This window comes from Trachurus japonicus, chromosome 16 (assembly GCF_045865225.1).
Source record: "Trachurus japonicus isolate A0001 chromosome 16, Traja_1.0".
In the NCBI taxonomy this organism is placed as follows: domain Eukaryota; kingdom Metazoa; phylum Chordata; class Actinopteri; order Carangiformes; family Carangidae; genus Trachurus; species Trachurus japonicus.
The window spans coordinates 11,016,067-11,070,810 of NC_140922.1; the positions used below are offsets into that span (position 1 = coordinate 11,016,067).

The following is a 54,744-nucleotide window of genomic DNA, read 5'->3' on the forward strand; positions in this document are numbered from 1 at the left end:
AAAAGCGAGAACTGTACTGGAAATGCAATCATTGCATTTTGAAAATGTGTTTGTGATTGTGTGCATGTGGTGGGAAGGTCTTGTCCTTACAGACAGAATCTAATCAATCCCTCTTCGCCTTCGCTCATGAGCCTCCTTGTCCAAATCTTCACATTTTCTTTATATCTCTTTTTTCCCCACCCTGCACGCATCACTCCCCATATTTCCTCTCCCACCCACCCACATATTGTGTCACTTGAAAGTTTTATGTGATTTATACAGTATCATTTCCTGTAGTCAAGGTTTTATGTGGCTTTAAACTCAGAGGGGAGACAAGAGAAGAGAGATAGATCAGGCTGAGCAAGAACTCATCTGTATACTACAGTGTTGCCATAGCAACTGCCATCCTGCTTTATTATTGCCCCCTGTTTTCTATTATTCACTTTCTCGTTCACATATTTCTCCCACCATACATCTGACGTATGCTGCAGGGCAGGGCTGTGGACTAACCTTTTCATTCAAAGGGGCCAATCATTCCTCCTCTCTGTCACTCCCCCCCTGCTTTCATTGCTCCAAACTCTCCATCTTTCTCTGCTGCTGCCTAACCTCTGTCAACAATATTAAGACTTTGTGAAAGATATACAGTGCGATCGGCCATCATTACTATTTTCTGTAAGTCCTAATGTCGCCCTGGGCTGCTGGCATCCCTTTCTTTCCATTTGCCGTGGGTTGCTGTATTGTATTGTGTTTGAGATCACGTTTTCTCTCCCTCTTGTATTTATTGGCAGAGCAAAGAAACTGCTGCCAGAACATTAAGGTTCAGCCTTGATTGTTATTGTATTACATAATAGAGGTGACACTTTTTGTTTGAGTGGATAAGATGAAAAAAATATAAAAGGGAGCAACTTTTGCAACATGCACCTGTGCTTTGAATCCATGTTTTTTAAGTCATCAAATGCATTTGTTCATGTAAATCTGTGACTAATGCATACAGATTTTTGTGCTGAGTATCTTAGTCATCATCATAGGCAGCATGAAATGGCAGAAAATAGTCCAAAATATTCTGAGGTCCAAGGTGATGCCACTAAATGTCCTAAAAAGATTCATTTTCTTCTTTACTCAAGTGACGTCTAAAGTAAATTGTATTTGCTGGAGCAAAGCTCTATTTACTCTTACATGAATAGATTTTTTTATGTATAGAAAAATAATTTTCTCTGTCCTGTTACATTCATATAGCCTACAACATTTGTTAATTTAATAGTTCATGCTTTCCCACATGTTCCATTAAGAGGGTGATGTTATCCTCCCGCAGCCATTCCCCCTCATGACTCGTCATAGTGGATAAATTTAAACTTTTGGCTTTCTAATAGTGCCAGGAGCTAATGTTTACAGACCACAGTGCAGTGTGGTGAGCTCTGGTTGTGAACACTGGTCTGAGGTCAACGCATCAGAGAACTGTGTTGACAGAGAACGGTAAATATGTCTCTTATATACTGTATCATCACTCTGTATCATTCTTTTTTTTTTTTTTTTCCGTTTTAATCAATGTACTTTTGATATTCGTGGACATGAGTGATGTAATGTCTCGATGACAGATGGTCCTCTCCGGGTAATAGTGAAGTGTGAACACACCTGTATCTAACAGCCAATTCATAATTTTCAGAAATGTCACATTATTAGCCTTAATGAGTTGTCTGATACGAGATCTTTATAAGATTGGAGATATATTTGTCCACTCTTATAATCTTATCCTCTTCATTTGACCTTTTCTTGGAGCCCTCTGTGCAGTGGGCTAACACCTGATCTCCAAGTGCCTTTGATGGGAACTGGGACTTACTGGGTCAGTGTCGACTGATAGTGGATTTTTCAAGGCTGATAGAATAATAACAATAGCTTGGTTCAGGAAGTCAATAGCCAATTAGTAAACCGATAGCCCATAAAAGATTATGTTGTTCTAAATGAACAATCTTAGATTTTATTTGAGCTGATTGAACAACTGATTCCAATTATACATAAATGTTGTACAACACTTTATAAACTATCATTAATGCAGAGTTTAGACTGTGATAGTGGCTGATAGCTGTGCAACCTCCCCCGTCTGGCACAGTGTGTTTCCTCCATGTTTCACATTGGGATCTCATCTGAACAGATAAATACAGTAAATGGGTCGAGTTGGGCTCACACACAGACCATGTATGGGCTCAACTTGGGTCAAGCTGGATTTTTTTGGGCCGAGCTAAGCTTGATAGAACCAGGGTTTTTCCTCTGCACCAGCCTGCGGCTAAACAGACAGACATGAAGGCATCTCCAGCAGCTCCTCTCTCCCCTCTGAGTCTGTTGTTGTTAAGATGTTTCACAATAACAGACACAGGACCTCAGTAGATAGAGAGGAACCACTGGAGATGTTTCATTGTCCGCCCCTGCTGGCTCGTGCTGAGGGAAACCCCTAGATGACACTTGATCGCAAACTGACCATAAATGTGTATGGTGTACGTTCACCCAAGGAATGTGTGTTTGACAAATCAATCACTTCTATAAAATGAGCACACACTGCTTCAAGTATATGTTGATGACAACTTTTACTCCTGTTTGAGCACTATGAGCTATTCTGCCTTAAACTCAAACATGTTTGCACATAGAACTGTGAAAATAGCAAATGTTCACAGTTTATTAGCAGATACAAGACTGCTTGGCATATTTGCTTGAAAAATGACATGGACAACAAACTGAGTATCAAAATAGTTGCAATTAATAGTCTGTTTAATGACTACTGGAATAATCATTTCTGCGCTCCCTTCCTGAATCCTCATACTCATCCTTATCAATCTTAACCAAAACACCAGATCTAACCTTAATCAAATGAATTAATATTTCCTCAGTAAGGTTAAATAAACACACCTAAAAGGCTTTGAGCTGCTGTGATGCAGTCATGACCTTTGACCTTTCCCCGGGCCTTTTTTGAAGAATTTACTGCTCATTGAACCAACTACTCTCCATCACTGACCCATCACAAATGCACCCGGGGCAGAAACAACACATTACTGTGTTTATTTTCCCCTCAGGGACAGATGAAATTATCTGCTGTCAAATTTAGACGGACACACGTAGAACATTTAGAGACTGAGACACAACAAACACAGACAAACATTAACACATTAACCCTGTGAGTGAGGCGTCGGCATATGTCCGATGTTACATAAAGACTTATAAACATCCTCCACATGATATGATTTACTTTACTGATGTCTGTCAGGTTGCATAATAGCAGGATAGCCTGACCTGTTATAAGGAAACGTTTTAATCCTTCCCCACACAATTGGGTGTCTGCTCTCATCCGATTAAGGGAGCACATAAAGCACACATAAAACCATGATATTAAACCGATTAGGTCAGGTGGAATAGTCTAATTATACAGGATTATATTGTATAAATACATATATACTCTAGAGTTGGAATTAGAAAATGATTAGTCTGGTAGGAGTGAAACCAGTAATTATGACTATTAGGCTACCTATGTTGTCATTGTTTTCCATTAATTATTCACACAGCCTATTAGGCTACAACTTGATTTATCTCAACTGTTCCAGCAGGTCCACAGATTGTAACTCCATAAATGTAAATATATTAACATATAGTTTGTTATTATCACCAATAAAAGTCAGTTTAACCAAGAGGTCTGAGTGAAAAGGTTAGCAGCGCTGCTCCTCCTCTATTTAGGTTACTTCCTTACACACCTCTTCTCACCATGTTGTAGGCTACCCGATAGGTTTTATGGTGGTACATCGTAGTTTTGCAATAGGCTAGTAAAACGTGCCTATTGCATATTTTATTTTAACTCACATTTGAAAAAATAAATAAATAAATAAAAATCAAATTTAAAAAGCCGAAAGTTAAAAAAAATAAATAAAAAAAATCAATCTCTGTGCGCCTGTGTTTTTTCTGTTCCAGCCTCCTTTAGCGGGCGTAACAGGTGCCGGAATCAAACACACCATAGTCTTTAATAAAGCTGTAGTCTCCTATAGTTCTCCTCCTAAATAACCCGGGTACAACAAATAAGACATTTGTTTGGCGACTGCATCCTACAAATCCTGCCACCTGTTTTCAGCGCTTTTTTTTCGCCTTCCTGGCTCTGTCCAATGGGAGCGGACGGCAGGACGGGAGGCGGAGAGAAGAGGGAGAGAAGTTGGAGGAGAGAGTGAGAGACAGACCGGGGGGGAGACAGTCAGTCAGCTGTGCACTGAGTGGAAGTCGGTGGAGTCACATATTAAATCACAGACTTCCCTGCTCATCCAAGGACTGATACCTGGCGTCCAGCTTTGCGTTTTTTTTATGCTTTTATTACTATCATTAGCCATCATCATTATCTTTATTTTCTCGCCCCTCCTGTTTTTGTCGGTTTATGTTGCTGCACAATTTTTTTTAACGTGCAGCCACAGGTTGACCGATTTAATCCAAGCCACCATGGATTATTCCTCTTTATCTCGTGTCGATTGTCACTGACGGGGTGGAAATGGGCACCGTCCTTAGATTACTGGTGACAGAGAGGGAAACAAACTGATCATATCAATTGAGCGGAGACGGAGGCAACATCTGTGGGGAGCGACGCACAATCTCGACAGACAACCGAGGGACCTGTGGAGGAGCTGTAACGCAAGAAAAAAAAAGGAAGGCGAAAAGATGATGGGATGGCCGTGACAACATGAAAAAGAAAAAGTGTGGTCGTCTGTTTTCATCCAGCCAGTGATTCAACACAACTAACCTGGGGGACAGGGACTGAGAGAGAAGAGGTAGGAGGTAGGTAGAAAAAACAGACAGGGAGGAGGGGGCCGTGAAGGTGTCTGGTTATATCATACTGAAAGTAGGTTATTGTTTTTGGATCAATCAAATGCAACCAAATGCTGACAACTTATGGTTAACTAGTGACACTACTCCCCTTTGCTATCAAAATCGACTCATGTGGAATTATTATCCTTTAGTCTCTGAGCCTGATCTCATTTCCATGGTGTAAAGCCAGAGGATTTGCACCATCCTCCAGGCTAACAACAGTGTAACACAGATGACATTTTATGGCATAGACTTGCTGGAAGCGCTGTGGGATGTGAGAGAAGGAGAGGACAGTGGAAAACAGAGAGAGAGAGAGAGAGGGAGAAGGAGCGCTGAGAGAGGCTGACTGGGCAGCTGACTCAAATGTGACTCAAGGAATAACATATTCCCCAATTACGACCACTTTTCTTCACTCTGCTGCCCCTCTTTGTCACACATCCTCAGCTTTGGGAGTTCAGTCTTTCGCTTAAATTTGTTCTAACTAACCATTGTCCAGCACAATTTCCATCCACTCCTCTCTCGTATTGTCTGTCCTCCTGTCTTTCTTGCTACCGTATCATGATAAAGATTACGTTCTCTGTATCGTTTTTCTCTTGTTTCTCTCTGTACAGTTATATTTTTTGTGTGTGTTTGTCTGCAGACAGGTGCCTGGCCACAGCAGTGACCATGGAGCCTCCCCCCTCTCTAAGCTTGGCTCTGCTAGGAGGGAGCGAGGATGAGGACCAGCGCTTCCTCTTTCCCCTGGGCATTATATCCCATCCCTCCACCACTGGCAATCAGCCAGGATCGAACCACTCCAACCACATGGGAGGATCGAGCCTCGACCGCCTAAATGGCAGCACCCCGTCCCCATCCCCTGCCACGCCCAACTTACCTCCAGCATCGCTCCCCAAGTTACCCCTGTCCTCGTCTGGAGCGCAGCCTCTGCCCCCGCCCATCCCCAACGCCCTGCACCCCACCAGCACCCCACTGTCTTCCTGCTTGGGCTCACAGCACAGCCTGAGCGGGGACAACTCCCCGGTCTACAACGCCCTCTTTTACTCCTCCCACTCGCCATCCATGGACCGGGAAAGGGACAGAGAGCGTGACAGGGAGAGAGAGAGGGGCTGCAAACACAGACAGGCTAGCCCCCTGGTTCACCGTAGGGACAGTAACCCCTTCACGGAGATCGCCATGAGCTCCTGTAAGTACACAGGCGGGGTCATGAAGCCCCTGAGCCGCCTCAGCGCCTCCCGCAGAAACCTCATCGAATCAGACAGCAGCAGTGAAACCAAAGAGGGTGGCGTTTCAGCTGTTGCCGGGGCAACGGCCGCCGGGGGGCACGACCGACAGCGAGATGCCCCACCTACCTATTCGGTGGCCCAGTCCTCTACCAATCAACCCCCGATCCAGAGCCCTCCAGAGATCGTGATTTCATCCAAAGAAGACTCACCGTACCCCAGAGCAGGGTATGACATCACCGACTCCACGTCCAACCAGATGTCCATCTACCACCAGAACCACGCGCTGGTGGAGAGCAGGCGGGCGCAGCCGGGGAGGGGCAGCGGCAGCAGGCAGGGAGGGGCCGGGTCGGTGGGCACCGGGGCCAGGGGCAGCACCTCCAAGGCCTCCAAACGGAAGAACCAAAACATTGGCTATAAACTGGGGCATCGCAGGGCGTTGTTCGAAAAGAGGAAGAGGCTGAGTGACTATGCTCTCATCTTCGGAATGTTTGGCATCGTCGTCATGGTGATTGAGACGGAGTTGTCATGGGGCGTGTACACAAAGGTGAGGGGACGGACCGGTGGTGCTTCAGCAATCAATTTAACAACCACTAGCCATAGCTAGAGCTGCTCAGCCTGGGGAAACAGATGGTTAATGTCTTCTGTGATGTCACACTGATGTCACCAGGGTTTACTTGGCCTGAGTTACCACCTGGGGGCGGGGCCTCTCAGCGACACGTGCATTAACCAGTCAGGGAGGGATCTAATGAAACACACCACCGAGTTGCATAATGGGAAATGTAGGATCAAGTGTTTGGCCCGTACTGGGAGTTAAAAGTCAGGATATCTCTTTATCTTTCTCTGCTTCTTCGATTTTGATGTTTTTCACGTGTCTCTGACAAGGCCTCCAACTTTGTGAAGGTGAAATACTAATTTGATGGAGTGCCTCTTTAATGTAATGTAGCTCTATTACATTACAAATGTCCCAAAAAGTAGCTACGTGCACCGATGCCCGGTTTAAATCCCGGTCTAACCTTGGCTCTTTTGAAATATTTTTGAATCGCTTTAGCCTCTATTTTGATAGTAGCCACAGTCTGACAGATAATGTGGGGGAGAGTCATAAATAGAGCATGCAAGTCAAACCATGGACGTTAAATAGCATGCATATTAACCCAGCCAGAAGGGTGTCCAAACTTTGAGTGTTTGGATGGGTCAGGAGCCAGAAGATAGGAGTCAGCTTTCACCAGTTAATCACTTGGTCCATGAATGTAACACCCCACTTAGTCTGACCAGCACCATGCCTGTGTTGTTGGAGCGTTGTGTACTGTAGTGACCAGGCTTGACAGTTGCTGCTTCTGGGTGATGTAATGCAAGGATGCAGAGGACATGGGGGGTGGAGGGGGGATTATCAGTAGGAGGCCAGGATCTCATTTGTCTGTGTAATGGGGAGTGTAATAAGGCGAATCGGCCCCTGGCTGCTATTGTCTGTTTGTTTTGGTCATGTGTGTGTGTGTGTGTGTGTGTGTCGGAGGGTCCCGGGAAGCCTATAGGAGCATGTTGTACTCACCTGCCTGATGCCGAGATACTTCCTACCCCGTTTCATCCTCGCTGTCAGTCTGACACATCACAGAGGGCTGGTTTTCTTTAGCTAATAAGGTGGAAACATTACTTCCACTTATGCAGCTTGTCATACATGGATCACTGATCATGTGAAGGAGGATGTGGGATCATGTGAGTGCACACATTTACAGGTAGCCTATTGGAATAGGCCAGCTGGGTGTGTCTCCTCTCTTATCTCTCTCCTCTCTGTTTCTTCTTCGGTCCGTTCAGAGACTGTGGTCTCCAGTTGTTACTTGGTCTCTCTCTGTTCTTGTCGTTGCTAGAAGGATCTGCCCGTTCTGTTTTGCTGGCTGGGCTTTGGCTTCGGCTTCGTTTCTCCGTTGCCTTTGTCTCCCTCAAATCACTGTTTTAGAAGCAGTCGGTCTCTTTTTATTAATGAAAATTCATGGTTTGAATTTCTCTCTCTCTCTCTCTCTCAATCCCTCCTTGTCTCTTTTCTTCCTTTTAGTCAGCCTATTCTCCTCCCCGAAGGAGACAGCCGACTCTTTCTCTGTCTGTCTCCTTTCTATTTCAACTCTGCGCCCGTCTCTTTATACTGCTTTCTTTTTCCTTTCTTTCATTTTTTCCCCTCACTTTCTCTCTCCCTCCACTCCGCTGCTCTTCCAGTGGGCGTCAAACTGGGGGAGTGTGATCGGAACGGAAGAGAGAAGCGACTGGGCGAGAAATGAAAGGCTGTGGAAAAGAGAGAAAAAGGAAAGGCGATAATGAAAAGCCTGATTTAGGAGCTACAACCAATATACTCCTCATCTGAATTAGGTGGCATTGTCTATCAATAAGAATTGATGGGCAGCTGTGAATTTGACCAGGGAAGCCGCTGTGTTTGTCGGTGCTCTTAGCTACTATATTGATTAATCTATATTCATTAAGATATCTTGTTAAAAACAGGAAGTCAAAGTTGAGGAAGACGTGTGTAAAATATCTCTGGACCTCATAGTCTAAGTCTTTGTACATTTTTTTAAAGAGTGGTTGAATCCAGAGAGTTAGTTATGCTTCCAGCAAAGCCTGATCAAAATTCATTTTTAAATGCCAAGCGCCAAGTTATATTTTGTTCTTTTTTTTTTTTTTTTATGGTTGCGGATTTGGTTTGATTCCAATGGATACTGGCGTTCCATCAGACAGTTCAAGCCCTCACTTAGATAATTGAGGTGGAAAGAAGCCCGCTGGTTGTTGTGAAAAATGGTTAGAGATCATGAGGATGAAAGAGAGAAGGGAACAGGAGATGGATGGGAGGACGGCAGAGAGAGAGAGACAGAGAGAGAGGAGTGGAAAGGTTCACGCAGTGCTTTAAACCAGTCTAAGGGGGGGAAGCCTTGAATGATTTTTCTCCATTGATTATTGATAATCACTCACCCACACATGCACTATCCACTCCCCCCATCCACCCCACCCCACACACACATGTTGTACAAATGGGCACACTGAAAATGGATGCTGACTTCAGAGGTGCTATATTGTGTGCTGTGTATTGACAGTCATCTTTAAAAGGTAGGGTATGCATGGGCTCATGAGGAAACGTGATAGCTACAGATCATTTTTCATCACTGAAAATAATACAGTATGCATGTATGCATATGTATAAATATCCCGTTAACAGCTTCGTAAGACAATGTGTCTTTGACAATAGCTGTAAACTCAATGTCACCGTTTACTGCCGATGTATGAATGTCTACGAAGCGCTCCTGCACTTTTCTCAGCAGGTCCAGCTGCTCTGTGTTGCTCCCAAAAATAGAGATGAAGAATAAGAATGGAACTAAACAGGGTGGGTTGGATGGTGCGTGTGTTTGTGAGTGTGTTAGCAGGGATAAAGAGAGAGAGGTTAACAGAGGAGGACATGGTATTCGTGACCGTGGATATAGTGAGTAAGCGTATGTATAATCATGTGCAGAGACAGATTTCAGGTCCTGTCAGCACACTGTGTAGTTACATCTGAGATATTCTGGTAATTGTATTATACCACGATTACGGCTACATCTGAGATCATGTTTTTGTTGCAGGGTGTACTCTTACGTACAGTTTATTCAGCGCTCACACAAATCCCTGTACTGTAAACGTAAAATCACAGTTATTGAGCCAAGGAAGATTATGCAGAGAGAATTCTGGATGACGAAATAATTCATGAATGTGAAATAATTTAATTTGCTCTCAGGCACAATTGTGAGTTTTCAAACAAAAGTCGTCCAACACCAAATCAAAAGTGATTCCATAACTTTTCTTGAGACATGTTTTGAAAGTCTGTTAGATACTGCACATTTTTACAGTCAAAACACTGGACTGTATTTTATGTACATGCTCTGTGGCACCTTGTCATGATCAGTGTCACCAGTTCGCTGCCTCTGACCCAGGACCTTGACACTTCAAATGGCAGAAAGAGGAGAGCTTCTCTTAAAAACACTTTTATGAGCTTCTATTATTGATTTTATTAGGAACAGGTTAAAGGAGAAGGGGTCCCTGTCTGACATGTGTCTCTATCTGAGAATAACTGAGGCCCTGGGACACCTGGGACCTTAGCATGTGGCGTGTCACTGTCAGATCAATAGATCATTTCACAAAGGCCCACTTGGCTCCTCAGGGCCCAGCTTCACGCCACGTTTCAGCCCTGCCATGGAACATGTCTATTCTGAGGGAATGCACAGCTGTTGTCAACCTCACCTGTCACACTGTCAATGGACACACTTGACACCTCACCATACAGATGGGTGTTGTGTGTTACAGAGATAGAGGGGCGGGCTATGATGTGTTTGTGTGCACCCACTTACAGTCAGTTTCTCACCACCAGCATTAGATGATTTCACAGATTAGCAGCAGTCTCCACGTCCATTCTCCCTTTTCTTTCCTCCCTTCATTCCTTCCTTCCTGACTTCCTTACTTCTCACTTACACAGAGTGTTTATGTTCCTCCCCTGGTGAATCTTAAATACGTCTCAGTTTCCCCACAGGGGTCATTGCCATCTCAGCAGGCTTACAACATCTCTCTCATTCCATCAGCCCTACCGCCGCCTCTCCATCACTGCCCTCACCCCCTTGCCTGTGACATTTCTTGCAGACATTTACAAGGAGACCTTTCTCTGCTAGGCCACTAACAGTGGCTGTGTGCAGCTTTTCAGACACTACATGAGGATCATCAGGGAATTAAATGCATCAACTGCCACCATACTCTCTAAAGGAGCTATCAGCCATCTCAGCACTTCTGCACTGCTCTCCCCCTCCGCTCCTTCTCCACCTCCCCTTCCTCCCCTTTCCTCCACTCCACTCCACAGTCCCTTCATCTTCTAGATCACAGAGCTGGTAGATCCCACAGGTCTTGCCACTAACAGGTACAAATATGCTCATTTCATTCAGTGTAACAAGGCTGGACTACCTCTGTCTGCTAATGTGAGTGTGTTGGTACACATGGGTGTGTTAGGACTTGCATCATCCATGGGTAACGTAAACATTCACGTCAATGACTATGTATTGTCTCCTTTGAGTATACACACACCTATGGATTCAGCTCCGTCATATTAGTCCCCATGGATGCACCTGTCGGTGTGTGTGTGTGTGTGTGTGTGTGTGTGTGTGTGTGTGTGTGTGTGTGTGTGTGTGTGTGTTCACTTCCCCCTTTGTCTGGATTTAATTGAGTGTGTAGGGCCGTAATGGTGTGTGTCAAAGTACAGTTGTGTGTGTGTCTATGTGTGTTAGTGTGTGTGTGTTTATCCTGGTAAGGTGACATCGCACCTCTGTCTACTGCCTGTTTCCCTGGAGACTGATTGCAAGAAGGCATCGCTCTGACAGGGAGAGACCCCCAAGGCTAACACATTACAACACACTCACACATACACACATGCGCACACACACACACACACACACACATTCATATTCATTACCAACATGTGGTGAACGACTTATGACTACGAGGGTAATGTGTTCGCAGTGATGTGTATTTGCTCACACATTTGTGTCAGCAAGAGTGAGGTGGGGGCAAATGGGGAAAATCCCTTTTCTAAATACTATCTGGTTAAGTGTGTGTGTGTGTGTGTGTTTCTGTTTCTGTGTGTCTGCTGATTGAACTAAAGAAGCTCAAAAAGCTCATTATCTCTGCATGCTGTCCACCAAACCATTGATCAATACACACTAATCAAACGCTTAATGCACAGTGGGGCAAAAGGAGATGCATATAAACAGACACATAACGCAGGGGGTGGTCTGCTCGACCAATGGTCTGCTCAGTCATCGGCCACTATCAGAGCCAACTTCTGCATTAATAATAGTTTATAAAATCAGTGTCCTCCAACTTGGACTCTGAAATCTAAGATTGTTCATTTAGAAGAAATGCATGTGTTTTCGTGGGCTATTTGCCAGGCTGTCTGCTTTTTCCTGCCCAAAACTATTGTTATTCTTCCAGCCTTTAAAAGTCCACTATCGGCCAACGCTAAGCACTAAAGCACTCAGTCATGCCATGACTGACTGAAAGAGGATCTGTCACTATCTAAATCTTTATAATTTGTCTTTAATGAAGTACAGAGATTAATTTATTTCGTATTTTTCAGCTAAATACAGAAAACAAAGGAGCTCTTCTATTTGCTGTCAGGAGGTTGCCATGTTGTTTTGTTGTCACTGAAACATGAGCAAATCTCACTGTTGCTTTCTTTAAAGTTAAAGCAGAAGTAAGTGGTCCGGTCGTTTTCGCTAATGCTGCGTTCCAGGCAGGCTTTTGAAATCGTAAATTACAGCTTCATGTCACAACTTACGACTTTGTAGCGTTTCAGGCAACCCACTCGTGTTTTTCCGACCTGTTTTACCGGTGAAAGTCACTATAACGGCCACTCGTAACTTCTGACCGGTGAACTCGTACCAGATCGAACTGGTACCACTTCACGGTCAGAAAAATACGAGTTTCCTTGAACGCACCATAACAGTCCTCGTCGCTACGTCGCCACATTCACGGCGTCCCTTGGCTGCACACACAGCCCTGCATGCCGTTCTCTCTCCTCATTGGATAAAAACTGTAGGATACGATAAATGTTTTCTCTTCGGCTCAGAGCAGAGCAGAGGGACTGACAGACCCGTGTTTCAGTCCAAACACTCTATGTAAGTGATTGCTGTCGGAAGATATAACTATTTAAGACTTATATTAACACAAATATATCACTTACTTCTGCTTTAAATAGTAGGCTAGTGCATTAATTTAGCACCTGCAGCCGTACTAGAAATGAATGGACCAATACCAGCCAATCAGCATTGGGAATTTTCAGGAGAAAAGAAACTGAAATGAACAGACGGCAAGCATGTTCACACACACATCACTGTGACAATCGAGTCATTCGCTATGAAGGTAGAGTTAGTGAAGTGGAAACAGGCAGAAACAAAGCGCTCCTGACAATGTAATGGGCAGAACAGGGGGAAATACAGTGAACAGCTAACAGACGGCTTGAGGTAAACGCAGGGAGAGAGCCGGTGAGGGAGTACAGAGTGAGAGGAACTCGGAAGCGAATCACATTTCAGCTTTTAAGTGCGACTGTGTATTTAAACAGATTCGCTGCTCAAAACCAAGTCTGCAATTCTCTCATTAGCACAACATTGTTGCCTTGTTTTGCACCTGGTTTGCTTCAGCGAAATGAGATGTTTGTAAAGGAGCGACAGAGCAAAGAAGAGAGAGCAAATAAAGACCAAACAGCGAGAGCTTTGGGCAAGCTGATAGAGGAAATGAGTGGAGAGACCAGGCTAGATAGTATTTTCTCAGTGTTGTGCAGTGGCCCATAACCACACTGATATGAGCAACAAATGAACAACACTCACTTAATGCTCCGTGTGTGAGTCTGTCTGTACCTGTGTGTAATTGTGTGTGTTATATAAATGTCCCTCAGTCTCATATTGAATCCTTGTTGATTTTGACAATTATGGGGAAAGGCATACTCAACAGAGGAAGGTGCCAGTAAGGATTAACAAACTCAACTGCGTATGTGTGCTCCTGACTGTTTGTGTGCTGTTGAATTAATAACATTAAGGCCATGAAGCATCTACAGAGACCCCTAAATAGACACAATAACACACTCTATTTTCCAAGAGGCTGACTTGCAATATATATTCATGAACCTAAAATGCAATGTAGCTTCTGCTTAATAACGTCATGAGAAAAAGGCTGAGTAATACATGTCTAAACTCACAGTGCACACTCAGGTCAAGAGGGTGTTGGCAAATGTCTAATGTCTAACAGCAACCTACTGAACGGTTGAAATGTCCAAGTTGTGATGCTGAGGCTACTGTGTTCATACGTGACCTTGGTGATACTAAAATTGAAAAACACAAAAATGTGCGTGCGTGCGTGTGTGTGTATTATATTCTGCAGTTCAATTCAAAACGTAGTCCTTGTATTTCTTAGGCTTAGAAAATGAGTCGAACTAAATGTTTTGTTTGACTGCTGATTCATCCTCAAGGTGCTTTTGAGTAGTTTTACAAAAATGTTAATAATGAAAAATAATCAAATAAAAAAAACAATGAACGAACCAGATGAACCACACCAGCAAAATCCAATGTTTGATAAAAAGTCGGCAAGCCAACCAATCTAGTTGCTTATTTATGCCTAGTGTCCATAGATAATCTAAATCTAAATCTCTGAGATTGACCTGAAACTTGCATAGTTTTTATTTGTTCTTTTTTGTCAAAATATAAAGGATAACTGTGAGAGACTATACTTTGTTTTTGTCAACACAAGTAGTGAAAAGCGTAAAGCTAGTGCTGGCTGACCAAATCCTGCTATATATCACTCTTCTGTTTTACAGAGTGGCGGCATCATCATCCAAAAACTCTTAAAACACATTGTTTAACTGCGTCGATACCTCCATCCAGCTGCAAATAACCTACATACTCATCAATTAGAGAAAAAAGACCTCAGCAGATTTACTCTTACAGTAACATTTGCCAAGATAAAATATTTGTGATTTTTTTTTCTTTCTTTTTTTTTTTATTGACCTCTTCAGTAGGAATGAGTGAGCTTGGGCTGAGGGTCACAGACATGGTAGCGAAGGAGAAAGTTTAAGTTGGAAGGCATTTGCAAAGATATTGATGTTTGACACTAAGATATTGCATAACTCTGTGTCCTTGACGACTGTGTAATATGATTATTGGTTACTTATTAACACTTTTTTATCATAATTCTCTTCCCCTGTATTTTTGGAGTGGTACGAGTTCAACCCATGGTTAGTCAAGTTTCTCCTGTAAGAGTTACCTGCCTGTGTGAGGCATTAGTGTTGTTGCTATGGTTACCTGCAGTTTAACATACCCTGCGTGCCACTTTAAAATGGTGATTAAACTGTTGACCAGAGCAACAAGTGAGTTGTCCTAATGTTGAATTTTCATGGACATCTGTCAGCCACACAGTACTGCATCCTGACTGTGGTGTGATATAGTTCAAGTACCTGATATGTGATATCTTTATTTCTTTTTTCCTCCAGAGAAATACTTTTTTTTTTTTGACTTTTGATCTTCCATTTGCATTTGTGTAGATCAGTTCCCAACCAACCACTGGTGGGCTGTGAAGATAGGCCCAACAAATACAGTAGGCTACAGTGTTGTTGTTTTTGTTTTGTTTTTTACAATTTTGACTAAAAGTAGCCTATTTGAATAAAAATGATAAATAATGTTGTTTTTTTATGTTTTTAAACATCTTTCAAAGTGAAATGCCAGTGATTGGAACTTTAATGTTCTCACTGCCGGACAACATCCTATTCTTGTTTGCTATCTCAGTCCAATGTTGCAGTAAAATGTAACAGCCAAACCGTCAAACTCTCAAAATGAAAAGCTGGTTAGCAGAAGTAAGAGTTGAAAGGGAAGAGAGTCGAGAGAACCCCCAAAATGAGCTTCCTACTTTTCCCTGCCTTCACTTTAGTCCTGAATCTTCCATCATTACCCTTCAAATAAAAAGTTGGGTTGGATGTGTGAACACCAACATCTTTGAGATTATCAAATGGGCCGTGAATTGGGGAAAGCTGGGTACCACTGGTATAAGTTAATGTGGATCAGATGTATGTGGTTGTGTATATGTGGTGGTGTAAGTGTGTTCACATGTATATGGTAACTCCATTTCGTATTGCAGTACTCTGCGTGTGAGGTGAGGGGGTTAAAGAAGCCACTCAAGTGCTATGAGTTGTATTGATCGGAAGTTCCCCAGTGCATTGATTATAAACCCTATGAAACCAGACAAGCAGAGGTTTAAAGCTTCACTGCAGAGTGATATTGACGAGCGCCATACTACTATTCTACTTCTGTTCAGCCTTTGAAAGTCTGTTTTGTAAATGTTAGCTCTTCTTGATGCAGCAGTACCATCATGGTGTCCTACATGGCATTTCAGCGGAGGGGTGACATCAGACATAGTGTGACATATGGGACATCTGGGAGGTTAAACCTGACTTTTAATCTTGATAATCAATACCTTTTTAGAATTGTATAATCTTCCTTGTGTGTTTTTCATCACTGTGTTGATATTAAACCAATCACCAAGGCAAAGTCAATTTGAAATATATTGTATGTTTGTGCGGAATGACTCTAATGGTGTGTGTATCAATTTTCTCTCCACAGAGCTCAATGTATTCTCTGGCCCTGAAGTGTCTGATCAGCCTTTCCACTGTCATATTGCTCGGCCTCATCATAGCCTACCATGCACGGGAGGTTCAGGTAAAATACACACATCCTCACCCGCAGACATATACTTATGGACACAAATTAAATCACAGTCAGGTATGTGTCATTTTGCTTGCTTGGGTAGTTATACAGAGAAGAGGATCAATACCACTGTAATGTAGACCTGTGTTTGAAGCGAAGCCAGAGCTGGAAGACGATTAGCTTGTCTTAAAGACTGGAAGAAGGGGAAAACAGATCATCTTGCTCTGTCCAAAGGCAACAAATCCAACTACCAGTATCCGTTAAAAGCCACTTGAGGGTATCAATCAATGAATAGGATACTATAACAGCCGAAAGTATAAAAATGAGAACAACAATTTATGGTCTTACCGGTAGTTATGTGAGGGACTTGTTTCAAGACTTAAGGAAGTTTTGGTTTTTTTTAAGTATTTTTTTGCCTTTATTGGATAGCACATAGTGAGATAGACAGGAAAGTGGGAGGCAGAGAGAGGAGGAATGACATGCAGGAAAGGTCTGCCCGACACGGGATTCGAACCGGTTACGCCTGCGTTGAGGACTGTAGCCTTTACATGGGGCGGCCGCTTTAACCACTGCGCCCCAACACTTAAGGAAGTTTTAGACAGAAGCAGGTTTGTAGTGTCTCCTTGTTTCCAGTTGTTGTGCTAAGAAAAGCTAACTAGTGGCTGTAGCTTAGTATTTAGTGAGGAGCTGTATTGACTGATTTAGTGGTATCGATCTTATTTTCTCACTCTTGGCAAGATGGATCATTCCCCAAAAATAGCAACTAATCTTTTAAAGTAGCTATTTGAAGGTTTTGCCCTTGCTACATGGCTAACAACAGCATTAACAGCTGTTTGCTCACTAGTCCTGCCAAGAGTCTCAGCCATCGTTGTATTTACAAGACGAGAGGTTATAATGCGTTCTAGTCCTATCTCTTCAGGGCACCCTGGATATAGCAGATAGTAGACTGGGTTTAGCATGCTAACTTTGGTGGAAGAAGTGATAGAAATATAGTTTTTGCATTGCTTTCCTTTGCTTGCCGACTGTCAACATTTCTCTGCAAAACAAGTAAACAGTTGTTAATGCTAACATTGTCTCAGGTAGCAGTAGCAGAACTTCAGAGCTCTGAGCTCTGAGCTCCGTCCACAGTGTGCACATTATGCTGTCATCCCTCAGGGTCTGGAGATAGACCAGGGGACCCAGGTGTGTGTCAGCTCCTGCCAATTAATGACATTAATGAGAGTCTTAGTGGGACCAACGACAGAGTCTGCATTGCTTTGCATCAAGCAGATATGCACTGAATGTTAAATACACACTCCGCCAATAGCAGACCTGTCATTCAATAGACGGAGGGTACACATACATAAACATCCAAACGCACACACACACACACACACACACACACACACACACACACACACACACACACACACACACATACACACACACACACACACACACACACACACACACACACACACACACACACAAGGCACACAAACACAGACAGACCCACGGACTCTTGTAAGGTTGAAACAATCAATCAGAAATGCTTTCATGCTTCATGATATCTGTTTTGCTGTTTGTCATTTCACTAATATAATGGTACTGTGGTCATTTAGCCAGGGTTTTCATTGGAAGCCATTTGCAATCGATGTACATTGACTATTTATGGGAGCCTTGCGGGAATCAGTCGCTATGAGTGCCCCCACACCAGCTATTACTCCCAACAGCTAAACCACAGAGCCGCACTCATCCATCTAACAACATATTAGGTTGAAGCTGTGACTTTTTTTTCTTTCTTTTTTTCATTACATCACAGCTTGGATGTCGCTGGAAATGTCTATTAAAGTTCCAGCAGGTCTGTGATGGGGATTCTGATGCATTCAGCTCTGAGGTTCAGACTCTCCGTCTGTGGATCAATAACTAGATGGCTGATGCTTATTCACTGTCATACGCAGGGTCTGATGGACTGGTAATCACTCCGTAATAGGCAACCACCGTGCATTAAGAGAGACAGAAAAAAAGGAGACAACTCAGTGCATTCACATGAGGTGCACATGCACCTCATACAGTATGTGTTTGCATATATGGTTAAGCATCCATTGATAAAAGGACCCTAGTTTCTGCTCACAAGTTTGATGTCACATTCCCATACGGAGTCATCCACCCACGCACACTGTGGCTGGCGCACGTGACAGGCACACTAATACCGACAGGAGAAGAAGCGATTGAGAGTAGCTACTGTAAGGCCGACAGAGAGCGAGAGGGAGAGAGAGATAAAATGGTCTTTTGTTAATCTCTTTGAGAAATAATTCCTTTTGATTAAATGAAGTTAGGAGTTTGGGGAGGGTGATGTGAAGGTATGGGCGGGAATCGCAGTAGGGTGGGGGAGGTGAATTTGGGATTTAACCCAAAATCCCTTTGATAATAACGTGAGAGAGGCTGGTGATAATTTTTATGAATTTTTACACTACAGCAGCTTATCGCTTTAAAGGATAATTCTGGTGTATTACAGCATCAGTCTCATTTTTATTGTTTCTTTCATCATCATTGTTTCTACTGAGTGTTACAACCCTGCAAATGTAGGCTACATTCTACATTGTGATCAGATGGTCAGACATGCCTTAAAAACCAACAGTTCCCTGAGACAATGCAAACCACAACTCAAGTGTTGCTATAAGTCCTCTGTGATCAGGAAAACTTAACTTCTATAATTTCTAACCTTTTTCACTTCCAAATAAGTTTGCTAATCTGGGGATTTTATTAAAACCTGTGTTATCATGTGAACATTTGTTCTTTTGGCCTTAAAAGCACAGTACTCTTTTTTTGGCAACATTGATAACTTTCCATAATTTAGCAATTAACCTGTGGTGCACGGTGTCACTATGGACCAGCTGCTACACTTTATTGTGTTCACCAGCTAGTGGCTAACTGTATCTGTCTGCTGTTTGGTGCCCAGCACCTTTTATCACGATAAACAGCTGTCTGCTGCAGCTGAAAACAATGCTGATGAGGTGAGAGTGAACCAAAACAGTAAAGTTAATGAAATATTGATTGTGTGAAGCTGGAATCAGGATGTGTGTAGCCTAGCATAGCAAGGAGATGAAAAGCAACAGTAAACAACTATCCTGATTTTGTTCAAAGAATGACATCAAATAACAGCTCAATCTACATAAACAGGAGTGTAGTGGTTAGACGCCACTTAGCGCAGTCAGTGACAGTGTGCAGCATCTTTGATTCTTACACATAGCTCTGTGCATGCACACAAAACTGCTTTCATGGAAGTAGGCTACATAACACCTACATGTTTCATTACATGCATGTTAATTCTATTATTCAGTACCTGCCTGCTGGCGCAGACCCTTTTTTGCTTATACATGATCAGCATAATGCTAGTTTGTCTCTGGGTTTTGTTGTCGGATGCCTCACCCACACACTCACACTCACACAGACACACACAGACACACACATGAAAAGTAATGTTGTGCAAAATGAAAGGCATTGTTCAATAAAGATCTCATTCTCAGATTATGACAAACTCTGCTGGAGCATTTTGCCCAGCATGTAACAGGATATTGCACACATGTACACACACGCGCGTGCGTATATAGGCTACATTTGTACAGAAGGTCGGCGAGGCAGAGTCGTCGCAGATCAGAACGATGTTATCGAGTTTAGCTGACATTTATACCACCTCTCCCTCACTCCCTTTTTCACTGATCTCCATTTCTCTCTCCCTTTGTGTCTTTTATCTCGCAGTAGTTTTTGTTTACCACCATCAGTGTGCTTCTCTTTTTCTCTCTGTCTTTCCATCTTCTCCTGCTTCTCCGTCATTATCAGATTAGATCTGTCTCCCTTCTCCTCCACTGGGCATCAATTCAATTTTGTTGTTGAGTCTCACATCCTCTCTTCCTTATTACTCAGCATTCAACTTCTCACCTATTCACCCTTCTCCAGTTGTACTTTACCACTCGCCTGCATTTATCCTCTTCTAAAAACCCTCACGCTATGTTTTTCCCCTTTTATCTTGTCCCCTTTTCACACAGTGTTTCTCTGCTATAGTCCTCTCTTGCTTCTTTCCTCTCTGCCCTCCTGTTTTGGATGGTTCTCTCCTCTTCCTCCTCTCTTCACTGTCTCTACTAATCTGTCAGGGGACAGCCCAACCCAGTTGTTCTCAGTGTGAAACAAGGGGGAAAAAATCAATACAGTGCAATTCATCAGTAATCATCACAGAGATCACAAATATCTCTTTTATTCGCTTTCATCAAATAAAAGAATTTGAGTTCCTGTTAAGTACAGACAGTAATTAGATAATTATTGTCTGTAAATAGAAACGTGTGTTTCAAAGGTTTGTGCACTCATGTCACTCCAGCGTTACAGTGAAAAGTGACAGGATAAAGAGCCGGGAGCTGACATGAGAAATGTTTGATTTGAAGTGAGAACATTGCAGTTTTGTGTTGTGCTTAGTCAGCCGAGTCACTCTGACACTCCCTGGGTTTGTTGCTTTCATTTTTAATCCAGCAAACTGGAAAAGTTAAAATCCCTACCAGAAAAGCAAAACGAATGCAAACTCAAATGGAAACGTGTTATCGCAACTTTGATATTCATCAATTTACTGTACAGTTAAGATTAAATCAGTGGAGCACAAATTAGCAGACTCCCAGAATCCTCCTGATCCTATTACAGTGAGATATTTGCTGTTAAAATACCCAAATGTTTCAGTTTCATCTCTCATGTTCTAACATTTTTTCTGAATGGTCTCTGATTGCTAAGTTTGTGACAGGTTTGATGTTCCCTGTCATGTGTGCCCTTTCATTTCACAGAAGACATTTTGTCATATTACAGAACAAAGAGCACAGGTGTAAAAGAAATGAATGATGGTTGAGATCATTTTACCTGTTTCAGTTTCAGGGTCTTTGTGTTTTTAATGCTGACTCACTCTCACACTGTCATGGCTGACTGGGCCACGTGAAGAGAACAGAGTCGTTGTTTATGTTAGTCGTGACACTGGTGCTTTTCCTACAAAATGTCTGCTGTGGAAAAGGCCAATGAAATCAAGAATCCCTAAACAAAATGCAAAACATTATCCCTGACATAACATTGCATTGTCTTTAATGCTTTGCTTATGCGCGTTACAAAAGATTCTTAGATTTGTTCTCTGCTGTGACATGAATGGACTCCAGTCCATTCAGTACTACATGAACAATATTATAGCCTGTAGTCATGTGGAGATTACTGTCAGCTGAAAAGAAATCCTGATTTCATGGTTAAAATGTCCTGTCAAATAAGACCTGGTTGTTTACAGTTATTTAAAAAAAAAAATGATGCTAGTATATTAAAATTAAGCCAAATTAGGTTTCATTTGTTTGCCATTGTCTTGTAATTGACACATTAAAGATGTTAAACCGAAAGCATACAGTATTTACTATATTGCAAGGAAAAGGCTAAAAGTAAAAGGCAGAAATAAGACCTCCTGATAATGTCTTGACAAAAATCTTTAATTCCCAAGTGCTTGTTCATGTGGTTATTGGTGTGCCGTGTAAGGTATTTCTGGTTCTGCTGTGCAATTTGCATAAAAGCCCAAGAGTGGACTGCAAGTGGTCATCAGAGCCTGTTTGTTCTGGCTCTGTGAAAAAGTTTTTTTCTGAGAGCAGTCAGGAATAAATAATTTCAGCTTTTATGAGAAGTTTTCTCCTACAAGTTTACGATCTGCTTCTGCTCAGGTCAGAGTTGTGCAGTAAACAATCTTAAGAACACTTTTTTTGTTTTGTTTTTTTAAGACAACAATGAGTTGCACAGGATTTTATTCAGTTCATAATTTTAGGACAACTGCTACAGTTTTACTTACAGTATATATCAAGAAAGTTGTGTGAAGTTGAAACTAGAGCTAATACATTGCCACAAGTGATATCACTCCTGGACTTGGATTTGATGATATGTCAGCTTCCTGTATCTTCTTATCTTATGTATGTATTGTAGCTTCTTCTTAGAACTCCTTAAAGGTAGAGTCAGTAGGTATGGACGTTGCAGTTTGCAAACACAACATTCAAATTGGGCCCCTCCTCTCAGGCTCAACTGTGCATGTCCCCTGCCCCTGACACCATGTTCAACTGCTGTTCACATTGAACCCTTCTCCACTTCGGCTTTCAACGTTCTTGTTTGAATATTTGTTACTACCACCAACATAAGAGACTGGATGCCGTCAAGCTGGGAGAAATGGTGAACACACCTACCAGTGAAGAAAAGGAAATGAAGTGCTGGAGCGTTGGGCCTGATGGCGTCCAGTCGCTATCTTGGTGGTAGTTTTTATACAAGCCCACAGTGCCATACGGCCAACTTTACCTACACATTGGCTGGGGAAAACACACAATCTCTCTGCCCAGAAATATCCCAACTAGTACACCAAAACATCAAAATACAGGCGGGGGGGTCTGCAGACGCAGTCACCACCACACATACATGATGATTAATCAGGATTTCTTTTGTATAAGTCTGTATTTTGTTTTTTTTAGGAACATCCTACAGACTCTACCTTTAAAGTGATGGTTTGGGTAGGTACTAATTAATGGCACATTACCTGCAGTAGATTCAGGTTGGTGCCTTCCCAGTTTGGAAAAGCACCCAGGAGCTCCCAGAAGTCCCTATACTGTATTCCACTGTAGTGAGTTTGACTTGTAATGCTGTCTTATTTCCCTGGAGAGTGAGTAGGGAGTAAAGAGTGAATGGGTGATTTTGGACACAACCATAAACTTCAGGATGAGGGAACCTGAACCAGGTTTTGGGACTCATTCCTGCAGCACTCAATTAAGACTGGATTAACTTGAATAGTGCTTCCATGGTAACAATACCATATTCTGCTGAACTGTGACAAATCATTTAGCATTACACATACCTTAGGGGTCCATTTGAGATATTTCGTGCATGCATAATACTTAGGCAAAGACAATTACCATCTTTACAGAAATCTTATGGCAAAAAACTTTTTTTTTATGCCCCAGGCACCGGCATCGTCGGATCGTCAGAGCTGAGCACTGAATAAGAGTAAAAGAGACGGAAAGCACAATGCGATCAGGGCTTCGCTTGCAACATCAACATAATTCCTGCTTGAATTGACAATCGTAATGATTGGATTGACTGCCCAATCTGTGCAACTGCACGCCATTAGTCTGAGTTAACTTTGCACCCAACAGACTGGAATTGGTCATGAATAATGGAAACTGAGGATTGAAATATCATTGGCTAAGCCAATGATGAATCAAAAAAAATTACCCTAAAGACAGTAGTTATCATGAATCACACTCTAAGTGGCCTTTTGGCAAATCACAAGGACAAATGATTCATAGGGCCAAAACCAGGCTACATGTTTGCCCAAAGCTTCAGAGGTGAATGGAATATAACGTATTATTTCAGCAGCTTTGCACTTTATCTTTCATGTGTTTCACGTAGCATCCAGGGACGTTAATGCATGTGCACATTTGAAGTGCTGGTCTGTTGCATGACTCACTAATCTGCCAGCTCACCAGTGGCCTCTTTTTGCCTTCATACATGCACACAGAGAAACTTTTTCAAACCTGACAATGGAAAACAAAGCACTCTCAAACAAAGGATTTCATTTCAGCTGATAAACTTGCAAGAAATCCAGACTTGAAAGGCAAAGATTGAATTGTTGTTGAAATTAATCAAATAGAAATTCTAAGAGAGTGTGTGAGAAAGGGATATTTCTCCAGTCCATTTGTGCACTTAAAGCATTAGTGAACTGTGTTATTCGGTTACTTTTGGCGGATTTTATAGGCAATCATTGATCAAGAAGACACTGGCTTGGCAATCTCAGCCATTCAAATGCAGGCAAAATGGCTTCAGGAAAAAAAAAAGTGAGCGCTCGTCTTCCACACAGGGTTGTCTTCCCTCCTTTAAAGTGAGCCTGCAGTCCTGAGATGTGCAATGCTTGGTCATTTCATGACGACATGTTCTGCAGATTCTGCATAATGTACATCTGCCTCAGGAAATATAATGGAGGAGAAAATGAGAGTGACATAAACAACAGCGGCCGCCTCAGACTGTAGATGTGAAAGAACTGTTTTACCCTCTGATTTCCAAGAAATGTTAATTTATCAGCTGCCATTTGTGTCTCACTGGCCTCTGGACATCTTAGTGACAATCTGTCATTTGCTACGAGGAAGGGATAAATAAATGAATAAGGGATAAATAAATTCCCTGTCTCTAGACACAACTGGTGAAATCCTCTGTTCACTCTCTCACAGTGGCTGGTTTTAGACTTTCTCGTGGCAAACTAAGCAACACTGTTTGTGCACAAACCACAACAGTGAACCTCTCCTCATCTCTCACACTTTCCAACACTTCCTTTTCACTTCCACGACACCGTCTCTCCTCTTTCTGTTCTGTCTTGGCTGTGTGGAAACAGCCACAGGGGTGTTCCCTCAGAGCTCCAGCTCCAGTCAAGGAAAGTGTGTTATCCTCTCTGCATATTCACATATATCTGTGTGCGTGTGTGTGTGAGAGAGAGAGTGAGTGTTTGGCTCGCCCCAGTTATTTTCTGCCAGTTCCAGGGATTTCCACACTGTAGGACCCAGACATTTCCCATAGGTGTGACTTTGGTTGTAAAAGTATGCGTGCACACTCCTCAGTGTTCACTCTGTCACCCTCTCCATCAGTGATTGGGGCCGTCGACACTCCAGACGCAGTCTTTTCTCCTCTGACTTGAGGCTGATTTGCCTGCCCTGCATCCACCTTTTTTTTATTTTCAAGTGCTTCTGACAAGCCCGTCTGGATGCATGTGCATGTGTATGCATGCATTTGTGTACAAAATCTCCCAGCATGCTCCCTGCCAGAGTCTGGCCAGCGCTACGTCTGGTTCCGTGATGAGAGACATCTGCAATCAGGGACTTAACACGATTACAAAGCTACGACAGCCCCAGGGACTGGAAGAGGTTGAGGCACGGTTGGATGGATAGATGGATGGATGGATGGCTGTGGGGGGAAGATAGAGGGGTGACAAACTCCTCCAGCGAGTTCCGGCTGTAGCGGCGGCAGCAAAGGTGGAGAGTGTCCTGTCAGACCTCACACCTTCACCTGTGAAGAGACCTCAAACTATCTTTGGCACTGTCATTTTCACACATCTCCCCTTTACTCTGTCCCTCTTTGTATCCCTCCTTTCCTGCTGGCCTGCTGTTTTGCTTTTTCCCTCCGAGTTTGCCCTCCTTCTGTCCTGTCTGCTTTCTCTCCACTTTCCTCGTCCCTTGCCCTCTGCCCTGCGATGCCACGTTTTATTAAAATTAAGAAAATAACAGAGGGCACTATTTTTTTTTCTCTGTGATCTTATTCATGTTTCCCTATGGGCTTGTTCTTTGTGTCTGAGTTTGTTTAGCTTTGATGTTCCCTGACCTTACTTGCTGTTTCCCTCTTTATACAGTTGATGGGGCGTTTTTCTCTCACACACATGCACATAGAAACACACACATAGACAATCCCATCTTTCCCTCTTCCCAACACCCCCTCTCCTGCGCCCTCTTTCCCTCCCTCTGTCCTGGTCATGCAGGGGCAGTGGCACTCACTCACTCCCATTGACAGATTACTTTCCTAATGGAATTTAATTATTTATCCCTTCCTCATGGCGATTTAGCCAGGAAAAGACCGACAGCAGGAGCGCGAGGGAGGACAGGACAGGAGGGGAGGGCGGAGGGAAGAGGAAGGGAGAGGCGCTCATTTCCTCCAGTGGCAAGAAACTGGATCACCTCCGTTTTGATTTGGAGAGATGTCATTCAGAGAAAGAGAAGGAAGGGGAGTGAGGGATGTTAGAAGGAGGAAAAAACAGAGAGGTAGACGGAGACAGAGGCAGGGCTGATGGAGCGACTCTGTCTCACACACACACACACACACTCAGGGAGAAATGAATGAACGATTTGCAGACAAAAAGCGATGTCCTGAAAATGTGAATAAATATACATGAAGTTTAATCGCCCTACTCAACAAACACTCACACTCACACACATACAGATTTGTATTTTGCCTGTTAGGAGGCCATTGCATTGAGCTGCATTGGTTCCCTGGAGACTTATCCCAGCCTCTACCATAACTATACATGCTGCACTTCTGAACCCAACTCTCATTTAAAGTGGAAAAACTAGTTTTAGTCCTGAATTTCAATAGTTTACCTTCTGGCAACCAGCTTTTTGTCCTCAAACAGGAGGTAAGTCCCATAATGTGACAGTGAGAACAGATTTTTGTCCACAAACTGCGAGCACATATACACTCCCACACACATAAACCTGTACACGTCTCTGCAGAGAACATGAGTGTTAGACAACCTGTGTTTCCTCTCTGTAGCTCTTCACTGGCTGTCACACACACCTCTCCCTCTTTCCTCCCGTATCTCCTTTTTTCTTTCGTCTTGCCTCGTCTCTAGCTGCTTCTCTACCGTTTTGACTCTCTCTCTCCTCACCTCTTTCTCTCTCTCTCTCTTTCTCTCTCTCTTTCTCTGTTTCTCTCTCTCTCGCTGGGGATCCTAATTAAGCTTGGCTGCTCTTTGATGTTGTCGCCTTGGCAACAGTCACCATGATGAGGCTGGGTCTGCACACTCTCTCAAACTCACTCAGGCATACACAAATACACACAAGTACAGTACACACACACACACACACACACACAGAAATCATTAAAGACTACAGCCAGCGTTTGACCCTTGGTTCAATTGATAGCTTACACAATGACTCAGGCATGTGTGCAGGCCACATACTGTGTGTGTGTGTATGTACACATGTTGGTTGCATGTGTACATGTTACAACAGCAACACAGGGGAAACATACATCCTGCTGAGCTACATATATAGATAACGATGAACTATGTGCAGTGTGTTTCCGTAGGTGATTGAGGGAGTTGGGTCCACTTCATCATGATGGTGACGGTTTGGCCACGACCCTGAGTGGCCGGCTACCATGCTCACTTTGACCCGTTACTGTATTTGTTATGTTTTCCTAAATAAATGTTTGTGTGGGCCTAAAAGCCCTAGAAATGAATCATGTGGTAAAGAGCAATTGTTAGTGCTGCCTGTTACTGGAGGCAGTACAGCATCTGGTAAACTTGGCTGTTTTAGCCTACAGCAGGGAGTTCCTCATTTCTCTGTCTGTGCCCCGGCCTTTCTTTATAGTCGGTCTTTTCAGCTTCCCTCTTCCACTTTACGCTTTTTTTTTTTTTTGTTCAGGTCCTGTGCTGACATGGTTTTCAAAATGAAAGCGTGCATGGCTACATTACAAGGTTACAACTTGTTTTCAATACACACCAACTCTGCTGTGTAATTTCTCCTGATTTCTGTGTTTTGTTTACCGATACATTTCCAGAAAAATCCAGAAACAAGTTCTCAGTGCTAGAAACTTTCTTTTTTCTTTGCAGTGTCCTCCTTTCCCCGTTAGTTCCCCGCTCCTATCTTTATCTCTTCATTTCCTCTCCTCTTCATCCATCTTTTTCCACCGCCTTCTAACCCTCTCATCAACCCCACCTCCAACCCCCGCCCCCCACCCCTTGTTCCTCCTGTCGGCGCAGTCTGGAGGAGGGCCACTGTAATGAAACCTGCTCTTACCACTTCCTTATAACAGAGGCTTTGGCGACAATATCAAGAGTAACCACAGCAATTACAAACTACAAAATGTCAACATACAAGGGGGTAAAACTGCAATTAAAGTAACACTGTTAGGAGTGTTTACTTGAGCCTGACAGTGATACTGATGTTGTGTTTTCTTTTAGATAAAACATATTGTGACTGTCGTTATTGGGGTTTATTTTACTCAAGAGCATCAGCTTCCGATGACTTGGCATCTGTGGTTTAATTTTAGCAAGACAAGAGTTGTAGGTTAGATGAAAATGAGCCAAAGTACTGTAAGGACTCTGAATGGATAACTGATTAGATGGATGGTGTTTTTCATCTCAGAAAAGAGACATTTACTCTAAATTGCCTCTGGTTCCTTTAATCATCAGATCAGTCAGCTGTACTGATGAGTGGACTGTGCCAGCAGTGGATCATGATGAGAACTTAGCGCAGCGCTGCTTTAAAACAAGTGTAACTCCTCTCCTCACTTTACTCTCTCTCTCATGTCCTTCCTGTCACCACAGCTGTTTGTCATCGACAACGGAGCGGACGACTGGCGCATCGCCATGACGATGGAGAGGGTTCTGCTGATCGCGCTGGAGCTGCTGGTGTCCGCGGTGCATCCCGTGCCCGGGGACTTTAAGTTTCAGTGGCGGGCGCGGCTGGCCTTCTCGTACGCGCCGTCACAGGCTGAGGCCGACCTGGACATGGTGTTGAGCGTCCCAATGTTCCTGCGCCTTTACCTCATCGCCAGAGTCATGCTTCTGCACAGTAAACTCTTCACCGACGCCTCCTCCAGGAGTATAGGTGCCCTAAATAAGGTCAGCAGGCTTTTGTGCTCGCAGGTGTATGTCTGTGCAGTATACATCCAAGAGTGCGGCTGTAAAAGGTTTAGCAGGGAAGATGTGAGGCAGTTGTAAGGTCAAGAGCTCTCTCCTCTGAATTAAATCTGTGTCCATGCTGTCCCTTTCATCCCTGCCCTCTATCTCTCTAACTATCTCAAGTCTTTCCTAGCTCTCCAGCCTCCTAGTATCCCTGTTCCTTTTCATCTACCAGTTCAAATACCCTTCCTCCCCTTTTGTTATCACCCTGCAAAGAGACTTAGATGTAAGCTATGGTGGATCTTTCATAATACAATATGAGATGGGAGCATGAAATGGGAACAAGATATTGCATACGGCTCAAATGGGGCATGAAAACAAAGGACTAGAATGAGATTGCGATATGAGTGCGGAGAGACATGTACAAGCCATGCAGTAAATGATTGGTGCCAGTTTTGTAATGACTTATAACGAGAAACACTGCCGTAAAATCAGGAAGTGGAGATGCAGCGTGTGTTGGAAATATGTAAACGACGAAGAGCAGGACAGCAGGAGAGATGGGGTAGATTGTAGATGAGTAATTCAGCGGTTTGGGAGTGTATGTGCAACGACACTATTCTGACCCTCAGGCTACAGTGACGGAGAGAGGAGGTGAAGTTGCCATTGAAGTGCAGCTCTGACATGACAACTCAATTATCAGCTGCTTAACCCTTCCAGGGCTAAACCGCTGCTCTCAGATTATTCATTTGCCTGAAGTTGTCGGTCGGCCTCTTATTGAGAAATGAAACACACATTAAACAAAAAACTTCACTAAAACAGGCCAATTACTTTAAGACAGTGTAGAACTTGACCTGAGTCAGAGGGCGAGCCCCAATCTGGACTCCAATTACAGTGGAGATTCTCTGAGAGCGGTCACTATCAAAAGCTACTCTGAAGACTAATTAGTGAAACATCAAGTGTGCGTGTGGGAAACGGCGAGCTGCACAACATTTACCCTTTAAAAATTTCTATTACAGTGGGATTTTTTACTTTTCTGTACTGACTATGTCTTTGTGTGTTTATGTAAATGTATTTCAGGTGCATTTTAACACACGGTTTGTAATGAAAACCCTCATGACTATCTGCCCCGGGACGGTGCTGCTGGTCTTCAGCATCTCTCTGTGGATCATTGCTGCCTGGACCGTACGAGTGTGTGAGAGGTCAGTAACAAAGCTCATCCATTTGGTTTTGTGTGTGTATTTTGTGTGCATACGTGCGTGTGCTACAGAATCAGATACAGTGTTGGACTGTGATTGGATGACGATTTCAACTGAGCAATTATATTCAATTGGCAGGGAATATAATCTGGGACATGTGTGCAACATAATCCGTCATTAGACTTCAGTTTATGAGGCTTTACACCAGTTGTACACTTTATTTGATCCAAGTGATGGAGTTGTTACTTAGCTGGTCCATTTCATCTGACTAAAGAAATGAAGAATAATATCAGTGTAACAGTGAATACTTTACCCTCCTTACCTCACATCCTCCTATGAATAGTCTATTTGTCAGCAGCTGAGCATTGCCCTTCTACTGGTGATAACATAATATAACATAGCTTTAATCACACTTAAGTGGATCCATATTATACTTATAGTTAAATACTTATCTGCTGTAACCATATGGCTCTGTTTTTTTATCAGCCAAGGCAGATGCTTAAAATGAAATAGTGCACTGACAGATCTGTTTCCCTGTTACTGAGGAAGACTGTAATACAGTAAACCAAGTACAACAGATATAATGAGTTACGTAACTTTCATCAGCAGCGAGTGAAAAGTAAATACGTGACCATCCCCTTTGATGTCTGTAAATGCTTTTGGAGACAATCAAGGAAATATGGGGGAAATGTCTAATAAGCTTGGTTGAATGCATCATTGCCCGGCTGCTGGGAAGCCGTTGTTTGGTCCACATTCGGTTTTAATTGACATTTCCTCTGCAAACCAAATTAACAAAGGAAAAAAACACACATAAAATTCAATTAAAGCGCTTCAAACAAGGTGCAAATTTGAGAATTTGGAGAGCGTGTCCCCTCAGACAGGAGAGCAGCTCAGAGCAAATATGTCTATCACTAACATCCAGGGCTAAAATTTGTCTGTTTTGTTTGTCTGTTGAATTCGGTTTGTTTTGTTTTTTGTTTTTTTGAGAAAACAACTTTATTTCAAATCTGCACCAGGTTTGGTTGCTATGGTAACAGTGTTGTGCGTAGGGCAGAAATGATGGAGGCAAGAGCTGCAGTTATGTGTTATGTTCTGTGTCATGCAAAATTGCACGACACATTTTTAAGGTCTGACACCCACATTTGCAGACAGGACCAGTGGGCCCGTTATGCTTTTTTTATTGTTATTATTCTTCTTCATATCTTTTACTATCGACTGACTTTATCTTCTGAACATGTTTGCCTTTAGGTATCATGATGCCCAGGATGTGACCAGTAACTTCCTGGGAGCCATGTGGCTTATCTCCATCACTTTCTTGTCCATCGGCTATGGAGACATGGTTCCCCACACCTACTGTGGCAAAGGAGTCTGTCTGCTCACAGGAATCATGGTCAGTACCCTTCCTCCCTCTCTGTCATCTTTTCTCTATCGTTCCCTCCCCGTGGCGTTGTCCTTGCCTCGTTCAAAGGTCAGCAGATTAGAGAGCATGCTGTCATTCGTGAGAGAAATTCTGCCATTTGTGAAATTTGGGCAATCCTCTCTGAATTAGCCTGCATCTGTGCTTCTGTGTGTTTTGGGTGTGTAGGCGTGCAAACAAGAGCACATTAGTGGTTTTGTGATTGTGTGTGTGTGTGTGTGTGTGTGTGTGTGTGTGTGTGTGTGTGTGTGTGTGTGTGTGTGTGTGTGTTTGTCTATGCGTGTTATTCCTTTGTCTGTCCTCATTGCATAATGAAGGTCCCACCTTTCAGTGTGCCATGTCCTCCCACTCTTACAGTTTCTCTCTTTTTCCTCTCTGTCCTTCATTGTCTTTCTCTACCACTATCTACTTATCTCTCTTTCTGTCTCTCTTTCTATTTATCCCTCTTTTTCTCTTTTTTTCCTCTCTGTCCGTCTCTCCTTCCCCGAGGCCATGTGTTTATTTCTATTTTCTATCTACCCTCCATCTGTTAGCATCAGTGTTTAAGCTGCCGACTGCTCCTCTATTTGCCTCACTTCACAGGTGTTCCTCCCTCCTCAAACTGTTTCGTCTTCGCTCTTTGTCTTTGTCACTTTCTGTCACCACTTTGACATCAGTCTTTCTTCATCTTCATCCCTCTCGCTTCAAGCTTCTTTTTGTTTAAAGCACACGTCTTTGAGAATTTGGTGGACTCATTTAGTGAAACAAATGTAGACACTCCCCATCTTTTCCCATGCTATCATTTCAATACCACTCTGAATGATTGGGGGCAATTAGTCTTTTCAAATGCAAGAAATTAGACTTTTTAATAGCACTACTGCTAAATGTCAAGTAATCCTAAATTAAATTTGCTAATAAGTATGCTGGCTTTTGTTGAAGGTCACAAAAGAAAAAACACGACTCAAAAATAACATGTTACCTGGGAATGCTTAACTCATAGGGCACTGTGTGCCACATGTTTTATGTTGCCAAAGGGGAGAGAACAGTGAGTAATGGAGGACAAGTGTGCAGATAAAAAGCTGAAATTACTACAGAGTGGGTGCTCACCTGAGCTTTGGATGTTGCAGGGGGTCTTTTTTTTTTTTTTTTACAAATTACATAATTATATTACTATCCTGAATTACAGACTTGTGCAATGCTCACAAAAGCACCACATTATCAATTTGTCAAAGTGGCATTCATTCACGAAAGAGAGGGAGCCTTTGAATTTTTCATTACATGAATAATGGCAGGAATGCATTTTTTGTCCTTTTTATGTTTTAAATACAGAGGTAGTCATTGCTCATAAGCTTTGAGCCACAGAAGGAATTTCAGTATCAGAGCTGAGCTTTTAAAATAAATGAAAAATAAAGGTAGTGTGTGCATACAAAGAAAGAGCAGCTCCGCACTTACAGATCCAAAGCACTAAAACAGTTGCAATTTAAGATGTTATAATGTGACCACTGGCTGTGTGACTGTAAAAGCAGAATTTCTGAAGTCTGTTAGTCTGTTCAAAAAAATAAGACATGGGCTGGTAAAAAAAAAAAAAAAAGCATTTGTATTATCAATAATCTCCTGTATTACATTCACACAAGCAGTCAAGCAGCACTAACCATGGCTCAATACTGAAGTCAGATTATTCATGACTGCTGGATGTTGGACTAGTTACTTATAACTTACCCTAAAACTCCCAAAACCTACACGTGTTTTCTTTCATCTTCACCGTGTCTGTCCAGCCTCTCTGCATCTGCCAGCTCACCTACTTTCTCAACTGTATTAGTGTGAATAAATGCACACTTTCACAAAGACACACACACAAACCCCCAATTTTCCGAGTGAATCATCCAATCAAGTGTTTAGAGTGCAACTCCTATTGAAATGTTAACACAGACACACACACAAAGACACAAAACAGGGGGTGGATACACGGTCGTCCCAAGCCCACTGCTACAGACTGCATCCTCCACACAAACGCTGACAGAGAGCTTGACATACACTCTAAGTATGACTCCCACACACGCTCTCCTCCCCTGTCACACACACAAACACACTCTCTCTGGACTCTTCAGAGTGTTCAGAGTGGTTTATTTTCGTTGATCATCAGAGAAGGAGCTGCAGGTATAAAGGTGAGGCTCGTACGGGAAGGAGAGTAAGCGCATCAGGTCGTGGGAAAGTGGCTGGACGTGAAGTAAAAAGAAGATTTTTAAAAAGGGGAGAGCGGTGCAGGGGTGACAGGCCGAGGGCACACAACAGGATATGATTTTTTTTTCTTTGTTGAGAAATCCTGTAATTAGGTTTCTATAGGAGAAATTCTCCCCGTTGTTACTATGACAACACATGAAGGCCAACTGTGTTGGATTATACCACTGCCCCGAGGCTACCTGGGGGTGTGCCAGGTGTTTGTGTGTATATGTGCGTGCTTTCATGTGTCTGTGTGGGTAGGTAGATTGTGGTGGGGTAGACTTCAATGTTTAAATACACAGAGGTTGCATGTTGTCTAATATAAACCACATCATATGTTGCAATTCATGTGTGTGCATATGTGTATTTGCATACTTATATCTTCATTCATGCATTGTGTTATGAATGGTAACAGCGACTACTTAGCAGTTATAATTGGTATATAAACATGTAATCAGTGGTTGATAACACAATACAATATGGTTGCACACATATATAATCATTGATTAATGTAGCTGTCAACAGCCAAAACAACCCCTATAAGTGGAGCCTGCTGTATAAACAGATGACAGTATGGTAAAGCATTGCTGCTATGATCATATAAAATATGTTTTTTTGGAGAAGTGTGAATTGTTGGAAAATACTCCCTTAAGTTGCCCTTGCTGTATATCTATGTGCAGCTATTGTTATTTATATGTTATGGACTGTTTATAAATGCTAAATGAGGGGTTTAAAGTTACCTTGCAGATCACTTGTCGGGTTTAAAGAAATGCAGAGTAGCTTCCATTTCAAACCTTTTTATGCTCTTTGTGCCTGTAAGTGCTTGTTTTGTGCACACTAATTGAGCAGAGGAATGTTTTTTATGCTGAATATCTTCCCTTGCTTCTCCTTTACATATTCTTGCTTACCTGGTTGAAAACTGTTTTCCTCCCTGCTCTTTTGCATGAGGATAAGAGTTTTTTAGCGGTGTGCGGATATAACACAGAATCACAGATATAGGTGATTCCCCCTCTTTCCGACAGCTAGGTAGATGGCTGCGCTGAAGTGGAGGGAGCGAGGGAAACACCCAGGCGTATGAAACAAATCACAGCAGCACAGCCATCATCAGCCGTGTCACTTTGTGGAAGCCCTGCTGGAATCAAATGGAGGCAGGCGGATACACAAACAAACTCTCAAACGCACACACATGCGTAATCACACAATCCCTGGCACATGTGTGTACATACACACACAAAGCCTACCTTGACAAACCTATCAGCACCCTGCTGTTTCTGACCGAAGAGGACAATTTTGAACACACACGCACACACAGCTAGGCACATGCACGAGGCACCGCACATGTTGTTGCTGTTGTGTAGCAGTTCACAGAGGTCTCCTCTCCCTAAAGTACAAACATGTATGAATGTTCGAAGGGTTTACCGTCGGCTCTCATCATATTTTATTCATAGTTTTTGAATAAACACAAATAGAGTGGTGAGTGTATAGACGTGGGCACTAATGCCTGTTTGTGCGTTACATTTTACTGAACCCAGCCAAAGTTATTTTTGGCAAACCTGTCTTATCGTTCAAGAGTGTGCGCGATGAAGTCTTGGCTATTTCCTACATGCTTCAAAATGTTGCATGCTCCTTCGCTCTCGCTCTCACTCTCTTAACTCACAGTGTTTCTCTCCTTATATCTTTCCCTTTGCTCTCCCACTGTGAGTTGCACAAACTCACAAGCAGGAAGAGCACTCATACATTTTCATTAAACACTCTTAATTCATTACTTATCAGATATGTGACCTCATTAACATTGCCTTCTCCTCCATCTCCTTCTCCTCCCGTTCCAGGCGCACACACACCCTCGACTCCCGCACTCATCCCTCCCTCCACGTTTCCTTCATTCCCCATTTATATTTACTCATAGCTCTTCACTCTCTTTATCTTTTCTTCTCTTCCTCCTTTTTTTCTTTTCCTCTCGGTGCCTGCCCCTTCAGAGCAGAGGAACCTGTGAGCGCTCAACAGCCCCATTGAAAACAGCGTCTAATCTGAAAGTTAATTAAGTCTGCCTTCCTCCCCATGTTCCTGCTCCTCTTCTCCTCTCAAGCATGTCTTTCTGGTTGAGAGACTACTGTCACTCTCTCCCAAATGAATTTGCCATATGTCTCATGTGGGTCAAGCTGAAAGCAGATGATACAGCCGGTCTGTGTTTAACACTTTTACACCAACTGCAGGCCTCAAACCTCCGATGACATGAGGAAGACTGACACCGCGTAATTAAAGGAAATTAGGTAGTGTCAATCTTTGGTCTGTTTTTGTATCTATAAGGGGAATAATCTTCAGCTACATATAGAGGCAATATAGAAGGGATCTCACACCAGATGGATTGGAAGTGAAAATAGACTTGGCTCGCCTCTTAACACGAGGAAATGTGGCTCTGGAACGGAGCTATCCCTCCTAATCCTCTCCTCTCTCCCTTCCACTTCTCCTTCTGTCGCGCGGCTCCCTTCCTCATATTTGTCCTCGCTCCCTTCAATCATCTGGGCTAATTCCGCGGCCAAAAGCCACCGATTTACCAATTCCTCCTCTGTACTGACTGACTCAGTGCTCTCTTCTCTCGTCTTCCTCCCTCTCCCTCCCTCCCTCCCTCCCTCCCTCCCTCCTTCTCTCAGGGTGCTGGCTGTACGGCTCTGGTGGTTGCCGTGGTAGCCAGGAAGCTGGAGCTGACCAAGGCCGAGAAACACGTACACAACTTCATGATGGACACGCAACTCACCAAGCGGGTGTGTAGGTTTGTGTGGTGTCGGTGGTGTGAATGAGTGTGTACTTGTAGAAATAAACCAACCATATACTTTGTCGAAGAAAGTGCTGCATCTGGGCCTCCAACAGAGCTGTCATTTGATAAAGTACAGTTTTTCCATCTGAGCGCCCTTTTACATCACATTTTAGGATTTCTTTGTGGTTGGAGATGAGGTGGTTTAGAGACCAGCTAAATGTCTTGTCCTTTCACTTCCCCTCCCCAACTACCACATCACAGTGTCACCCAGTTTTGTTGTGACAGAGTGATATGTTATTTGAGTGAGTGAAGGCAATAAAAGGTCATCTCTTTCTCGCTCTCCCTGGTCTTGTTCCCTCATTTACAGTCTCCCTCTTTCTTTCTGTCTCCAGTCCTTTTCCTCCCGCTTGGCCATCCCTCCTCTCTCCCACCTCCCCTCCTCTCTGACATTTGTCTCTTTTACAGTAAATCCCTTTCTCTCTCTCTTTCTGTCACCTTCTCTCCTCTTCTTCTTTTTCTTTTTCCCCTCCTTTTCTTCGCCACGTCCCCTTCTCCTTCCCTCCATCTCTCTCCCTCACTCCCTCCCTCCTCCAGTTCTTTTCAATTTTTCATACAGTTGAAAGACCCAAGTTTTAAAAATAGCTCCCATATCAAATATGTAGGGTACATTATGGCAGCAGGATATCTGGGTGACTGAACGGGGTTGGGTGATCAATAATTTCAGTGTTGATAAAGTATCGACAGAGGAGCCAGATCACTCTGTCTCTATTGGAGCCAGGCTCTCACCTCATCTTCCTGCAAACCCCAGCTAGGTCAGAAGGGTGTGTTTTCACAAGGCATAACGCCTCTGACCATATGTGTGCATGTGGGTTTTTCAGTTTGCATTTCCATATGCATCAATCTGGGATTCGGCTGACCATCGAAACCAGTTGTTCCCAGTGTTTCTGTCTGAAATACAAACCAATTCAAATAGATATTATTTAACACTATCAATACCAAAGTTATTTGATTTTTTTTGTGTGAGATATAATGATCTTTGAATTCTTATTTCTTTAGCCATATTTGCAATATGAGTCATGGTGTCCATTGACCACTTTGTTCCAAACTGAAATATCTCAGCAACAACTTTTACTAGAAACAAGTGTTACCTTGTAAATCCTTTTCATATTAGTTAACTGGATATTTTGTAAAACTAAAATTTACTGCCATCATAGATGGTTATTGTGACTGTAAATAGACTTAATATTCCAGCCCCACACTAACTTTATTTTACTGTTAAATAGACGTATTGATAGGTATATATTACAAATCCAATCAGCTTTTTTATTTAATTTTTCAAACCTTGCCATTGACCCTGTGGGAATCATTGTGACGCTAGACATCTACATCATGCCCTTTAAACATTTATTATATCGCTTTAAGTCATTGCAGTCACATTAATTGTAATGCACAGCTATAAATATACAGTATGTATGTATCTATAGGTGAGACTGATGCTCTTTAAATGCTATGAACCCTTGAATAGAGGAAAAAGTTCATACCATACATTTTTTTCCATGAATTTGTTCCCCAATTTATGAAAACACAATCCTATCACTGACAGCCATCAAGTAAGGTAAGTGCCATTCAGCACTTTCATTCAACACCGTGCTGCTTGGTGACATTTCCTTCAAAGGGTCTCTGGTTTATGCAGAGGTAATTGTCTCCTGCCCTCTATTACTGAATGAGACCAATGGTGGAAGCCGTTGTATGTACATTGATTTACATGGCTGGGGCCATTCTCTGCCATATCATCGTAACAAAAGAATACAATCACTCAAGGCTTTATAATGAATAATGCAACGACAGACTCTATCTACATCCTGCCATCATCATATGTGCGCGCATGCACACGAAGAGACAGAAAACCACACACACACACACTGATTTTCCACTTCAGTGAAATGGTGTTTCCTTCCCTTTGAAGAAGAATGTCATTTAAATGCCAATCAGTGAAGCTGTTAGCCAGTGGACTGTGTTTCTAGTATCTTATCTTATCTGTTGTGTTAAAAAAAAAGAGAAAAAGAGATGGGTGTTGTTGTCCGCAGGCACCTACAAAGTGCAGGGCTCGACCATAAATCTGCACGTAAACTAACTTCTAAAGTGCGCAGCAGTATAAACTTTTCCTCAGTCATCCCTGTACCACACAGATTATTTGTAGTCCAAACATGTGTGGTAATTTGACACTGCTTGACACATACTTCAACATACTTCAAAATGTTATCATTTGAGTCTTCTTCACTTTCATCCTTAGATCACATTTTCAGACACATCTGACAAGACTGAAGTCCTGAAATCCTAAAATCCTGAATTCCTGAGTGGTGCAGACCTAATAACCTTATCAGCGTCGGATGATGCGCTTTAAAGACATCGTTTCAAAGTTCAGTGCCCAGGGTTAATTTTCATGCAGAGTTCACTGAAGTGCAGTGTTCCTCTCGCTTTGATAGGATTAACACGGATGTTAATTAAATAACAGTTAACATAGCCCCTATAAGTCAACCATGTGTGTGAGGTTTAATTGCTCATGTTTGATGCCAGCGCGTGTTGTCTTGATGCAGTGTTAGAGGTGTGTTTAAAAAAAGAAGGCTGGCACTCTGGTTGCAGTTTACTGTGGCTCCATGCAGAGTTACTGGTTAATTCAGAGCACTGCTGGAAGTCCATCTGGCCAGAATATTGGGCCACACATTCACTGAGCACTCTCAGCACTGAAAAAGCAGGACATGCTTACTGTAGGCGCGAAGTCAGTGCAGTGTAGTGGTGTCTCCTTCCTTTTGATGGCACTGCGATGTCAATTAAACGCCTCTCATTGAAGCAGTAAGCCCGTTGACTGCAAATATGCCCGTTTTTGAGGTCAGTGCTTTTATTTCAAGTGTTTTAAATTGTGTCACAAGAGTTGAAAACATCAGGTCTTCCTATAAATTTGCACTCTGAATGTGTATTCTGCCGCCACGCTCGGCCATTGGTTAATTCTGAGCACTTTCAGAAGTCCCTGTGGCATATTCAGAGCTGCGCCCTCTCTGATTATTCAGAGTGCACTCTGGGCTCTGGCCAAGGAGGAGGTGCTGCAATGCCTTCCAATATTTACACCACCAGCCAAATGGGAGCAATCTAACCCCCGAAGATTCTCCTCAGCTAGCTTTCACTCCACACAGTAAAAATAACTCCTCTTCTGAAAGCCTTTTAATTCACACACTGGAACCCGATGGATCCTTATTAGTGTAGACGTATTGTGACGGTGACAAAAATTAATTTGACACACAATGGCTGCATTTACACATGTCTCAGATGTTTTTCACTTGTTACCAATTGAACCAGAGTGTACTCTTCCCCTTAATGGAGCAGTGTCTGAATTCAGGAGGATTCTCCATGGTGTGCTGTGGGTGTTGTGTAGCGAATACCCTTATTCAGGAGACAAAATATGTATAAAAGCACCAGTGGAAGCCGATTATTATTTAAATTCTAAGAAATGTTCAGTGAATCCTCATTAATGTGTTTGATCCTTGAGTGAAACCCTCAGCTTTTTCTATAGACATTAGTACGGTGATTTTCTTTTTCTTGTGTTTGTGTCCTTTTATGGATATGTGACCATGTCTGTGTGTGTCTGTGCGTGTGTGTCATACTTGCCTCTTCCCTTTTGGCACCATGCCATAACAGGTAAGGCTGCGCGAAGCCATGACACATGGTTGAGGTGAGAGGTTGTTGCCAAGGTAATTGGCTTGTTTGTTTGTGTTTTCTGCTCTTCTAGAAAGCACCATTGTATCTCTAGCACCACAGAGCATAATTACTAATTGCATACACAGGTCGTTAAGGCCCTCCTGGGCTGGGAGGGTCAGGCGCCTCGGCTCATCCTCTGATGTTAGATAAACATCCACCCCTGTGAAAAATGAAGCAAAAATAATCCATGCTTCTTTTTTTAGATTCATTTTCAGATTAACATTTCAGACATCGTCCTTATTTTGTAACCTATGATGTCAACATTTATATATGTTTATTCATTTGAAAAGGAAGTTTAATGCATTGCTGTCATAATTAGTCGTAGTATCTATAAGGTCTGTAATGACCTGTTAAAATATTTCTGTTTGTACTGATTGATTTGTTCTCAACAATATGTCATCAACTGCTCAACATGCTGAGATGTGGAAACCCCTTGTCCTAACAGATTTCACATGTACCTGCCATAAGGTGTGCATGTAGGGGAGCAGCCAGAACAGCTCTTTGACCCAAACCAGCCATATGGCACCAACATGGTTGCACAAGTACAGGCCATATGGTACAGGGATGGTTGCTGCTGCTGTCGTTTGGTTTCTCGTGGAGTATTCTTAGCAGTCCATGTAGAGGCTTTTATTTCTGTTAATGGAGTTCGCCATCCTTGCCTCAGTTTCTACATGAACTCCCGGGAGGAAAGTGGAAGTAAAATAAAGAGTGTGGTGCAGGGGAATTAACTGTAAAATACAAACAGTCTGGTTTCATCGCTCCGTGTTATTTACATGTGAAGCACTTTAGAGGATTTAAATGAAGGGTGAAGCTCGAGCGTCGTCTAATTAGATGGCCCGGAGAGGTGTAACAAGCTCACTGTGCACAGCTGGACAGATGTTGGAAGTTTGTGTGAAACCTTACACTAGTGAGCCGGCCTGACAGACACAACATGCCATCATCCATCATGTTTTCCTCACCCTGCAGTGATTAATCAATGGATAAATAGGATTTGACATATCAATTTACCAATGGGCCTGTAGATATGAAGGGTATTAAATGTGCTCTTCAGTAACCTGGCCCGTGATTAAAACTGGAGAAACTGTGTTTTGTTCAGACATAATCCAGACAAATTAACTCTGTACTCACCGTCACTGCTTCCAAATATCCCGTCCAACAATGTCTAAAGTTGTGGTTATAAATTGCGCACTTATCTTTAAAAAAAAAGAAATTCAACACTACCATCAAGATATTAACAGTGATGTTGACGTTAGTGCTGAAGGCCCGCTGACAACATGTCATGATTGCGATGCCTCTTTAGGTTCTTCACAGCTCTGTCAGTGTCTGTCTTTGCTACATGGATGGGAGTTTCTTAATCCTGTTGATACACACTGGAGGATGAGCCTCAGAGGGACATGGGATAGTAGCGCTTACATACTGCAACATCACATTTACCATGGCCTGGGAATGAAACTTGAATATCTTTATGAGTTTATTCACATGAGATTTACATACGATATTTGAATACCTCATCAGATCACTGTATAAAGGTAAGAATTAATAACATTTGTGATGCTGAGTTGTCATTAAGATTGACTGCAAGTTTGCTGCTGTGACTCAAGCTCCTAGAGGGGGCTTACAGTATATATTACCTACATTATGTCAGATGAGCTCTTTTTGGTTTGACTTCCTCTGTGTCATTGAAAACACATCTGCAAGACCCAGGGCCTCCTACTCTCTTCATCTGTAGCCAACAGTGTGTGTATGTCTGCATGTGTGTATGTGTAGGCGTGTATGTGTGTGTTAGTAGTCCTTGACTGCGGTGGATGGGTGCTGATTAGCCAAGCTGCTGGGGTCTTTTGTGCTCCTCAGACGGGGGTATAATTGTTCTTTGTTCAGTGCTCAGCATCTCTTTGAAGTCTCTCATTCAATTTATGTCCTTAGAGATTCTCTCTCCCTTCTCCCTTTCTATGGTATCCACCCGCGCGTTTTGCGCTGGGTGTCAGACCCCTGTGTTGTAATTACATAGCTACCTATGGAGATATACAGTGCATGAAACATACAAGAGCAGATACGGATATAAGTGAATGTAGAAGGATCCTGATCATCGTCCACAAAAATGAATCTGAAGCCTACACTGACATTGAGAATGTGTATTTTATTAAATCACAGGGATCTCATATTTAGATGGCACAAACTAAAAGCATCTGAAGCCAATTTCTGACCACTGAAATAGAGGATAACAAATCCTGCTGATGGCTTCTAGGCTTTCCATAAGTGAGCATCATCACATTGGCTTTTTCTCTAATGCGTTTCTTTTGCAGAGTTGAGGAATTGCCTGTGACAGCTAGTTTAAGAGCAGCGACTCTTGCAGCTATTGTTTCTTACACTTGTTGTCATAATTAAATGGTAAGGGCTCTGGTTTTAATGAACTGTTGGGGTACTGTGTTGAATTACTTTCCCCTAGCCAAGATAATGGTGGCCCATTTGAGTTCCTCTCAGATATACTGTAATGTGGCAACATTGACAGACCAAGAGAAGGAAGAAGTGTGTGTGAGGGAGGGAGACTCCTGTTGGTTCTCAGTGCCAAATCTCCCTAAGGAGAGAGCTGTTTATGCACGCATGAAAAGCATTGGCAAGCAAGCCGGTGTGTGTAGAGAGAGACAGAGAATGAGGACAGCCTTTAAGAGGAGAATGATGGTTTAGTGTTTTGTTTTTTGTATTGTTTTTGTTACATTTTGTGTGTATGCATGTGTGTGTGTTGCAAGATGGAGGGGAAAAAGTGAAAGAGAATAAGGATGGGCCAAACCTGTTGCCTGCTTCAGTTGCCAAGGGCTACCTGTTGCTAACACTAATGTGTGTATGTGTTTTTGTGTTTTATTGTCTGGGAGCAGATAAAGAATGCGGCAGCTAACGTGCTGAGGGAGACTTGGCTAATCTACAAACACACCAAGCTGATGAAGAAGATCGACCACTCCAGGGTCCGCAAGCACCAGCGGAAGTTCCTCCAGGCTATACATCAGTGAGGCCACACCGCCTAACATACACACACATGCGCACACACACACACACACACACACATATACAGTCACATGCACAGAGCACTTGCACACAACAGTGCTGCTGAGCTAATGTAGCCTTTGAAATCAGCTGTACTTTCTATCCACCCACAGGTTGAATCAACGCTGATAATCAGATAAAGTGCATGAATCCCTACACACACACATACACACAGAGACACACACAAATGCACCCATACACACATACAAAATGATTCATCATCTACTAAAGGGCAGGTTCACTCCAGGCAAATGCAGTTGTGGGACTGGATAATCAGTGCATTGTGTACTATTAGAGATACTTTGATCATCATATCTGTGTTTTAGAGTGTTGTTGATTATACAAATATATACAACAACTTAATCACACACTGCAATTAATTTCTCCCATAGCATTGTTTAGTTATGTTTAATGGCCACGTGTGGGAGAAGCCTTGTTAAAGTCTTGCTTTGCTAAGAGATTTTTGTGTATCCTCTGTCTAGCATCAAAATTAAGTGGCCCTTTAATGTTGCCTGCTGCTTTGATCTGGAACAGTTCAGTCTAGGCTCGAGAACAACAAGTGTCTTCAAAAGCGAGAGTCAAGAGACCTAAGGCTCTTAAATTTGTAACATAGAAAAGCTAATCCTGAAGCATGTAGACTGTGGATGAGAGGCGGATTCTGTGAACACATAACAGGTTGATTTTGTGGGGATATGAGTACATTTTCTGGTTCAAAGACCTGGAGGTTGCTCCGGATGTGCAGCTTCATAAACAGCCTGCACCTCATTATAAAAGGGGAAGCCAAAGGATTTGTTTTCATGAAAACACAGTTTACGCCTTTAGTTCATTAATTAATTATTGTATTGTCTTTTGACAGTCATCCAGACCTGATCTTTAATTAGGCTGAAGACAGATTTTTTTTATGGTATCTAACTGCTCTATTTTTCATTTTATCAATTTAATTGCCCATAGTCTATTTCCCCATAGGCCTTATCCCCTAAAGGTTTACTATATATTTCTTTACTCTAGAGCTTTCAGTTTAGATTAAATAATATAAGTACATAGATCTATATTAAAACTGTGTTTGTTTTTTACCTGTATCGCTAAATTATAGTGTTTCACAGTACACAGTGTTCCATCTGTTTGTCCATTCATGTCCGACGGCACTCTGCAGGTAGAAATGAAGCTGAGGTAGGCAAGGTGACCGCTCCACGGTCTTGTTGTCTAGACCCGGAGGGATTAGCTCTCTGGACTGAACGTTGTGTATTTACTGAGTTTCAACTTTGTATGTGTTTGTGTATTTTACCTGTGTACTACTTGTGTGTATCTGTTTGCAGGTTACGCAGTGTGAAAATGGAGCAGAGGAAACTCAGTGACCAGGCCAACACACTAGTGGACCTCTCAAAGGTGACACACACACACACACACACACACACACACACACACACGCAGCTAACACAATTATCTGTGCTTTTCATTTATGTAGGACACACACTTCACAGACAAAAAACCGTCGTACGAGTTCATTAACTTAAACCATTTGCCCCTCAAAATGTACCACAACATTCCTCCGTTTCCACGCTGACCTGCCCGTTTCTGTGGCATTACGTCGCCTAGCAACGGGAACAAGTCTTGAAACAGGGATGACTGAGTGAGAGAGCGAGGAGGAAATGAGACGGGGGAGGGGGGTGCTCATGTTTTTCTGTTACTATGTGGGTGTCTGAGTGAGAATGTGAGCACATACACGCGCATGTGAGAGTGTGTACGTGTTTGTGAGAGAGTGTGTGTGTGTGTGTGTGTGTGTGTGTGTGTGTGTGTGTGTGTGTTTGTGAAAAAAAAGACAGAGAAGTGGGAATGAGATGGAGACTTGAGAAAAAAGATCGGGTGAGGTGTGCCGGTTTGTGTCTTTCCAAGGAGCAATAGCTTTAACACCAAATATATTGCAATTATACCATCTCAATAACTCCATCTCAATTGGCCACTTGTGCGTTTACCATGGTTACGGAGGCCAGGATGTGCAAGGCAGGGACACTCTGCCGCCTTCCTTTCATTCTCTCTCTGCCGTCTCTTATTCTCTCTTTTCTCACAATATTATAACACCCACATGAAGACTTCCCTCCAGCCTCTTCTTCGTTCCAGCTTCTACTCCCTCTTGGACATTTTTTTCTTCTGCTCAGCGTCTCGCTCGCTGCCCCCCAGCCTCATGCTTGCCCTCTCTCCACTTCAACTCCGCTCTCTAACCCCTTTACTGTCTGTTTTCGTTCAATCTGAAATAATTTCCTTTAGAAAAGCTGTAATAAAGCTAGCCTTGTAATATTCCTGTTTACGTATTTGCAATCTGTCTCCCTTCTTCAAAGTACTCTGTGTGCACTGAGTCATCTCCCGCTCTCCTCTCCTCTCCTCTCTTCTCCTCCCATAGATGCAGAGCGTCATGTATGAGCTGATGTCGGAGCTCAACGACCGCAGCGAAGACTTGGAGCGCCAGATGCTGTCTCTGGAGCAGCGGGTGGAGCAGCTCACTGCCGGCTTCAACGCCCTCCCTGCCCACCTCTCGGCCACCCTCAGCGCCCAGCACGCCGCCTTGGTCCACCTGCTGCGAGAGAGGGATGCAAGGGATGGTAGAGGAGGAGGCGGAGGAGGTGCTGTGGTCCCACTGTCCCCTGCAGGAGCTTCTCTAACCACTGCCTCAACTTCAGTTGTTTCTCCAGTCCAGGTCACAGCTCCAGCACCAACCCCACCCCAGATCCCCACGTTGGCCTTGGATTCCCCTCTCTCGCCCCCACCACTCAGCCCAGAGGGGAGCCTGGAGGCGAGTCCCAACCCAAACACCTGCACCTCGAGCTGCTGAAGACAGCTCCGAGGACCAGGAGAACAAATCTGGGGACAAAACAGGGAGAGAGAGAGAGAGAGACGGGGGTGGATGGGACTGTGTTAGTCCTCTCACTTCAGACTAAAGGAGAGGAAAGAGGGAGGAGAAAAAATGGGAGGTGATCCTCTGAAAGTAACGCGCCATGAGGGACGGATGAGGACGGGACTATGAGGAGAAATAATGGGATTAAGATGGAGGGCCAGTATGAATGATGAGACATGTTAGGGACTTTGGGGCGCTTTCGATGACGATGGGAAGGAGAAGAAAAATGGAGCTAAAATGGAGACTCTAAAAGGTGTGAGGGGGAGGAAGGATGTCAGGAGGGTGAGAAATGGAGGTAGAGAAGATGAGGAGGGGGAAGGAGAGAGGAGGAGAAATAACGAGGAATAATTATATGAACTCAGAGCTCCTAAATGGAATCCACTCCAATTACTGAAAAAGGCCTTTTATTCTCTGTATCTCTCTCTCTCCTTCTCTCTTTCTCTATGTCTTTCCTTCCCCCCTTTCCCAATCTCTCTCTCCCTTCATCAGGAATTAATGACCATGACTTTTTATCCTTATGATGTATTTTCTATCTGAATGCTAATTGTGTGTTAACGAGCATCCCTTTAACAGAAGGTTCGATCAATACGACCACGATTAAAAAAAAAAAAAAAAAACTAGTGGAATGCACTGCACACATACACACACACAAACACACACATACACGTACACACACACACATACACATATAAATTATATTGACTCATCATCCACGCAATACAAGTAAACACAGCACAAACATAAATACACAATCTTTCACAATGCAGGCCCTATTTCCACTCACACAAAGAAATTAATGCACCAGCCCATTAGATAATACTAAAGCCTATACTGCCAAGCACTCAATGCACTGTCAACCTCCACAGAGCACTGCCAAGCAATGTAGTCACACTGTAAAAAATGTTCATCCTAGAGACTTTACCGTTTGTGGGTGTGAGCTAATGCAGTAGTTTAGACTTAGAATAGTTGTGACATTTTAACTACTCAGTTGGGAGAATTGTTAACAGTTCACCGAACCACACAAATCAAGCTGAAAGAGGATGACATGATACTGAGGGACGTGAGTCATCATAACGTCTATTTGGGATGAAGGAGACAGCAGCAGACAAAAGAAAAATAACGTAAAACGACTATAACAGGACTTTATTACTGCATTTACTGATTTACAGATTTGGTTGAACCGATGTTTAAGTGTACTTGTAGGTTTGCTGTACTGAGATGAGACTTGAAAAGAGCTCAGATTTTGTTTAATTTCTGTGAACATTTCTTATGTAAACCTCAGATGATGGACAATTATTAGTTGTATCAAGTGTGTTAATACTGGGATGGTGGTTGGGTGAACGATTAGATTATAACACAAGCATTCATTAAATTGGCATTTCAATCTGGCTGATTTATTTTGACGATGGTATTGCAACTACTGTACAACACGGAGCTTTGCACAAATTTAATGCTCCACATTCAGTAAGTCTCCTCATTATATGCTATTAAAACATTTACTGGAGTCTATCTGCCCAGAGGCATACCGATATAAATCAGACTTTACCCATTAATAATAATAAGTGATCTGCTTAGTCTTTGCTTACATGTGGCTGAAGTTGGTGGAGTCAAATTGAATGATATACTGTAGTCTTTATTGTTTTCTGTCACTTTATGAAAAAAAAAATGTTATAGTAACTAAAATATAGATTTTTACACTAGTAATTTAATTGTCTTTAAAAATCCTACAATGATTTAACTGTGTGATTATAAGTTGGTGTGATTACAATTTTTTCACAGTGTATGGTTGTGTCTTTGACCCTTCATGAGGGGCGGAAGACCTCACCTACTGCCATCTTTTTTCAAGCTTGCAGTCCCAAAACTGCTCACTGTTATCATGAATGTATTCTGTGTAAAGAAATACACTCAAACGCTCCTGCTTGCTCGATCACTTAAACTGCCATGTAGACACAGGAACAGACACCCACACACATTTACACACACACACACACACACACACACACGCACACACACACGTACATCTCGACAACCAAAGTGCTCTCTCTTAAATGGACTTCAATAAGAGGCAGGGAACGCTGCTGTCACTGGGGACAAAAGATAGCAGGAGGCGTTGCAGATATCTTGACAATATTTCTGAGGGAATAACTGTGAAAATCTGGGCATGGACTTGTTACAGTGCTGTACATGGACTGCTCTTCACTGCTTTAAAACAGATCATGGAGGACTATGGAGGAACACAAGGGAACACAAATAAACCTTACAAAGGATAAATGGCCATGCAGGAACAGCTGTTCATGAAATAAATAAAACATAGAAAAGAGGTATATCTGAGAGGAATTACCATGGTGTGATGGGAGGAGAGACAAGCCTACCCTTGCATTGGAGACAATATCGAAAACTGTCTTATAGCGACACGCTGTGGCCGGAATACTGAATTACATACGCTTGGAATATTGTACAGTATGACGTTAACGAAATCTAGCTTTGTATTGCTTAGTCTTTTCTACCATTATGATTAAACGCAGTTATAGCTGATATATAATATTATTAAACTATAGTATTCTTCTCATTCGTCATGACAATTATGATATATGTATTAACGATATGTTAAATAATTATGAACAAGGAAAGTGCCGTTTGAGGTTGAAATTATTTTGTAATTTTATTTTATCAGAGAGAATTAATAAAGTATATATCTATAACATTACAGCTTCAATCTTTCTTGTGCAACTGTTACTTTTTTATATTTATTTTATTCTTTTCTCGGTGCTTAAATGCGAGGTTGGTTCTTGTTGCGACATCTTTAGAAAAACAAAACATTTAGCCCTTTCTTGATCCACGTTGTAGGCTACATCGTAGCCATCTCTTTTATACAAATTCATTTAATTTGATTCATATTTGTCAACGTGGAAATATTGACATTCCCGCTAAACTGTTGCTATATTCATTCGATAACGTCATGACGTTGATCACATTCGCTGGCTCACGCTCTCAGGACTTTTGGAGAAAGCACCATGGACAGCGACGTGTAATGGCTGTTCGGTTTAGCAAACTGCTTGTATTTTACGATGGGACGTGAAATTCCTGGCTAAGTTATGGATGAGTTACTCTTTCTTGTTGTCTGAAACTTAATTGCATAATTATGTTGAATAAAGCAAAAAGTGAAAAATTCCAGTTCATCACCTGTGAAGATTAGAAAAGATGAATATGGTCGGTTTGAGGTAAATGTTAACATGAAAACACTATCCTGTGGTATCCGTCCATGACGTTGCTCATGAAGTAAGAACAGTAGGCTAAATAAAAAACCAACAACTTCGCAATAAGGAAGCTATGGCAATACAAATATGATATAGGCTAATAGGCCTATAAAAACATGCAGGTGTGAAGTGCATATCCTTCACAGAGGTCACAGGCATGAAGAGTCTCTAACTCACATTTAAATTCAGTTAATTCGGGGGGGTGGGGGGTTGCACTTGTATTCACGACAGGCAAAAATACACACGTTGGTATCTTAATTGAGGTTAAGTTATAGTTAGGCAAAATGTAATGTCTGCATCAAGCATGCATTGGTTATGATTAGGTATGAAGTAATCCAACAACCTTTATCTGACATCTAGGCAATGCAATAACAGTGAATATAAAATTCAATAACCCAGTTGAACTCTGAGGGCCACAAAATAATCTAATTTATGAAAAACGAAAACACACAACCATTGTAACATGTGTTTACATCTACTACAATGGCTAATGGGGCTATGGAACTGATTTTCAATTATGTCCTTATTTAACTGATTATGTATGAAATGCCCATGCAAACAACATTTTAGGTCATTCATTCAGGAGTAGTAAGTGATTGCTTGTCCTATTTTACATTTTTCCCTAATTTGAATTGTTGCTGGGAGTGTTTCTTGCCAGATGAAAGATGTATTTTACAATACAAGATTGCTTGTTTTAGGATTTGCATATTGTTTGTCAGGCTTCTTCATTCTAATTGGGTGTTATCCTTTGTTAGGTTTATAATCTCACCATATCTGGCCTAGCAGTGTGGTTTAGGAGTAAAGTTTTAGCGGTGAATCATGCTCATAATAAGCAGCCATGGAAACAGGCTGCAGTTAGATTTCTCTTGTCTCTTGAGTTTTGTTCATATGGACAATTTTTCACTTGCTGGTTCTTTGTAAGTAGAATAGATCGTGAAGGATTTGTCCATCTATTATTCGTAGAGTAAATGGGTTTTTTTAAAATACTGTGCGATTACCAGTGGGTACATTCACCATCAGGATAGGGAAAACATTATTGTCAGTTTCTTATGTAATATAATTTGTGCACCATTTTTCCATCTTCGATATGCTCCAAACGGAGCTTTTCAATAATTGCTCATTGTACATACTTTATGGTGTGAACGATGAGTCTCGGTCAACATAACAATGTTTAGTACCTTCCTTATATTCAGGTTTCTTATTGTTTGAGGATAGTTCAGTCAACGCTTTTTTAAATCAAACAGTTCAAACCAAGGCTCATCCCAGAGTTGACAGCACACCAATCTTCTCAGAGCATTAAGTAAATTTACTTGAGCATGAAGGCAGTTAGAGCATTCTTACAATCTCTCCTTAACAGAGCAAATTGATTTTTATTTTTTCATAAAACAAGCGTCATTAAACCCAGCCTGTTGTGTGTTTAGCCCAGGGTGAAATAAAACAGAGTAACAGAGGTGTGGAAGCCAGGCAGCCTGAGGCAGTGCTCTGCCCAGGGCATAGCACATACCCAGATGTGATGAGCTTGTTATCTCTGTTATTTACTGGCAGGCTCCACTGCCTCTGGGCTTTCATCATCTCTCTCAGACTTTGTGCATTTCCATGACTCTATTCTACAATTTTAAAGCCAAGTTAATGTCCAAACACAGTGTTTCAACATTATGCTCTCTGCTTCTTCTCTTCTCTTCACCAGTCTCTCAGCCTGTCTCCATTTTTCAGGACATCCATTTCGTCTTTTATGATTGCTGTTTGAGCCGAGGATAGCAAAGGACCCACAGAGAGCCGAAGTCATGCAGTGGAAGAGATTGGATCACCTGACAAAGTGGAAATCGAGATATTTTCTCATTTCATTTCCCACGTTTCAGCCGAGTTTAGCCAAAATAATGAGACCATTTTATTGCAGGAATGTTTTACTAAAAGGAGAATGAAGAAATGGCCAAGAGTATAACACCAGAAACAATGCACCTCATTTACATTTTAATACATGCAAATGAGGTGCATTGGGAGAATGAACAAAGCCTACATTTTTTGTAGGTTTGAAGCCCTTTAGTATGAAACACAAAGTCCTGCCTTACAGCTGACCCCTTTCCAGCGTGAAGTGTGTGTGCTTTGAGAAATGGGCAGCTGTGGCTCAGGAGGTAAGTCCACTTATCACTTACAAGGCCGGTGGGTCAATCCCAGGCTATATGCTGATTAAGAAATTGAACTCCAGTTGCAGCTGATAATTACACTTTGATTAGTTTCTTTCATTGGAGCCTATTTGCCCTGGATGGGTGTCAATGAATGAAAGGTTATATAAATGCAGTCCCATTAGGACCATCAGATTGTGTGCTCTGCCAAGTATAAGGACACAATAGTAGCCTTACTTTCTTTGTCTTGTTTGTCTCATACTATCTGCCTGTGTAGATGTGACCCTTGGTGTGATGGGTTACCACCACTCACCTGTAGAGCAACTAAAACACAGCAAGGTAGCCTATATTTTTCTCTAGATTCTCCTCGGCTCCATGTTCCCTGCTGCTGTCACTGCATGGCGGACTCCAGCTGCCTCATTACATTCAAAAAGCCAGGGCTAACTCCTTACTCCTGTATTGGCAAGGACGGCTCATTCATGTTTTTGTGCATGTAGCACTTTGTCACCGGAAGGAGGAGGCAGACAGATAGTTGCTGGGGGTCCGCCACCATTATCACCTGCCTGCGCTGCTCCACGATCATGTGGTATACCTGTCAGCTGTGATCTCGTCAGCGTGGCCACTGGCCCAAATGTCACCTGGCTTTGTCTGCGGGAGACTGTCCCCATCGCGACTACGTCCCTTGTCTCTAAGTTTTCTTTGTGTCGAGATGACAGGGGCTGTTTTCGCTGCTGGAAGCTTCTACTTACAAAACTAATTATGCTGTTGAGATGTAAGGTATCAGCAACATTTTGGCATCGTTGCAGCACACATGTCAACAACACAGGTACACAAACACACTCTCTAGTCAGTGTATACTGTCCTTTTCTTTTTCGTGACAGCAAAACCCTTCAGATGACCCACCCTCCCCACCCGTCACAGTCCACCAGGAAGCAAAGATGTATGATCTCCTCATTCTTATGCCTGTGTCCTGTTGTTGCCATGGTAACCAGAGGGACAGATATACCAACTCCAAGAGGTTTGTGTGTGAGGAGTGTGTGGTGGTGGTGTGTGCATTTATTTCTGTATGAATGAGAGCGATTTGAGGTACTATACTGAATTCATCCAATTGCTGAAGGCTTGCGTGTTTTTATGAATGTGTGTGTGCCGAAGTGTGTGAACAGGTGAAAGTGAAGAGGCAGCGTTGTGAGCTCATCAGGGACTGACAGCCATGTTGCCATGGTGATGATGAAAGGGGAAAATAATAGAGGAAAAGGAGCTGCCGTTCGCATAGCGGACACTTAACTTAACACTTAACCCTCAATACACCACCACAGGACGGAGAAGTGGACACACACATACAGAGTAAATATTTGCAAACAAAAGCTAAATAAAACAGTTTGTCGACACTGTAATTTTTGCATCTGGCCACCAGATGCCCTAAGAGTTTCCCACCCTCTGTTAGTCACCTGACCCTCCCTGCACACCTGTCATTCATTAACTCTCAGAGTGCACAGACTTTACCCACTATAGTTACCATGTTGTTATGGTTGCCATATTGTGCATCCCAGCCACTTCTCCCTGCTGTCTATATCTGCTTAGTCCTGTCAGATTTGTTCTCCTCTCTTGGATGGCCTTCATGTTCCCAAACTGTAAGATGTAAAAATAGACATTGCTGATTTGCTGTGTTTGCATTTGGATTCCTGTTCCTGTACTTGAACTATGACATCTTGTGTTTTCCCTTTTTTTTCTCTCTTTTTTTTTTACACTTCCTCATACTGTCCTGAGTCTTATCTCATCCGTCCATATGATGTTGGATGATGTGAAAGCACATGGGGACACCAGGCTGTGTGGAGTTGGGCGGGGAGGGGGACCAGTTTGCTTACCTCATCCAGCACCAGGGGACCTCCACCCTCCACTCCCTCTTTCCCTCAACCACCAGACCTTCTCCCTCCCCCTCTCTTCTTTTGACAACCTGCTCAACCTCCAGCATTTTAATTATGGTTCAAGTTGTTGCAACGTCCCAATTTGAAATCCCATTACTCAGAAAAGCTTGGGGTAAATAGTTGTACCAACTTTAAATTAAGGTGCCGTTTCAGTTATACAACTGAAACAATATCACTCTTCTCTTTGCACAGTGCTGCACAGTGTTTCAGTATCCAGAGTTTGTGAGTGAACCACAACACATTGTTTTTGTTGGGATTTTTTGGGGTTAGGTCATGTCTGTCTGCCCGGCGTCTCCACAGCATTTTTATTTACCTCAACTCTGTAGCATCATACATTAAGTCAAAGAGTTGTGGAAGCACATCATCATTACTCACTTATGTCAACCTTTCCTTTCGCAGACACCTACATAGACATTTTCATTTAACGTACACTCTTATAGGGAGTTGGATGCATAAATGGCTTGGAAGTTTATGCTTTCAGCCTTTTCTAGTCAATTAATGTTTCATATGCCTGCATTAGGTACATTATTGAATTAGTGGGTTCTTGAACACATACACAACCAAGGACATAATGTTTCCATTAGTGATACTGGATACAATTATTAATGTGTCTGTTGTTATAACAGCTCAGATTACAGGCTCTTATACCTGGTCCATTCAAGCTTTACTTGAGTGTGCAGTCAGCTTTCTGGGCATTAAAGTATAACACATCCAGACTGCACTGCATTCCTCTTATTGTTTGAAGGGTTAGGGTAATTTTATTGGTAAGACCTAAGAAGAGTGGCCACATAGACATTTCTACAGTGATGTGGACTGTGCATAGGAGTAAAACAGCAGAGGTTTTTAATTGACCTATTTTTCTGGCTGTTCAGTTGAATTGGGATGAAGGGAGAGACGATGGGGTTTTTTAATGATGCCACAGGGGAGCTGTGCTGTGCTTCCTCTCCTGACAGGACTTCTACTGTTGCCTCTTCCGCTGACATAACTCGGCTACCTGTAACTACTCTGCATACTATACTCTGTCACAGCCCAGTGCCACTCGAAATGTTCAATTCCCTATTCATGCTCTCATTTTCTTTCTCTCTGACTGTGTCTCTCTTTCTTTGAAGGTGTCTATGTCTGAGACATTGCCCTCTGTCTGTGCCACGCCTCCTTACGTACGAGGGAGGTCCTGAGTCTTGGCCTCTGGGTGGAAAGGATGTGGAGAGGCTGCAGGTGGAGACAGTCAGCCCATTAGACCCTGGGTGCGGTCAGCAGCATGCCAGCAGTGTTACTTGTCTGGCTTTCAGCCTCCAGGTGGGACTCAAATGAGATATTTTTAGCATTGTAGCCCTTTGTCTCTGTCCCTCCTCCTCCTCCTCCTTCCCCTCCTGCAGCTCCTCCATCCCGTCCAAATCCTGCCCTGAATCCCATTACCCCAGAAGCACAACAAGTTTCTTCATTTAGTTTCATTTCCTCTGCTCTTTTCTATCTCGCCTCCCTGCTGCCAGCGTCATACCTTCTTCTGCTTATCACTCTCGTGCACC

The 54,744-nt window shown here is 42.7% G+C and overlaps 1 protein-coding gene across 2 annotated transcripts; it reads left to right on the top strand.

Annotated features, from left to right (window-relative positions):
- The first annotated feature begins 4,135 nt into the window (after window positions 1-4,135).
- Window positions 4,136-47,301, top strand: kcnn3 (potassium intermediate/small conductance calcium-activated channel, subfamily N, member 3). 2 transcript variants are annotated; one of them, XM_085801312.1, is made up of 10 exons: window positions 4,136-4,773; window positions 5,444-6,570; window positions 16,178-16,273; window positions 28,368-28,664; window positions 29,742-29,863; window positions 31,109-31,250; window positions 36,128-36,238; window positions 42,858-42,985; window positions 44,340-44,409; window positions 45,422-47,301. In XM_085801312.1, the coding sequence occupies exons 2-10, from the start codon at window positions 5,470-5,472 to the stop codon at window positions 45,848-45,850; spliced, it is 2,496 nt and encodes an 831-aa protein (XP_085657438.1). In that variant the 5' UTR covers window positions 4,136-4,773; window positions 5,444-5,469; the 3' UTR covers window positions 45,851-47,301. The 2 variants fall into 2 exon arrangements, with proteins under 2 accessions (XP_085657438.1, XP_085657439.1); XM_085801313.1 differs by having other exon boundaries at window positions 4,573-4,766.
- The last annotated feature ends 7,443 nt before the right edge of the window (window positions 47,302-54,744 follow it).

Excerpts from the sequence above, each read along its gene's own strand:
- kcnn3 (XM_085801312.1), top strand. The coding sequence starts at position 5,470 with ATGGAGCCTCCCCCCTCTCTAAGCTTGGCTCTGCTAGGAGGGAGCGAG. Across the intron at positions 31,251-36,127 it reads GTCTGCTCACAGGAATCATG|GGTGCTGGCTGTACGGCTCT; the intron begins GTCAGTACCCTT and ends TCCTTCTCTCAG. Across the intron at positions 42,986-44,339 it reads TTCCTCCAGGCTATACATCA|GTTACGCAGTGTGAAAATGG; the intron begins GTGAGGCCACAC and ends ATCTGTTTGCAG.